The sequence below is a fragment of the Melitaea cinxia genome, chromosome 17, assembly GCF_905220565.1.
Source record: "Melitaea cinxia chromosome 17, ilMelCinx1.1, whole genome shotgun sequence".
NCBI classification, from domain to species: domain Eukaryota; kingdom Metazoa; phylum Arthropoda; class Insecta; order Lepidoptera; family Nymphalidae; genus Melitaea; species Melitaea cinxia.
The window spans coordinates 12,933,377-12,999,851 of NC_059410.1; the positions used below are offsets into that span (position 1 = coordinate 12,933,377).

The 66,475-nt window shown below is 32.2% G+C and overlaps 1 protein-coding gene across 2 annotated transcripts; it reads right to left on the reverse strand.

Moving 5' to 3' along the window:
* Window positions 1-1,345: 1,345 nt before the first annotated feature.
* LOC123661599 lies at window positions 1,346-47,775 on the reverse strand. 2 transcript variants are annotated; one of them, XM_045596557.1, is made up of 5 exons: window positions 47,759-47,775; window positions 45,516-45,640; window positions 44,095-44,299; window positions 43,602-43,803; window positions 1,346-1,771 (listed from the first exon to the last, which is right to left on the reverse strand). In XM_045596557.1, the coding sequence occupies exons 1-5, from the start codon at window positions 47,773-47,775 to the stop codon at window positions 1,574-1,576; spliced, it is 747 nt and encodes a 248-aa protein (XP_045452513.1). In that variant the 3' UTR covers window positions 1,346-1,573. The 2 variants fall into 2 exon arrangements, 1 of the variants encoding a protein (XP_045452513.1); XR_006744363.1 differs by lacking the exons at window positions 1,346-1,771; window positions 45,516-45,640; window positions 47,759-47,775 and having other exon boundaries at window positions 43,733-43,833; window positions 44,095-44,145.
* Window positions 47,776-66,475: the final 18,700 nt, after the last annotated feature.

A 66,475-nucleotide genomic window follows, 5' to 3' on the forward strand; every position in this document is an offset into this window, starting at 1 on the left:
ATATTCAAACAAATTAAATATAGGTAGGCTAAAGAATGTAAATTTTTTTGAAAAATTTAAAATTATCTCAAGACATTGTAGTCTAAGATACGAACTAGACGCGATCTTCACCCGTCTGCTTCTTTATATGTAAAAATGAATGTTTGTCTGTATGTCCTTTATAGAATCGTAAAGTATGCATTTGATCATGTCATAATCTTCAGCAAAGTGTTGTGCATGAGCCCACAAAGGTTTCTGAGTTGGTACGACCAAAATATATATATATATATATATATATATATATAAAGCGTAGCAACGCGCGCAGAGTACAGTTAGTAATGGATAAAAATTAAATAATTATCTTCTTTAGTATGTTAACGATAAATACCGAAAAATTTGATTGGAAAATTCCTGACCAGGCTATATTATATTCGGCAACCGCCATTCAAATCAAACTTTTAGGCAACCCTATGGCATCGTATTCGCAAAAAACAGCGCTCATATTGATGTAAGATTTATGTACGAAACATGCGGGTGAACGTAACTAGAACAATACATATTGATATACCTGTTTATACCTGCCAACCCAGTAGTTATGCTAGGAAAATAATAGGAAACCCAATGTTTCCATTTTCTACAGGCTTTTTGTCGGTAAGTATTTAATTTATTATTTAAACTCGTACGTGCATTTTTAAATTTTTTTTTTTCAATTTTGAATTAAATATATATAGCCTGGTCAGAATTTTTCAGTCAAACCTTTCGCGATTATTTTTCTATTAGGTATACTAAAATAAATATTAAATAATTATCATCCCTTAATCAGATGGTTGAAGTTCGTCTCTAGTTCGTATCTCCTTCTACAGTTGCCTAAAGATTTTAAAGTTAGTTATTTTAAAATAAATGGCATATAAATTGTTCATTAAAAAAAAACTCGAGCAAAGTATCGTCCTGTTATAAATAAAAGATCAAAATATTTAGATATGATAATTTAAAAAAATGAATCAATTAGTAACAATCATATCACAATAAAATATTTAGTAGTTAATGTCGATCACATAGTTAAGTATTACATAATTAAGTAAAAATAAATTTTGTCAATGAGATTTTTCTTTATACCTAAAAAAGTGTAAACTACAAAAGTTATATTGTAAAGTCCACAGATATGAATTAATAAACTGTAAATTTAGCAAATTTTAACAGTTTATTGTTTTTTTAATTCAAATAATTTTAGATATAAAGTTTTGTTATCAACATGTCCTAAAAGTGCGTTTTTGTAAAAGTTTAGAGATAAAATTAAATATAATGTCTTTAACTTAAATAAAAGTGAGAAATGTTAAACACAATATCAATAATTGCTTCCAAATCAAATGTTATTTTAAAAATATGTAATTCGTAAAATGTTGCTTTATAACAGTAAGTATTTACTGTTTTTCGTTTTCTCGAAATATTTTTCATTCATAATAATGTATACGAATATTTAGTTATACATCACCCGGAGCTATCACCAAATCATTACGTTTAAATATCACCAAAAGAAGCTATGGCCTTAACAGTAGCTAATAATTTTGTACCAAAGTAATAAATCTTGAACATATCAACGGAGCACTGCGCCAAACACCCGCTGTCCTCTCGAAAGCAGAAGCTCTACTGCTCCCACAGCCACGAGCAGCAACAGAAGCGCCAAAACCGCTAAAACTGCTCGACATCTCCTTCTTCTTTTCTCTGCTCGAGCTAACCTTCTTGTTAATTCTTCTCCCCGAGTTCCATCGAGGGTGAATAGAGCGCTTGTTGCCTGAAACAGAAATATAGTTGCTTGTGACACCCGTTTTTGCTATTAAATTTATTTGCGTTAGAAAGGGCGACTAATGTACATACATATTAAAACGTACGTACGTAAAAAGTAATGTAGCAAAACAAAAGTACTCAATAGTACTTAAATGTACGTATTACGAGTAATTTATACTTCATAAACACTTATGTAAAGATTTTCAGGTCCAGCTAAAAATAAAATAAAAGATATTAAAAAAAAAAACGCTAAGCAGAACGGAGCCTAAAGAGCGTATGAAAATATTTCTCAAAATGAGATGAAAGTATTAAATAGCCGTCGTAGTCACACTGAACCTATACATAGACATTACATGAAATAACTCCATTAAGTATTTTTGTTTAAGAATGTAATAAGCCGCATAATCTTAAAACTTCGCCTTGTCTAGAAAACTTTAGCTAAAAAAATATTAATCAAACTGTGTTTGCGCTTTTCAAAACTTTAAAAAAAATTAATTAAGAAAAACAATAAAAGAAAATACCTTTTTATCTGACAAACATTTTGTCTGATAGTCAGAAGAACTAATAGACTTAGCATAGGTTCAGAGAAGCCAAGGTTTCTTTCAATACTAAACATAAAATGGCCAATTTAGAAGATCACGACTCTGAGCAATCGTGATTGCGACAAACAGTAAAGGGCTTCCAGTATTAAAATTTAATTATAAAACGGATAACGACAATGTTACGAAAAGCAAACGTTTTAATTGGGAACGGAACAGTCGATGCTCGTAAAACAGCGATTGACATAGTTTTATTAAGTAAAACGTCAGGGACTTCATATCGATATGTTAATGAATATCCCGATACATAATACACAACAACAACCGCTCTGGTATAGTGGTGCGAGTAGTTACCTAAAACACCGACGGTTTGCGGGTTCGAATCCCGCTTGTAATGGATATTTGTATTTGTATAAATATTTCTTTTTGGTTTGCATGTATGTCCTTGTGGGTCACCCCACCGTGCCTTGGTGACGTTAAGCCGTCGGTCCCGGTGGTTATCATAAATACCTATATCGTTACTAATAGTAGGAAACATATCCGCCAACCCGCAGTGGAGCAGCGTGGTGGATAAAGCTCCAATCCTTCTCCTAGATGGGGAAAGAGGTCTTTGCCCAGCAGTGGGATGACACAGACTCAATGCAGAATGCATACATAAATACTTATTTATTTTTATCTTTTATATATATACAAAAAGTCTAATCTAAGTACAATTTATTCGTTGAACAGTAATTCCGATTTTCTATAGCTTACGAATTTTCTTCTCTATTGCTTTTTTATATGTAAATATGAAATTTTATTACAAAACAAACAAAAAACAAACTCTAATGAAAATAATTACATATAAATATAAAAGCATTTCATTCGTCAAAATGTTATAAGAGTAACTACTATGAACATGATGATGATTTATACTAAGACGCAAAATAATTTAGTTATATAGAAATTTTGATTAAACATATCTCGAGCGTATCAAAATTTATTGAAAAATCATTGCTTCTCGGAAAGCATCATCTGTTTCTTGATAAATTCAATAAGTACGTCATAAAAGTTTCGAGACATTACATTAACTCTATGACGACACATAGTAGACCTACATGTGTTGCAGTTCCATATTTTTTTTTTTTAATATCACTAGGTCGGCAAACAAGTGTACGGCTCACCTGATGGTAAGCGATTACCGTAGCTTATAGACGCCTGCAACACCAGAAGCATCGCAAGCGCGTTGCCGACCCAATCCCCAATGCCCCTCAGGAGCTCTGTTCACCGTACTCACCAACAGGAACACTGTTTGAAAACAGTATTATTTTGCTATGATCTTCTGTAAGGTCGAGGTACTTCCCCAGTCGGGCTGCTCCATATTTTGAGCAGGGAATTCCTGCTGTGCCCTACCTTAGTTGAAATATATATATTGTATAAGTACAAAGAAAAGACCTTACTGAATCACATAAAACAGTTATAAATATTTATATGTACACTTGACTACACATTAGTGTAAAAGCATAAGAAAATTAAAGAGTTCAAATGTAAAAATACGATTCAATTTTTATGATACCTTAATTTTTAAACAATAATCGTCCACTGTAGCTGTATAGGCGGCGCCAGAGCAAGGCGACTTGCGTAACTCTCAAAAATCGTAAAATACTCAGATTAACTTTCCATTAGTGACTGAAATTATTGTTAATATATAATAATTAATGGCAAACATTATATATTTAAATAAAGTGAAACGAATTATTGTTATTGCTTTTCGATATCTTTAACGGATAGCAGAGTTACGCCTACAAATATATTTTTATACTCTTTACTTATTATTAGACGTTACGATTAATTATATCGATTTTAAAAACCCACTATTTATCCGCTGTCATTAATTTTGTGTTACTTAGATATTCTTTAATTTTATTAGAAAAATAGCTCGATTTGGGCAGTGTTATGTTAATAGAATGAGAAATGCGCTTCAGCCTGTAATATCCCACTATTGGGCATAGGCCTCTTTCCCCACGTAGGAGAAGGATCAGAGCTTAATCCACCACGCTGCTCCAATGCGGGTTAGCGTAATGAGAAATAACGATTGATTATAGCGTCTGTAAAGTCCACGAAAAATCGATAATAGTGAGACCTGGAAATTCAAAGTGTAAAGATAATCGTGTCGTATCGCTTAAATTATTCTGTCCGCAATATATTATTGTGGACAGAACCAACACCTACGTCCCTTCTTAATTGAAAACAAAACGTATACTTAAATAACAGCATTTCAATTAAATAATTTATCGCATTGACAGGGTTATATGCAAATGCGGCATTATACGAATATATAAAGTTGTAATTTTTTTTGTGTTTAAATGCGCTAATATACAAATACCAATCGACTTAAATTAAAAAAAGTGTTTTAGATTTTTAAAATGAGATAATTAGATTATTGAGGCTTTATAGTACTAATGACAACCAAACGTACGATCGACTTGGTTGTAAGCAGTTATCGTAGCCTACCTAGCGCGTTGCCGACCCTAACCCCCGTCTCCGAGGAGCACTGTCTACCTTACTTTGAATAGGAACACAACACCGTCTGATAGCCGTATGACGTGGCTTTATGTTTATAAGTTACATACCCTCATACCCTGTGGTGAGCAACCGCTCCAGATTTTGAGCTGAATTTTTCCTGATGTGCCCTTATTGAATTGAAACAGTCCATAAATAAATACCTATCGTGAGATTTATAAGAATAAAAGATATTAACTCAAATCAGTCTAACTAGAACGCGAATTTGACTAATAAAATGAATCAGCGGGGTAAGTCGAGTATAGCATAATGATGTAATCATGTAAATATACCCTTGAAGAACCATCATCAAAAGTCAACAACAATGGCTTCATCAAAATTTAAATTGTTTCAAGTCGACAATCAGACATCTTAACGTCTCGCGTAATTGACAAAAACGCTATCCTCATTAGCGGGTATCTAATTTAAGTATACACAATTATAATTGTGTGTTCGTACACACATTTAGTACTATTACTCGTAGTATTATTTGTATTATAATAGAAACTTACACACAATTATTGACGTATTAAATAAAAATATGTCATGTATAGTTCATAGATGTTTTTTTTGCGTTTGTTTTTAAAGATGTAGTGACATAGATGGTTTAGCCATGTCGAGAGAATGAGTGAAGAACGATTGACGAAAAAAGTGTATACACTTTGGTGGCAAGTGTGAATGGAAGGGTTAGAAGGGGTAGACCTAGGCGGACGTTTTGAGACCAAATTAGGGACGTCTTGAAAAAAGGCCAGCTCAAGAGTACCCGAAGAGCATGTGCGAAACCGAAGCGAAACAAGTATATATTATTGGAGTATTAACTCCTAATAGATAATATGATGTTACAGCAATAAGAAAACATTTCATTTCAATAACGTTATATATATTATAACATACTATATATTATAACATTATACACATTAGGAAAATTGTCGAATATTGTTTTCTAATGTTTACGCGAATTTCACTCATTACAATTTACAATCGATTTTATCGCGGCTTATTAAGTTTTTTAGATACCCAACGTTTCGGGTACTTTTTACAGCAATCATGGTCACGGGAGAACTCTAAAAAACTTAAAAACTAATAACTCAATAAGCTACGATAAAATCCGAAAAAGTTGTTTCATTTTTTAATATCATAGATATCAAAAATTGAACGTTCCAGCGGGGATCGAACCTGCATCTCCAACTGACCGTGTCGGTGCTCTAGCCAATTAAGCTATGGAACGATGTACCTGCTAGACCGAAATTTTTAATATGATGATTTTATTTTCGGTTCTAAGCGACCGTGGTTGCGAAGCGAAGTTGTTTCATTCTAGAAATTGTCGAAGTTAACACTTAACTTAGGTAGTTTAGGTACTTACATACTATTGAAAAATATTGTCACTAAAATTAAATAAACTGTGTATTTAAACTAAATTATTGATTTCAGTTATAATTGTAAATGTTTTGTTTTACTAAGAACTATAATACACACGTTGGGAGCCAGTTGTAGTACATGTGTACCGGGAGGGCGTCGAACACAGAGAAACGTCATGCGGCGTAGTCGCACGCTCACTGACTCGATTTCCGCTCGCTCGCTTAGCCTAGCGGCGAAATAATAAACTACACGGGGTTGCCCGCTATATTATAACTAAGATTATACTAACTAATTATTATAAGTAAGCCACACGCTATACATTAGCGTTCCTGCACACGATGCCGTCACCGCGCCGTCGCCGCGCCGACGCCGCGCAATTACACTGTAGATACGAGTCGCGCGAAGCCCGCCACCGCGTCGCCGCCGCGCCGCCACCGCGCGCGTTCCCCTAACTCCTTGTTTGTTTGATTCATTCCATTACCGGCCGCGTACGAACGTGCACGCCGCGAGATCGCACGTGACGCAAACATGTCTTATATAATGAAAAAAAAGAAATTTGTGCTTGCCTACTATATGTATAGAAAATGGCAAAAAGAACGTCGAGTTAGAAAGTTGTGGGTTCATCCTATGCTGTCGGCACGGGAGCAATTTGGTGAATTTCATACACTTTACGAAGATCTCCGAAAAGACGAGGCCAAATTTTGTGATTATTTTCGAATGAATTACAAGACATTTGATAAATTATTAGATTTATTTAAGAATAAACTGCAACACACAAATACAAATATGCGAGCAAGTATATCTGCTAAGGAGAGATTGGTTGTTACATTGAGGTAAATAAAATAAATATAATATATATTTAATTATTCTGATGTAATGTAGAAAAATCAAAATCAATCAAGCTTGAAGTAGATGGACTTGGAATGCTTTGTAATGAATCGTTTTCAATGCTATAATTCGAAGCCTGTGATTGAACTCTCGTACTGGGTCCAGCATTAGTATTGTAACCGTAGTGTGCCGGGGTGTCCATTGCGCCTGCTGTGCGTGAATGATGTGGAGCGCTATAACTATTTTTATATTGGATATTTCTTATAATATTCAATACTTGGTACTGGAATTCAACAATATCTTCGTCTTTGAAGCGTTCCACGGTAGGAGCTATACCTTTAAAAAAAGACATCATTCTACTATCGTCATCTTTTTCTAACGTTTCCATAAACTTAATCATTTTCTTATCTACAGGATTTAATTCTTCGTTTTTCTTTCTTTTGTTGACATTAGTAACTTCAGATTTGTTTTCTTCCGGCATGTTTGATCCAGATTGGGTTGGCTGTGGGGTAATTTTTTTCAAAAATTGTAAATTATCATAATATTGATATTTATGTACTGGTTTTGCACCTGATCCAGATTTCGATTCACGTATCTTTTTGTCGCATTTCATCCACGCATCCCTTATATTCTTCCATTTCTGAGATATTAGTTTACCTGAAATAATTAATATTAATAATCCATTTTATTATTGTAATGTTTTTTTCGATTGCAGGTATTTAGCAACCGGAACTTCATTAGCCGATCTTGAATATCGTTTTAGAATGGGAAAATCAACTTTAAGCGTAATCATACGAGAAGTGTGTTCTCTAATATGGTCTGAACTTTACCCAAAATATATGAAAATGCCATGTATAAACGATTGGCTAGAAATAGCAAATAAATTTGAAGTGTCTGCTAATTTCCCTCATTGTGTCGGTGCTGTAGATGGAAAGCACATCAGAGTAATAAAACCAAATAAAAGTGGATCGATGTTTTTGAACTACAAACATTACTTCTCGATTCTATTAATGGCAGTCGCCGATAGTGACTACAACTTTATTTATATCAGTGTCGGTGCTTATGGAAAGGATTGTGATTCAGGTGTTTTTAAAGACACAGCTTTCTGGCACAACATGATTAACAATACTTTGAACTTGCCAGGACCTACTTCCTTACCTAATACCAACATTGCCTTGCCATATGTATTCGTAGGTGATGAAGCATTTGCATTACATCAGAATTTACTGCGCCCATATAATAGTCAAATGCTTGATGCAGAAAAATCCGTTTTTAATTATCGGTTAACAAGAGCGAGACGATATGTAGAATGCACCTTTGGGATACTGGCCAATAAGTGGCGAATTTTTCATCGACCTTTAAATGTGTCATTGGATTTGGCTGTTGATGTTGTGAAAGCTTGTTGTTTACTGCAAAATTTTATACACAAAGAGGAGGGCGTAAAAGGGGTCCAAGAATCTCTAAGCGGGTGTGAATTAGAGGAGTTTTTGCCATTTGATTCAACAGAAATGGTTCCTACAACAGCTAATGAAATACGTGACAAATATAAGGAGTATTTTAATTCTGAATATGGCAGTGTACCATGGCAAAATAATTATTGTTAATATGTATGCGAAACATGTTTCTATCTAGCGGGAATACTCAAGCTACTACTAGTAGTGATGGGACTCGAGTGACTTTTTTTCACTCAAGTCACTCGCCAGTGAAAACCGATTTACTCGAGTGTCACTCGAGTAAAGATGAGACTCGAGTATTTTTTTTTTCGAGTGAATCATTCGAGTCACACGTAATCCGAGTCATCAAAAATATGACTCGAGTGGGAGTAAAAACAAAACTACTCGAGTAACTCGAGTGAAACACGGCTCGAGTCCCATCACTAACTACTAGTAGCAAGTGATTGCTTGTTTAATGTAGGTACCTACCACACGAAATTGCTTACGAGATATACTATCCACACACTATATAATACACTGTTGCATTACGATTTAAATAAAAAACATACTGATCGTGTCTTGTCCCAAACTTCCTTTAAGTCAGCTACTTATATATTTTTTCGTTTGGCCTCACTAGATAGAAATACATTAACAAGAATAAATAAAATTTTGTAAAAAGATACTTACCGTATTTATTTTTCTCCGTATCGGGTAGGTCTGCAAAGTTCTCATTCATTATATGGCAGATCTCAAACCAAGCTTTTAAACTTTTACGCTTGTCTTTATATATTTCCAAAGTTTTGTCCCATAACACTTCTCTGTCCTCCACTAAACTTATAAACGTTTCGTAATCAAAACTATCCATGGTAATTAATTAACAAGTTCACGCACGTGCACGACGCGGCCGGTAATGGAATGAATCAAACAAACAAGGAGGGAGGGGAACGCGCGCGGTGGCGGCGCGGCGGCGACGCGGTGGCGGGCTTCGCGCGACTCGTATCTACAGTGTAATTGCGCGGCGTCGGCGCGGCGACGGCGCGGTGACGGCATCGTGTGCAGGAAGTCTAAACGTCCCAATTGGCATTAAAGCTGGCTTGTAATATAAATGATTACATAAAGATGAAAACATTATTAGACATAACGAAACGGGTCAAGAACTTTAATGAAAATTGTACAGTAATAGTTGGGTGTTCATTACCGTCGCTTTGTCTTACCTTGGACTGTTGTTGCTTATAAAATAACAAGCCTTACGTCCTGGTATCATCGCTTTGGTTTTAATACTAGGTGATTGTTTGATGTTATTTATGTCTCGAATTATTTTATTTATTGTTGATAATGGTCTCCAAGAAACAATTTTTATCCCAAAAAATGGTTTTTTTTAAATCGTGTCGTTAGGATCGTAATATAAAACCACAAAATTAAGTAATGAACTAAAAAAAAACCTTTTTTTTTTTTTTTGAATATCATATCAAAGAGCGCCGACACGGCAAGTCGGAGACGCGGGTTCGAACCCCGCTGGAGCGGTCAATTTTTGATATGATATTCAAAAATGTTTAGAATTCCTAATGTGGGTAACACAAAAATAAAAATCTTAGATATTAAAAAAAACCTTTTGTATTTCACGTCGAATTTTCACGATAAAAGTATTATTTCATAACTTATAAATGACATATTTCTATATTCAATACATATTTCATATGCAAGACATATTTCTATATGCAATATATACTTATATGTAATGTGTAAAACTAAATAATATGTAAAATGTTAGAGATTTAACTAATCAGATAATTATAGAAAATAGCAGAGATTACACAACCTCTATTGTTTTACACTTAATCCACACTAAAATGCTTTTCGAAATATAAACATTACCGCTATTACTGAGTTACAACCACAAAAAATCTCTTCAAATCAGAAGACATGTTAGTAGTCTTCTTTAAGATAACTAAATGAATAAAATGGTATCCGAAATGGCTAAGAATGGCAAGATAAATATTTTTATAGAACTCCAGTTTTAAACTCCATTAACAGAAGATATGCGGGAAAGACACCTACGTCACGCTACAGATTTAACTAAATTATACAAGATCACATTTTATTACATAACAGCATATATTTACAGCTTACAGCTTAGCCTGATTTGAAAGCCTTGAAAGCTATATTTGCGTGATTTTTTGCAAGGCATCAATCTAATACATTTGCACGTTAATTATCACGTAACCGCGGGCCTCGTCAATGCAAATTATTTGTAGTAGCATTGTTATCGTAACGATGTGGTTTGCCTAGACTCGGATATGACATGACTTATTACGACGACAACTTATTTTTCATTGAGGTAGGGCACAGCAGGAAATGTCTTGCTCAAAACTTGGTGCAGCTCAAACGGGGAAGTACCTCAACATTAAAAGACATCACAGCTAAATAATAAAGGTGTGTTGTGTTCCTGTGACGAGTAAGGTAGCCAGAGTTCCTGGGGAGGGTCGGGGATTGGGTCGATAACGTGCTTGCGATGCTTCTGGTATTGCAAGCGTCTATAAGGTACGGTAATTGCTTATCATATATTACCAGGATGAGCCTTACGTTTGTTTGCCGAATTAGTTCTATAAAAAAATCAGGATATTAACGTCAAGTCGTAGTTTTTATAATACTAAATTTATAATAGTCACGTTTAATTATTTATGATATATATATATATATATATATATATATATATATATATATATATATATATATATATATATATATGTTTAAGTCCATAATATGTATTATTTCTGTTTTGGCAATAAAGTGTATTGTTATGTTATGTTATTATATAATTATTTATTGTTATATTACAGGTATGTGTAAACATCTTTTTGTACAATGAGTTACTTTAATTACGAGTATTGTATACAATATGTATTTTAAATAATTATTTTTCGTACTTAATTGTTTGTTTAATAATTGTTTGCTAGCAAACGAAAAAAACCGACTTCAATTACATCGACAAGTAATAGGTACAACGTAAGTAGACGATAATTGTGTTTGCTCGCAAACGAAAAAAACCGACTTCCATTACATCGACAAGTAACACAACGTAAGTAGACGATAATTGTGTTTGCTCGCAAACGAAAAAAAAAACCGACTGCAATTACATCGACAAGTAATACAACGCAAGTAGACGAAAAAAATTAACAAACGTAATTACTAGTCGTCACTAAGATTTTCGAGGGTTTCCCTTGATTTCTCTTTTATTTCATCATCTGATCCTAGTTTCCTTATCATTGTACCGCACTTGGGATATCTCCTTTCCAACAAAAAAAAGAATTATCAAAATCGGGTCATAAATGATGAAGTTAGTCCTTTTTTGAAGTCGGTTACAAAAATTCTATATTTTTGGAGGTTGTATTACACTATTACTGATAAGGCCGCCTTTACACCTTTTTAAGTTATAATGTTATATATCTTTATGTAATATAATATTAATAACATAAACGCTTTAGACTATAATAGCCCGGTGCTGAACATAGGCCTCGTTTCCTCATGCAGGAGAAGGATCATGCTCCATTTCGCAATGGAGCAGCGTGGTGTGCTAATGCTTCAATGCGGATTGGCGGATATATTCCCTACTATGAGTAACGATCGCTATCATGTGTACATAATAACAACCGGACCGACAGCTTAATGTACTCTCCTAGGCCCGGTGGGGAGACCCATAAGGACTGCACAAACACCCAGACCACGGCAAACATCTGCATGGCTAATACAAATATTTGTCATGTGCGGGGATCGAACCCGCAACCGCCGGCGCAACAGCCACAAACCTGTGCTGTGACCGTTGCGCCAACGCGTCGTCATATATATAACATAACGGAAACGCTATAACGTTATTACAAGAGAGAGTTCACCGATGATGTTAATATAACCATCTGTATACAATTCTCATTTACAGTATGATTACATCTATAGTAATCTTAATATATATAAATCTCGTGTCACAATGTTTGTCCTCAATGGACTCCTAAACCACTTAACCGATTATAATAAAATTCGCACACCATGTGCAGTTAGATCCAACTTAAAAGATAGGCTACATTTTATTTTGATATATTATGTTATTATTATATTTCAGAAAAAAATAAGGTGATACGAAGTTCGCCAGGTCAGCTAGTATTCTATAATTTCCCAATAGTTTCCAAATAAAGCTAATGAAATTTTAATGTTATCTGTTGTTTAGTCGATAAGAGGAACAGATATAAGCCCGGTAGTTATATTCAAAAAACGGTTTGCTTTGTTTTCAGACCGTTTAATTTCGAACAGGATATGCTTCAAGTTTAGCGGTTCGTAAATAAAACGAAACGTGCTCTGAATATATCAACGAGCATAGCATTATCATATTAGTAATTTAATTAGTAAAAATAAATTGTCTTAACACCGTATTTACAAACAAGAGATATTATCGCTTTAAATAAAAACAATTTCTTTGACCTACGTGACATTACTATCATGGATATATTAATAAGTTATTTTCTCAAAGAAACTACGATAATATCAGTGTCACGAAACCTCTGGTAGCCATGAAGACTTTGAGCGTCCAATTAAGATTCATCATAATTTGTTGCAATTTGTCAGAATTAACATAGTATTATATGTGCGTCCTAGTGACATTTACACTATGTCACATTCAAGGAATATTGTCGCAAAGGAAAAATGTCTTGAGTATAAAAATATTATATTTAGGTAGGTACGTACTTATACCAAAATATTTTTTTTATAATGCCTAACCTTACAAAGCTACGTTATCACTGAGTAGGTAGTCATATAAACGATAGGGCGAAGCCGTGTACCGAAAGCTAGTCTTTCGGTGAAACTAAATTATTTAATTATCATACACATATTAGATATTAGATGACTGTTTTTCGTTAGAGGTATACCACACAAATTTACATGTATTACATTTACAAGTTATGCACATGGATTACATTTGTAATCCTAATGCAAGTATGTAAAAAAAATATTATAAAGTTTTCAAAATTCCATAAAACAAATTAAAATAAAAAAAAGAGTATTAACATACAATAAAAACTTACAATAACAAGTTTAAAGTTACCTGGAGTGAGAGGAAACGTAGAATGTTTAAATATTCAGATAATTAAGATCCACTCAATTCAATCAATCTTCTATTACCATTTGTAAAAAACACATTAAGTACTCATCATCGTAATACAATTTTCTTATAACGTTTTCAATGAGTTGTGCAATTATTTTAAATTTATAACGATCGTAATTATTGAAGACCTTAGATAGGGTTACCAGTAGCACTTGATGTCAATTATGAAATATTTTTATGTGTCATTATTATAATAGATACTCAACTAATGTCTTAAATAAAGTGATTATGTACCCGTTTTCATGTTTACGCGGCTTTCGATGCAGTTCTTCGTACAAAAAAAACGAGTATAGAGAAAGAGTTATTTTTTGTTGGTTAAACACACGCCACGTCAACTATTTTTCATACATATTTTGTATTTTATTATATTTTTATTATATTGTCCCTTCTGTTTCTTAGTTTTCTCTTCTACTAGCAGCCGAATTCTAAATTGGTGCAGGTTAATCTATACAAATAAATAAAATTAGAGTATTTGTTTGTAATCTTATAATAACCTCTTTTTACCAGATGCATATGGATGTATAAACTATACATATAGCATTTTTTACAATTTTTGTCTGTCTGTCTGTCTGTTATAAGCTCATGTAATAAGGAGTAACTTAAGCTACTTTTTTTTTAATTTATTTATTTTATAACTCTGGGAACTGAACATTAACTTTATTGTTAAATTCAACGCGGACGAAGTCGTGAGCACAGCTAGTTAAACATAAATTCCTACTAGATAAGAAAACATTTTAAATTATGTTTGTCAAAAATAATATTCAAAGAGACTATTAATATAATTCATTAATTCATTTATCAAAATATTTCATACAACCTGACTGCCTTTTAACCGACTTCCAAAAATGGAGGAGGTTCTCAATTCGATTTATTTTATGTTACTTCAGAACTTTTGATTGGGTGGACCGATTCCAATAAAGAAAAATTTAATTGAAAGGTGGTGCGTGTCATTTGGTCCCATTTAAATTTATTTAAGATCTAACAACTACTTTTAACAACTATTTTTTCATTTCATTCACAACTATGTATTATACCGCATAACTTTTTACTGGGTATGCCGATTTTGATGATTTTTAATTTAATCGAAAGTTGGTGTTTATCATGTGGTCTGTGATAACGCGTATTTACTTGACTATTTTTTTGTCTACCTACGTTTTATTACTTGTCGATGTAATTGAAGCCGTTTTTTCCCCGTTTGCTAGCAAACACAATTATTCTCGACAATTGAAATAGGAAATAAATCTTAATTTTAACCTTATATTTCCGAAATCTTGACATTCTTACAGTGTCAAATAATGTACTCTATACCTTATAAGACTATAGCAAATGAATCTTAGTTAAAGAAGCTTGATACATCGGTCCGCACAACGCCTTCTTCCGTACGACTTAGTTCTGAGCCTAGGAGCGATCTCGTTAGGAGACACCCTTAGGACGAACGGACACGCCGAGCCCTCATAAAGAGCTCCCCTTCTATTTTCACGGCTGGGTCTCAGTATCAGGCCACACAACCCGGTGACGCTGTCAATTCCGATAGTCTTAGTTAATAGTAGATAAACTAGTGAAGCACTACTTCCCCAATTCAATCACAGAAATACATAACGAAACCGGTTAAAGATAGAAAAACTCGTTCCGGAACACGGAGACCGTTCGCAATTATAATAGAAAATGGTTCGATTCACTTACAACTAGCCTATTTACAGTTAAGAATATTGCATATGTTTTTCTTTTTATAAATATTTTTAATTTCCTATAAATTAAGCCCTCTGACAAACTTATATTTTTTTTTTTGATATGTAGATTGAATATGTAGATTTTTTTTTCTCTCTTTTTTTCTTTTTTTCTTTTTTCTCTTATTCTCTACAAATTGGAGTCGTTCGAAACTTACGTACGTACATAAATTTCTCTAATTCATTTTTATATTTGTAAGATAGTATCGTTGATCATGCCTAGTGTATATATTATCGAAGATATAAATGAATAAGTTACTGTGTAATATAATTATGTACATACATTAAAGGTAAGCAATAAAAATGCATTTTTTTATTTAACTTTATATTAAATATAATCGTAAATCCATAGCCATGTTATATAAATTATAAAATTTAATTACTTATTAAAGGAAAACTACTTTTTGGGTAGAGCCATATGTGAAAGAGAGAGCAAAAGATCAAAAGGCCTTAAATCTCCATTTTGTTTCTTTATAACCGTGAGACTCGCATTACTTCAAACATAGTTTATTAGCGATATATCGTGAACATAAAATATTTTTACGACTCTTAATGTGCAATGCCGATCATTAAAAAGCAACATATTACTAAAACCATGTAAAATCAAGAAGACAATTACACAATTATCGATAAGTATGACAAATTAAACATAAGGTTAAATACAACATTACGGTAATATTTTTATTAAGATATCTTAATACGAAAAACAATTATTTTATTTTTAATACCGACTTACAAATACTGAAACTCATAAATCGATTTTAATATTTATTTTTATCAACATTATCCATAAGTTTCTTGAAACATCTGACACCACAAAAAGTAGTCTTAAAGTATTTTCCGACGACACTATTATTAATTATCGTTTCTGCTTTTGTATGTAAACATAAACACAGTGTACTAACTGTACATTGTTTTTTTTTTGTACTACATAGCACATTACTTATATTTTATTCTAAATTTTCTAAATTTCAAAATAAATAAATAAACGTCTTCGAGCTCGCGATACAGAATTCAACATCCTACTGGGGCATTGAATCTGAGTCGTTCACAAATTTTAATTACTGAAAAATAATATATTAAAAATAAAGAATATTTTTAATAACATTGAAATTATTGAAAGTCTTGTTCCTACACAACACTTCGTGCTATTACTTTTTGCCACTATATTAGTTATATACCTATTATTGTACATAGTATGTATTTCTATTAGATATTTGTTTAGACATTAGTATATAGATATTAATACTAGTAGCATTACTATTTTTTTATGATTATGTTAAAATTAACAAAATTACATGATTGTGATTGCTAGCAAATGAGGACAAACCGACTTCAACTACATCAACAAATAATACAACGTAGATAGACGAAAAAAATAATAGTCAAGCAATAATGTAGGAATTGTTACGCGTCACTCAATAATTGTGTTTACTAGTAAACGAAAAAAACCGACTTAAATTACATCGACAAGTAATACAACGTAAGTAGACGAAAAAAATTAAAAAACGCATTAGTCGTCACTACGATTATCGAGGTTTCCCTCGATTTCTCTAGGATCTCATCATCAGATCCTGGTTTCCTTATCATGGTACCAAAGTAGGGATATCTCCTTTCCAACAAAAAAAGAAGTATCAAAATCGGTTCATAAACGACGGAGTTATCCCCGAACATACATTAAAAATATATATATACGGTCGAATTGGGTAACCTCCTCCTTTTTTTGAAGTCGGTTAAAAATACAGTCGAGTTGTGTTTATGGCACGTCAGTCGAGTTCTCGAGTCTCTCTTCCCGTGGGTGTCGTAAGAGGACTAAGAGGCGATTAGAGATAACAGAGTTCCACTGCCACCTTGGAACTTATAAAGCCGACCGATGGCGGGATAACCATCCAACTGCTTGGCTTTGAAATACACAGGCCCAAGACGGGCAGCAGCGTCTTCGGTGCGACAAAGCCAGCCCTTTTTTTTTGTTGGCCTATGTCCAGCAGTGGACTGTATTAGGCTGAAGTGATGATGATGATGATGATGATAAGTGATGAGTCGAGTTGAGAACCTCCTTCTTTTATTAAGTCAGTTAAAAAAACAGTGTGTAGTGAAACAAACCAGTAAAGTACGTATGCCTTACGTAAACTATTATCATTACGTTATATTAGTCTATAGTTTATTTAAATTGTACAATTACATAAGATTTTAAATAGGCTTAATTGATTTTTTTCGCAAATTGATAGACGTATAATAAAATTAATTGATTTCATAATAGTTTAGGAAGCGGCGGCGAATATTAAAAAGTGGGTATCCAATCATTCTTTTGCATATTAATGTTAAAATAAAAGAAGTGCTTGTACGAAATTGTAAGAGAGTGGAAGTATGATCTTGAGAAATAGGTATATAATATGCCCAACCAACCGGGACCGACAGCTTAACATGTTCTCCGAGCCACGATGGAGAGACCCACAAAGACTAACAACCAGACAGGAAATGAATATTTGTATAAACACAAATATCCACTCCGGACGGGAACCGAACCGGTCGGTATTTAGGCGCCGCCGACACGGCACACGCACTATAGGTACACCAGAGCGGTCGTCGTATTACGAGTAAACTTCTAATACTTAGCTAACAATAAAATGCTTTTGCTAGCACTATACAACTACTATTTCGAACCTTGAATCTTTAACAATTCCATTAATAACAACGCAAAAAGTTCATCAAATATTACATTAAATTAAAAGAAAAAAAAAATCACATTACAAAATGCGTGTTATAATACAAAAGTATATCCATTAAGATTCGTGTCTGTCTGTCAGAGATTGCATATCACGAGTGTTAAGACATCATTTGTTAATTGAAACTGACAGGCAGGCGGTCGGTCTCAAACCTGCTGTTGGCGCCGAATATTACCAACAATTAATTTTTAAATATACACATAAAATATGGTAACTATTATTAATTTAAAACTTTTTATAAATAATTAAAATATTTATTAATATATGAAATCAATTATTTTTTATTCAAGTCGACTTTAACAAGGACTTTTGAACTAATATTTTAGTCTATATAACAGGACGTGACGCTGGAGTCTAATTTCTATCCAGAAGACAAGGTAGTCGATTGTTCGAGATTGTAGTTATGTTCCAAAATTATGTATTACAAATTGAATTGTAAATGTTCCAAAAGTGGGAGAAGATTTATATCTTTATACAGGAATTTAGTTAGGCCTTAATTAAACAGTGGATTAAGTTTCTACCTCAGTAAAATAGCTAATTGATACGGCTCCTCTGTCGGTTGGATAGCCAAGACTCAAGAGTAACGATCATCACAATCATGTTGAGACAATGAAACCATAGCTTATTAATGATATAACCATATACGAAATTTGACAACTCGATTAGTGAAGGACTGGTGCTCAAAAAAGGTATAAAATAAATGTACTATAAGTTACCAGGTCTCCCCCAAAAGACAATCATGTTGATACAATGAAACCTTAGCTTATTAATGATATAACTATATACGAAATTTGACAACTCGATTAGTGAAGGACTGGTGCTCAAAAAGGTATAAAATACCTGTACCACCATTCCTCGCATGCAAGTCAGGAATACAGGATCAGATGTACAGGACTGCGACAAAGAGAGACAGGCTTCGTAGATGATGGTATACATAAGTTTATTTTATAACAATCGGTATCGATAGGTATAATGCTCTGCGAAACCCAGTGCGAGAGAGTGATTACTATGACAAAGTATTGATATAGCTACTACAGATATTTCAGTAATAGGTAATATGTCTGTTTTTTTCATTAAAGTTCATACCCAAATTTAATATATTTATGCCATATTATAGAAATTTATATATCTTAAACGGTTTGACATCAAATGTCAATTGCCTGTGTGGTTACGGCAGTAAAGAATATAGCCACCCCCTCTCTTCCCGTGGGTGTCGTAACAGACAATTAAGGGATAACACAGTTCCACTACCACCTTAGAACTTAAAAAGCCGACCGATGGCGGAATAACCATCCAACGGCTGGCTTTTAAATACACAGGCCGAAGAATGGCAGCAGCGTCTTCGGTGCGACAACGCCAGCCCTGCGGTAACCCACCCACCTGCCCAGCGTGGTGACTATGGGCAAAGCAAATGAGTTCGCGCCATTTTTAGTGCAAACTTGTAGAGGCCTATGTCCAGCAGTGGACTGCGATAGGCTGAAGTGATGTCAATTAAAAATAACAGAAAAAACATTATAGATGTCAAAAGATTATAAGGTTATAAGTTTATAAGTTCGTACATATTCCCTGACTTTTACCCAGAAGTGGCACATTTAGAGGTTGCTTGAAAAGTATATTATTACAAATTACTTAGTATTGGAAGTTGAGAATAAACGTATTTAATTAATTATAGCTTCAACTCAACAGAAACAGTTTTAATATTCACTGCTACAAGCAAAATCCATACAAGATTAATGACAAGGCTGACTTGCAAGAGTTTTTAAACAAATGAATGAGATACGTATTTCTGGCGTGCTTGTAAACTTATACCTATCAATATATTAACGTCTTAAAAACATAGCAAAAACCATTATCACTGTTTAGTAAGAGTATTTTTCATCAGTTGCTGATACATCTATCTGATATACAGGGTTACAGAAAAAGTCGACCTAGATCCGTTAAGGGCGTGTAGTACACACCATTTCTGAATGATTTCACTATGGAACCCCCCATCCTAAACTTAACCGTTTTCGAGATATTCGAGTTTTAATTTTTTTTATGAAAATGCCCAATTTTTCGGCTATTGAACTGAATTTTTTGAATTTTTTTGACTCTTATGATTATTTTTTTGGTTTTTTACATGAAGAATGAGATGCTTAATGACCTCAATGACTAAATTTGCACGTAAGTTAACTAAATAGGTCGTTGTAGACGATCGAAACTTAAGAAAATAAATACAAATTATAAAAAAATATTTTTCTTTTCTGGATATCTCAAAAAATTATTATGGCACTTGCTCTGCAGATGTGCTTAAAAATATCTACATTTTATCAGCTATCCAACGAAGTATAACACTCTAGGTTATTTATTAACCTCAAAGGTGAAACTTAGTTTCTAAGGCTACATGGCAGTCAGAATAAATAGCGCTTATTTAATTAATTTGACTTAAGTTCAGCATCATCATCATTACAAGATCATCGGTGATTGTAGTAAGCTAAATGAAACAATAAATCAGTTCAAAATAACATTTATTCACCTAATGTTTTTGAAGTTCATGTTCCACGTATCCACCTCTATTTCGCACACATTTTCTCATTCTTTCACGTAGTCCACTTTTCACTACACCAATGGTTAATGTTCTTCTTATGTCGTCTTATGAGAACTCCCACTGACGATATGGGGTTGGGCCCACTGTAAACGAGGCTCTTCATGTGCCCACATACATAAAAATCCATGGGGGTCAGGTCGGGACATCTGGCTGGCCAGGGTAAAGGCCCACCTCGTCCAATCTATTTGTTAGGATAGTTAGTGTCCAACCATTCCCTAACGCTTCTTCTGAAATGAGCAGGGCAGCCATCATGTTGAAACCACATGTCCCGAAGTAATTTTAATGGGAGATCATCTAGAAGGTCACCTAAGTCACCTCTTAAGAAAATTTCATAAGTATCACCATTCAGATCTTGTTTTTGCACATTATTTTTCTCACTCTCACCTGCATAAATCTTAAGTTGTCTCGCTCACACGCACCGGATTAACTTGAAGGACAATAGCCGACCTACGTTAGACCTACTACCTGAACCTTTTCAACTATGTTTTTTTCTATGAGTTTAAATACAACCCTAGGTTGTTATACTTCATTGGATAGCTGATAAAATGTAGATGTTCTTAAGCACATCTGCAGAGCAAGTGCCATAATAATTTTTTGAGATATCCAGAAAAGAAAAATATATTTTTTTAATTTGTACTTATTTTCTTAAGTTTCGATCGTCTACAACGACCTATTTAGTTAACCTACGTGCAATTTTAGTCATTAAGGTCATTAAGCATCTCATTCTTCATGTAAAAAACCAAAAAAATAATCATAAGAGTCAAAAAAATTCAAAATATTCAATTCAATAGCCGAAAAATTGGGCATTTTCATAAAAAAAATTAAAACTCGAATATCTCGAAAACGGTTAAGTTTAGGATGGGTGGTTCTATAGTGAAATCATTCAGAAATGGTGTGTACTATACGCCCTTAACGGATCTAGGTCGACTTTTCCTGTAACCCTGTATAATGGTATGCAGCAGAATAAAAATCAAATTAAAAAAAACGAGTGTGCTTTAGACCACACTAGTGATGTGCAAAATGGTCTTGCGAAAAAGTAACATCAAGACCAAGACCAATACTATCCTTAGTCTAGCAAGATCAAGAAAACAACAGAATAAGCTAGACCAAGACTGTCCAAGTCTTGGCCTTGGTCTTGTTTTTCTCATCACTAGACCACACGACTGAAGTAGAACTTCTTTAGCGATAGGCCTGCACAATAGGCCTGCACTGTGTCTTCGATATACAAAATTCAAATGGCTATGAGAGAAAAAGAGAAAGAAAATGTGTGCTCGCACCTTTCTCTCTTGCTCTGTTCGCCTCGCCCGATCACACTTTTCGTAACACTCTCATCACGCACTCACCAGCTTACTCCCCAAGTTAAGCGTGCGTAAAGAGGTTTTACTTCAAAAATAGCTTTACTTAATTCAAAAGCACCTTCGAGTCGTCATCTTACAGTTAAATTTTAATCATTGTTAAAAGTGGAGCTACCATCGTTTCGGAAAATAGAGTTTACAGAGAAAAATCGTCAAGAAACTCCGCAGGTAAATTTTAAAAAAATGTTGTTAGTTGTTCGTTCTGAGAATCCAATATTTCAGCACGATATTATTATATTCAATCTATGTTGGTTCTTATTTCATTAAAAAAGTTTTAATTTGTAAGAGATATTAAATGATTTAGTACTTAATACATACAGTAAAAATACATGACATACAAAGCAATTAATTGTATAGTGACTGCAATATAGTCGCCAATAAATTAGTTTTAGCTAAAATTCCTATATGTCTATATACCTCAACAGTCATCCTCTACGGCTTTATTGTTCACATTATCATGCGTTTGGGGCCATAAGAATAATGTAAGATGATTATAAAATATTGGTCTGTGAAACAAATTAGTAGAACACTAGATTATAGTGCTTTAAAGCGCTGTCTTGTAGTATAAATATTTTATTTGCAATTACTCGCGTCACTCGCACGACTCTGCTTGAAATCAGAGCTAGACATATTAATAGCGACAAGCGACTGTGTTGTGCAAGACATCGCCCTAAAAGCGTTTTTAATTTACCGATACGACCACACGATAACGACATATTGTGTCTGAAGGGGTCTATATGGTACAACATTAAATATCATAATAATTTTCTTAGCAATCATATCTTTATACCACCTTTATGTCACTCATATTCAGGTTAATTAAATTGGTAAAATACTGCATAAGGCACTAAATCTCACTTCTGTAATTACAAGAAAATTTTTAAGATTTTTCAATCGTTAAATGTTTTACAAAGATATACCATATATTTAGTAGATACGTAAGACAATTTGAATTAAAAAATAAAATAATAAATCATATGAAAACATCGCATTAAATAAACTTACGTAGTTAACTGAAATATAGGCTACGGTAGTCGTTTACCATCAGATGACCCATACGCTTGTTTACTGATCTAGTTATATACAAAAAACAATACATATATACAGATAGGATAATGATTAAGTCCCTACAGAGATCAGACTGTCAAATATGAAAAATATATGAGACTTTGAGCGCAGATTAGTTCAGCGCAAGAATAATTTAGATGCTAAAAATCAGACAATATCACAATACAAACTTTACAGCCAGCATTTCGTCGATCTCGTTAATTGATATACAGTTGTGTAGATATTTGTATATATTAATCTAATATTTGTTAGTTTTTTTTTTATTAATAGAACATAATTATAATAGAGGCGAAAGCGGTGTCGTCTTCGATCTATTAACATTAAATCGATCCATACCTATTCATTCTGCTCCGCTTTTACCACACTGTTTTATCTGAGCTAAATTTAAAAAATATGTATTCCAATCGGCTTAACAATTTATCGACTAGTATCAAAAAAATAAATCCTATTTATGCTATAGATCGATATTGAATAAATTTAACTCAAATCAACGTTTATTTTTTCGATACGCTACATACTGATAAAAAATCGATAGCTATTTGTAACATATATGCCGCGACTGATTTATTACATTCCAAAGGAATTTATTTTAAATTGCTATACAGGTTTCAATTGATGTTGTACAGCACAAATATGTGAGCATGTGACCAATAAAAGTGGCCTTTCGTCACATGCTAGAATCGCGAAATTATAAGCAGTTTTTATTCATAGATAAAAATAAATATATGTCTCGACGACTAATCAATCTAATTTTTAATAACTATCTGCATTGATTCTGCGACATATATTTTTTCTTGCGTGTCAATAAAAGTCAAGAATCAACGTAATTGAGACTGTTTTTAAAGGACATAACTATCCCACATAACGAGAATCTTATGAAAGTCGAAACAGTGATACTCGTGAATCGTATTAATTGATTTAATGTTAAGCAATCGAAGACGACAACGCGGTCACCTCTTTTATAATCCATCACTTCATATAGGCTTCCACAAGTTCGCACCAAAAATGGCGAAAACTCATGTGTGATGCCCATAATCACTACTGGGCAGGCGGGTTGGTGACCGCAGAGCTGGCTTTGTCGCACCGAAGACGCTGCTGCCCGTCTTCAGCCTGTGTATTCCAAAGCCAGCAGTTGGATGGTTATCTCGCTATCGGTCGGCTTTATAAGTTCCAAGATGATAATTGAACTATGTTATCCCTTAGTCACCTCTTACGACACCTACGGGAAGAGACGAGGTGGCTATATTCGTTACTACCGTAGCCACACAGCTTATTATAATTATGTTCTATTAATAAAAAACTTAAACAGCGTCTTAGGTGCGACAAAGCCAGCCCTGCGGTCACCAACCCGCCTGCCCAGCGTGGTGACTATGGGCAAAACACATGAGTTCACGTTATTTTTGGCGTAAACTTGTGGAGGCCTATGTCCAGCAGTGGATTGTATAGGCTGTAATGATGAATAAAAAACTTATAAATATTAGATTAAGATATACAAATATGTGTGAAAGCAGCTGTCTTTCTTATAGCTCTTGAGAGACAAAGAAGCGTTCGGTCGTTTTAAATTTCTTCTCCTTTATTCTTCTTCGTAAGCGGTTACGTATTCTGTGGACGTAACTATAAGAACATCAGAAACGCGTTGTCAACCCTATTCCTGCCGCCGACGCATATATAGCTCTGTCTATACTACTCACCACAGAACACGATACTGTTTGAATGAGATATTATTTGGTTGTGATCTTTTGTAAGTTCGGGGCATTTCTGCAGATTTTGAGGAATATATTCACTACTTTGTCTTATCTCAAAAAGTACCTTAACGTACTATTTGTTAAGTTAAATAAATAAAGTTTGATAAATTAAGCAGGGGAAGGAATTTAAAAACTGCCTAACTTCGACTGCCCCACGAGGGTCATGTCAAAAACAAAGGAAGTAAAACAGCATATAGTAATCAGTTTAAATTAATTTTATAATGTTTTTTAAATTAAAATTATTATTTTTTTTTTAAATTAAAGGAAGTATTTGAGGTATCATACTCTGCTTCCTTCTGCACCAAAAGAATTAATTATCGAGATTACAAATATAATATTAAAATCACAAATTAATTTATTTTGCCTAAGTTTTGTTTGTTTAGTTGAAAAAATAATTAATGTCACCTTTTTTACTTATTGCCACGATAAAAATAATTACAACAAAATAATATTATAATAATAGACTGAAAATGGCTTTATCAAAGTCTTAGTATTTAACGATCTACATAAAAATATTTTACGATATCGTTTTAACTACAAAGGCTGCTCGTGTGGAATTTCTGAATAAGAAATAATATACTTATTTTTATAATCAAGTAACAATTGACTTATATACCACGAAAGAATATAATAAAATCTTACAATTTAGGTCTTTTTATCTTCATTTGTCGCTCATTTTTTTCCACTAGGTTAAATAATAAGCGTATAGTCTGTGGACGCCTGAAATATCAGAAGCAATATAAGAGCGACATCTCCACGAGCTCTGGCTAGCTTATTCACCACAGCAGAGCAATGACCCCCTTGATAATAGTATTAATTGGCTGTGGTCTTCTGTAAGGAGCAGATCCCCAGTCGGGCTGCTCTAGATTTAAAAACTACTTAAAGAACTATTTTAAGCGCTGAAAGAAAAAAAAAACAGATTTTTCGAGATAGGCCACACATTACACTTGTAATGGTGAAGCTATGTTAATTAGAATTATTATTATTTATTTAAATTTCCAAATTGTGTAAACAAATTAAGGGACTGGTTTTTTTTGTTTTTTTTATTCCTCAATAACTTTAGAATCAGTATAAAACTTTTTAAAAAACCAAAATTTTATTAAACTTGCTAATATGGGGCGTCATTATCAGCACATAGGTCATTATAGGGCTATTAGAAATGGCCAGCTCTGCTTAAAAAAAAACTAAGAAATTATGTAGGTACATTAAGTGTATGTTCGGGTTTATAATTCGCATTTGAAATATGTAACAACAGATAGTAAATTAAGCACCCCCTCTGTAACTAAAACACAATTATTAAAAGTAATTATAGCAAAATATGTTTGTATAATGTGGAAAAAAAATCTCATTAAAATGTATATATACAATAAGTGAATTTGAATTACGAAAAAGCAAAATGATGTAGCGTTAAAAATTAAATCTTACAATGTGTAGTTATTAGCTCATTTATCATCATTTTTTTTTTCTTTTAATTGTCGTTACTCTGTTTAAGACTATATATTTTATGTTATATAAATAAAAGTAAATATTATATAATACATTTTTAAAACTCTATTAATTTAAATTTAAAATAGAAGTTTCGTATTAAAATTTCTGTTTATTAAATGAGACAGTTTTTGCTTATAAACTTATCTTCTTACTACTGTGCCCGCGAATTCATCCGCGTGGATTTTAACAAAAAAAATATTGTTCAGGTCGCAGACTTATAAAATAAATAAAGGGGTACGAACCTTTGTGGCATATCTAGCCGCCGCCATCTTAGTTTTTTTTTTCAAAATTTCCGAGCATGATAAAAGTGGTATATTTGGATAGAGGACACTTATACAAACTAAAAATGTTAAATAACATGGTATCCTAAAGTGTCACGTTTCCGAGATATTTAGAAGTAAAGATCGCCATATGAGTCCAGTGAGGAAATGCCATTTATTATAGTAACTGCACTTAGAATGTGAAAGTTTACAGTTCTGAAGTAACATACATAAAAAAATAAAAATACCGAGAACCTCCTCCTTTTTTGGAAGTCGGTTAAAAAGTGGTTATTTTAATATTACAAACAGACACTCCAATTTTATTTATTTGTATAGATGACTTCGAATTTGTAATTCTTGTTAAAATCTGATGCAAATGTTTATTATTAATATTTTATGGACGTGAATATAGAAGAATGTTATCATAAACAGAAAACTTGACTTTTTTTATTCGATTATTTCATTATTAGGTATGCTATTAGATCATTGTTGTTGAAATGAAGATTCGAATGTGCTTTTTTGAAGCCTATTTGAATAAAGTTGTTTTTGATTTTGATTTTGATTAGATTCAACTTTTTTAATTCATTAAATGCCTAATATAACCTTGTATTAAACTTTTCTTTATTTAGCAGTAAATAATAAGAAAATGTTTATTAGTCGTTTAAAATACATAAGATTCAAATTAAAGTTGTACGTAAACAGTGAACGGAACTAGTGGATGTGTCAATTGTACGTCCATTCTCTGGAACGACCTTCGTACATCTCACGTTAGTCATTTACTCATCTAGACGTTTTCTAGGCTACATTGTGTTACCTAATCTACTCGAAATCAATTCGCAATTAATATATAAGTAATTCATGAAACAAAAATATAACTATACCAATTGCCTAATGTTTTACTGTGAATTCATATTTTAAATTTGTTTCGTATACTTCTATATATTTATGTATAATTATATGAGTATTGAGGTGAAGTTAACAGTGTTTGTTTGTTTGATCATGCTAATGACTAGGGCCACAATTTTTATATTCTATCTCCTTATTTCATACCCTCAGAACTTGTTTTAACTCGATTAGGAAACTACAAAAGTTTGATTTATAGCTTGCAAATGGAAATATGAGTAGGTATACATACATCTGCCAGAAAGTATATCATAAAAAAAAATCTGTTGAAATCAGTAATACATCATACAGCTTTATTTTTACAAAGTAATGACTAACAGCGGCAACGATCTTAAATCATTTGATTCACAACTGAGGAATTAAACGCCTAAAAAATTTACTTTCTAATCTTAAACCATATGTATGTGATTAACATTCGTCTAAATGATATGTACCAACCATTACGCTTTCAACACACAAAAAAACCTTATTAAAACATATCAGCAGGTAGTACCATACATACAAAAGTTAAATATTATTTTTTGTAGTTTCCTCATTTTTCTTATTTCCTGATATACCGTTATCATAATCTGATTTATAGCCAATAAACCTGATAAAATAATTATTTAAAGTCTTACTTGTAAATAGTTTTTTTATCCTCATTTTCTGTTTTAATGTTTGCGATTTAAAATTAAATTTTCACACCACTAATCTGGCTAAAAAACGTACAGCACATAATATACTCGTACTAAGTATTTACAAGACATATCAAAAAATTGCGACAGAAGTCAAATCCGCACCCCGTCGTAATCTCGACCAAGGTGCACAGCTAATTTAGATGGACTTGAATATTTCCTCAAATGTGATCAACGTTAAGAAATAAATAGATAATTTATATTAAATACACATACATTTATATTTAAGCATAAAAAGTAATCTTTACTAAAGTAAAGCTGAGCTGTTTGTCGAAAGTTTTTTCAGCAAATAATATTATATTCATTACATTCACGGTTCGCTTAAACCGAAAATAAAATCATCATATCAAAAATTTCGATCTAGCGGGTACATTGTTCCATAGCTTAAGGCTATGGAACAATGTACCCGCGCCAATGTAGGCGCCGACACGGTCAGTCGGAGACGCAGGTTCGATCCCCGCTGGAACGGTCAATTTTTGATAATAATATGATATTCAAAAATGTTTAGAATTCCTAATGTGTGGGTAACACAAAAATAAAATCGTACGTATTATATTCATTTTCAGTGAGGTAGTGCTTAGCAGGAAATATCACGCTCAAAATCTTGAGCAACCCGACTATGGAATTACCTCAAACTTACAGAAGATCACAGCTAAATAATACCTTACTGCTCTCAAGTAGTATTGTGTTGTTGTGATGAGTAAGGTAGGTAGGTAAGGTAGGTCCCGATCTAGTTGTAGGGTGGACAACGCGCTTGTAATTAATTCTCTTGGTTTTGCAGGTAGCGACTAGGATTTTCTTCTACAAGAAGGTAAACAATAAAAAACAAGTCAAAATAAACATTGATATGGATTCTTAGTATTCAATCAAATTAGGTTAAGTTTTCAATTCTTTTTTTTTTTTGGAATTACAATTAATTAAATTCTGGTAACGATTCGTCAATTCTGAATAATTATCCCAACATCTCTTGCTCTACATTAGCCTAATAAAAATAAGACCAACGCTTTTAAAAAACAATTTTTATTATTTAGATATCAATTAAGCTACATATATTATCATTAATATAAATAAATGATTGATTTCTTTCGTAATTTATATACATCAATCATTTGATTTTTAAATGGATTAGGATAACCATCCACTTACAGTTTTGTAAGTTGAAGTACGTATCTAAAATAAAAAGTATTTTAATATATTTATGATTGTGAAGCGACTTTATCCTTGTGTCATTACGTGCATAGAATACGCATAAATCTTCATTGTGATTTAGTGGACGTTTAGCCTTATGTTGTTTTAAAAAATTCCATTGAAATGTGTTGTCGATTCGTGCTTCGCAACATCGCCCGCGGCAAGGCAGCTTGGCGGTCGTTCGTATCTTAAAAAAATGTCACCTTTCGCGAGTTTATTTACGAAAACTATCACTCTCTTTCGTAATAAATTAATAATTAGTGTCTAGATTTTTAATTACTTTACGAGTTTTGTTTATTTATACTTATGTGCGTGTGGCGACTTTGCGTTTAAGAAAAAAAATTGTATTTATATAAAATAATTGTGTTTGCTCGCAAACGAAAAAAAAACCGATTTCAATTACATCGACAAGTAATACAACGTAGATCGACGAAAAAATAGTCAAGCAACTACGCGTTATCAAAGATTACTCAAAAAGTAGTTATCAGATCTCGATAAAATTTATATGTGACCACATGATAAACATCAGCTTTCGATTAAATTAAAAATTATCAAAATCGGTACACCCAGTAAAAAGTTATTACGGATTTTCGAGAGATTCCCTCGATTTCTCTGGGATTCCATCATCAGATCCTGGTTTCCTTATCACGGTACCAAACTAGGGATATCCCCTTTCCAACAAAAAAAGAATTATCAAAATCGGTACATCCAGTAGAAAGTTATGCGGTATAATACAAAGTAGGTCGACGAAAAAAGCGTCAAGTAAAAACGCATTATTAGATATAACTCGAAAAGTAATTGTTAGATCTCAAATAAATCTAAATGGGACCAATTGGCACACACAACCTTTCGATTAAAACAAAATTTGTCGAAATCGGTCTACCCAGTCAAAAGTTCTGATGTAACATACATAAAAAAAAAAAAAAAAATTAAAAAAAAATACAGTCGAATTGAGAACCTCCTCCTTTTTTGGAAGTCGGTTAAAAAATGTATAATCTATAATAATTCTACAATATATCATCATTAAAATGCACACGAAAACCTAATAAAAAATTGATATGAGTTCTTAATCCCATTAGGCCTACCAAGTGTAAATGGACTCTTTGAAATTAGTTTCTGACATATTTTGTTGATAATTCATTACCAATATTTAACTTTTTTTTAGTAACTCCTTATTTTCAGTTATGTTAGCGTAGTGTGAAAAAACGTAATATTCATCTCAAACTTAAATCTAAACATTAATCTGTTGATAAACGTTCTAAAAACTTCCAGATATACTTTTATGAATTTAATAAAAGGATTGATATTACCCACACTTACATAATCTATGAAAAGCCATCAAGAATACCATCCTTAGACATGTGCTAATCTGTTTAAAATATCGTTAACGAAATGTTCCTTTGACGTGCTATTATCGCAATTATAATAAAAACTGTTATTAGTATCACACAAGAAGTGTTAATAGCTGTGTTTTGTCGACAGCCAAGAGTTTCATTGAATAACGCAATCATTTAATTGGTTTTGATGCCATCACGGACCAATTGTATATACCCTTTAAGATTTGATAGACAAACGTATGTTTCTATATACTTTACAATATCATACATGTACATATGTTCAATGACATTAAAGGTCATTGAGATAGTTAACATAGCAGTGTGAATGTGCTATCAAGTACTCGATTTAATGATTTCTTTTTATGAGTTTCTTTAGAGCTTTGATACTCAAACAGTAGTAACAAGAACCTCGTAGCGTCGTTATTGTGCTATTATTGTGTCATTACCGGTAATTGATTTTGTGCAATTACGGAACGATTGGATATGCCCTTTAAAATAGTTAAGACATTAAATTTTGTTCAAATAGTTTACAAAGAGGACGCTCTCTTCTTCTTGTACCATTTTAATAATCATTATTAAAAAATAATTTTTCTTTCATAAATATAACAAGCAGTGTTTCAAAGATGATATAAGCTAAGTTACGCAATGTCATCAATAGATATGGCTTTGTGCCAGTTGTAGCATAATCTTTCCGAATTCGGTAGCTTCACAACAAAAATGTCGATTTTAAAGTGGCGTGAAAGGCTAATAGTAATAAATTTTCTATTAGACTCAATCGATTATGGAGCTTTACATTTACAGAAAAACCTGAAACCTCAATTCTGATATCACAGGATGAACACTATTGTCCTTGAAATAGTAATGTGATATTGACAATGTATATAAATTTGATGACAAGGGGTCCGAAACAAAAAATGGTTTCTTTTAGTTACAAATCATCATTGGCCTTAATCCGTCTATTGGAGACGATTTAGACAGTGTCAGACACACACTGTGTCGTCTAGAACACTCTTTAGGAAAACGCAGAGTTGCCTAAGCTCTGCGCCACCCTCTCGACCTCACTGGCTAGGCCCACACGAACTACGAGTCGATACATGTGGAGCCAGCTCAGCTGCAGGAGTCTTTCGCATTGTAGAGCTATGCCACGAATACTTCACGAAGACCCCATTCCGGGCTTAAAAAGAAGTTGTTCTTCTCCAGGACCCTGATGATTTTGGTCCAGGTTTAGCCCTCGGTCGCCTTTTACGACCCCCAAGGGAAGAAAAGGGGTGGTGCTATTCTACTCGGCCAACACTACACGATACAGTTACAAATAGATGTTATCAAAGTTTCTAATATGGACAAGACGGTTAACAACGTTTTTATTTAAAAGTAAGAAATATTCATTTTAAAATCCTTTGTTATGTAAAAAAGTAAAAAAATGCACTTGTGATTTAATTTAGCTTACAATCGCCAAGATAGAAATAATAAAAACAAAACAATTTATCAAGCTTGTATTAGAGAAAGAAGTTAATGGGTTTTTAATTAATTGTTATTAAATATTGACAAATGATAGGCATAGATAATTATGTCAGCCTTGGTAATGTTCCATGTGGCAAAGTTTATACATACCTATTACATCATTAAACTTTTTATATATATATTTACTAGCTGTGCCCGCTTGGAGTATGCAACAAATAAGTTATTTTTCAGTACGCAGACTTATAAAATAAATACATTTCTAAAATAAAAGTAAAAAAAGCCTAAGTTACTCCTTATTATATCAGCTATCTGCAAGCGAAAGTCCCGACAAAATCGGTTCAGTCGTTTCAGAGATTAGCCGGAACAAACATACAGACAGACAGACAGACAAATATTGTAAAAAATGATATTTTGGTATATGTACCGTGTATACATCTATATGCATTATGCATTTAGTAAAAAACAGTTATTTTATTATTACAAACAGACACTACATTTTTATTTATTTGTATATATTACCCATTGCGCAAATCGCCTTAGCTACTATCGCCTTATTTATCCTTTAGTAAGATCCCTTTTTTAGATTTGAAAATCAACTGAAAACTTACGACATATAAAACAAAATACATTAGAAAAATTTCTTTATTTACGTACAGTTCACAATCATTTTTTGAATCTTCATTTTTCAAATAGTGATTATATTATATTAGTGTTTGTAATAATGGTTTACCTATGTGAACTTACACGCGATTCCGAATGAAGTTTCTAGTGAAAAGTACTGGCAGCACTCTCGAACTCGACAATTGCTCTTTTACAAACCACAATTAACGAACTTTTATAAATTTCAGTCATGCGACGTGCATGAAGCACTTATTTAGCACTTAAGGAAACCTAACGAGAGTGAAACCGCATGATTTCTTTAAGAAGTTAAATATGTAATTATTACTAAATATGTAAAAACCACTACGTACAGCTAGTTAAACTTTAATATTAACAATGGCGGTGATGATATTTTCAACAAAAGATTTTTGAAGAAACCATTTAAGTAAATGGCATTTTCAAAAAAAGAAGTACCTAATCTTCCAGTAGCTCTAGACACATGTGTCTAATAAATATGTGCGAAGGAAATACTATTTTACTTTTAAAGTAATAGCGATGAAAATCCTTTAGCTCTTGACCAGTTGCCCAACTATCACCACAAAATGTTCCGACTACATTTGCGAGTGAATGTAGTTCAAGAGCGGAATGTAGCAATACAAGCAATGTTTTGCATATCAACATACAAACTTATTGATTCAATTACATTCATATTTATCACATTACCATAAGACTCAAATTAACTTAATTCTTCCGCAATATAATTCGTAAGAGTAATTATTTCGCACTAAACAGCTGATATTTATTTTAAAATCAAAATCGACTTTAGACTGTAAATTTTAAGGTTAATTTTTGTATGTTTTGGTTTTGATACTATATAGTTTTTTTGTCGTTTTTTACACAGAGTGATAGTATAGTGTTAGTGTGAGATGTCATAATTAAAACAGGTAAAGGTGATTATGATCTTAATTTATATTCATTTCGATTTAATCGGAATATTTTTTTACTACACTTTTATTTTTTGTAACTTCTTAAATTAAGCGAAAGTTTTTATAAGTTCTAAAAGTCAGTAAAGATGTGTGACACATTTTCGTGGCTTGAAGAGGAAACTTAAGTTACTAGCTTAAAATAAAGTCAATTATTACTAGACTAATTAGTCTATTACACGTAGAAAAATAAAAACGATTTTCAAACAATTTAAAAAATACAAAGTCGTTTTATTGATACTGTGTTGATAAAGATTATATTTCTATGTCAATTCGAGTATATTATATTATAGATTCTTGTCTTTTTACACTCTTAGAGTCTAGTATAAGTTTTGGTATAAATTTGTAATAACTTGGCAGTAACCTTAAAGAGTACACACTATATACAAATCGAAAGAAAATAATGTACATAAAGAAAAACACAATATAATTTTATATTTATGCACGTTTCTCGATTTCCCATTGCATCCCTGCTTCTTTTTTAAGTTTAGTTAAAAACAATTTTAAACATAACATCCTAAGACGCACGAAAATATATCACAAAACGATACAAGGCACCACTTCTGTTTAACTCCCCACGATGCACAGTAACGTGCAGAATACAAATATAAGTCGTGAGATAAATGCGAAAAGTGAAGTTTCATTACCAGCATGGTTATTACTATTATTTCCACGTGTTTAGTAATGACCCACTTGGTGACTTATCGAAATACTAAAAAATCACGATTACAAAAACATTTTACTAAAACGCTTCAGTACCTACTTCAGTTTCCTTCTCCTACGTGGAAAAAGAGGCCAATCCCAGCAATGGGATGTTACAGGCTGAATCGTGATCGCTTCAGTACATATCCATAATTTTTATTTTAAAAAATATGGATACATACCTATATACTTTAAAATGAGTAATCTAATATATAAAATTCTCGTGTCACGGTGTTTGTAGTTAAACTCCTCCGAAACGGCTTGACCAATTCTCATGAAATTTTGTGTGCATATTGGTTAGGTCTGAGATTCGAATAACATCTATTTTTTATCCCCCTAAATGTTAAGGGTAGTCCACCCCTAAATATTTTTTTTTAATTTTTAGATAAATTATTTATTTTTAAATTTTATTATTATTTGGCGTCGAAAAATACATACAACCCTAAATTTTCACCCTACTACCACCGACCCATATTTTTAAATAGCGTTTAGCGGCAAGACAACGTTTGCCAAGTCAGTTATATATATTTACAAATAAACAAAAATTTCTAAATGTGAAATGTTGCTAAGCGCAAACTCGGGAACGGCTAGTTCTAATCGCCTAATATTATTTTTTATGAATAACTAGCTATACCCCGCGTGCGTTATTTCGCTTTTTTTTATTCTTACCAACTCAGAAAACTTTGTGGGCTCATACACGACACTTTTCTAAAGATGATCATTTCATGACATGATCAAATACAATTTACGATTCTATAAAGGACATACAGAGAAACATCCATTTTTATATATAAAGATTTGTAAAAGTTTGTTAAAAAATTGAAAAATTTAACAAAACGTAATGATCATTTTAACTTCACGCGTTTAACAGTTCGTGACGCAGGTTGGTGGACGTCTGTCGAATCAGTTAATAATGATATTTTGTTTTAGTAAATGCAATCTTTATTAAACTTTTTTGTCGACATATAAATTCTGGTTTTATTAAAAAGCTAAGATATTCGTCCATGATTGTCATGTGTATTAACGTTGTTAGATGTGTGTGTATGTCAAAACTACATTTATTGCATCTATTTGAATTGATTCGCATCTAAATATATTTTGTTTCAGTACGATGCCAATAGCTTGTCGTGCTCACCGTGCTTATATACTTTAAACGTGCGGGTTAGTTGTCAAACCAATTTATCACTTGTCGAAGCAGTGCTTATAACGTAAACATTTTAGGTTTCTCTCTTTCAGTAAGTTCAAAACTATTTTATGATTGTAACAAATATAAATGATGTTCTTATATGATGAAGCATTTATTTTTAATTGATCTGTAAAAGCGTAATATTATTACCGTTTTAAAAGTTAAATAATAATACTAATACTTTATCAAACACTATTATTATTCATCCTTTGAATCTTTATATTGAATAATTTCTATGGACCGCTACTATATCGTGTCGAGTGTCCATCCTGTGCCCAAAGGTTTTCGGAAGAAATCGCTCTCCAACAAAACCACTTTTTAAGAATAAATAACTGAATATAAATAATGCAAAGAACAAATCTTACTTAAAACTGTTGCCTAAGATCAAAGTGCTTGATCAGGTCGTTATGTCAGCAACAGAACTTTATAACAAATTTCGTTAAAGAAAGTTGACTATTACTTTGCGGAGAATAATGAGCTATTCTCGCAACACACGGCCGAATATACTCTCTTCATTCATTGAACATATGTCTATAGAACTGAAACTATATAATTGTGTTTGCTGGCAAACGAAAAAAATCGACTTCAGTTACATCGACAAATAATACAACGTAGGTAGACGAAAAAATAGTCCAAGTAAATACGCATTATCAAAGATTACTCCAAAAGTTGTAATCAGATCACGATGAAACTTAAATGTCACCATATGATAAACATGGGCTTTCGATTAAATTAAAAATCATCAAAATCGGTACACCCAGTAAAAAGTTATGCGGATTTTCAATGGTTTTCCCTCGATTTCTCTGGGATCCTATCATCAGATCTACTTCCAACAAAAAAAGAATTATCAAAATCGGTTCATAAACGACGAAGTAATCCCCGAACATACATAAAAAAATATATATACGGTCGAATTGAGTAACCTCCTCCTTTTTTCAAGTCGGTTAAAAACAACATTATATCATGAAGTTAACAAATGATGAATGAAATGAATGCAATTTGTCCAATAAATATTTAAGGCCCATCACCATCACCTTCCTGCTCTTATCCCACTTATGTAGGTTCGGCACAACATGTTTTCCTCTACTATTTCTCTCTAAGTAAGCGCTGAATTGACGAATAATAATTCGTCAATTCAGCGCTTACTCCTTTCTTTCTCATATCCTCACTCACACAATAATTAAGGCACATCGTTCAAAAATCACAATAAAAAGGAAAAAGTAACAGAGATCTAAATAATGTATGTATATTTTCAGAAAATGATCGCCATTATCTCCGTAGATGTTAATCTGTGTCACTTTTGACACAAATTTTTGTAATAATACATTAAGAGTGGATACACCATCTTCTTCTCACTGCTGGTATAGTACGGGGGTGGGATGATAAGTAACTAACCACTGCTATTTAAAAAGTTAAAATAAAAAAAATATATATGTCATTTTTAAATTCGTATCTCTGGCCACCCGTGTTCTAAATTGGAATTTGGTGGCGTGAAAATTTTATTGATTTTTCGTCATTTGAAAATATATTTCATCAACTATTTTAAAAATGGATAAAATTGAACAAAGAGCGGTGATTAAGTTTCTTCATATGAAGGGCATGAAGGGGAAAGATACTCGTATCTATGACGAGTTAAAGAATGTTTTGGGTGAATGTGCTCTTTCTTATGACACAGTAAAAAACTGGGTGACTGAATTTAAACGCGGCCGTACATGTGTCCAAGATGAAGCCCGCCTCGGACGTCCAAAAAGCGTCACGACTCCGGAAATGGTCGTGAAAGTACATGATATGGTTTTATCAGATCGACGATTGAAGTTATCTGAAATAGCTGACACTACAGGTATCACAAAAGAACAGGTACATCATATCCTAAGTGAGGAATTAAATATGAAAAAGTTATAGGCCCGTTGGGTGCCGCGATTGCTTACGCATGATCAAAAAAGGATTCGGGTGCAAAACTCAAAAGAATGTCTGGACCGATTTCAGAGTAATAAGGCCGATTTTTTACGTCGATTTGTAACAACATATGAAACGTGGGTTTATCATTACACGCCAGAATCAAAAATTCAATCTATCAGTGGACACAATCGGGATGCCTGGCTCCAAAAAAAGCCATGGCTGTAAAGTCGGCATGAAAAGTGATGGCTTCCGTCTTTTGGGATGCAGGTGGGATCTTATGATAGATTACCTTCCTAAAGGTCAAACAATTAATAGATAATACTACGCTAATCTTCTAGATAAGCTTCATCAATGTATTTAGCAAAAACGACCAGGTTTGGCGAAAAAAAAACCAGCTTCCACCAAGACAACGCTAAGGTTCACACATGTGTTAAAGCTATGGCAAAAATCAACGAATTGAAGTATGATTTGCCCCACCCACCTTATTCGCCTGATCTAGCGCCATCAGATTTCCACTTATTCCCTAAGCTCAAAACTTTTTTGGGTGGACAGAAATTTGCCACAAATGATGAAGTCATAGCCGCTGTAGAGAAGTATTTTGAAGGCCTCGAAATAAATCATTTTATGGAAGGCATTACTGCTTTAGAACGAAGATGGAATAAGTGCGTAGAGGTTCACGGAGACTATGTCGAAATATAAAATTAATTTTATCACAGAAAGTTAAGTTTTTTCTTATTAGGCTTACTTATCATCCCGCCATCGTAGCATCATTTACGAAATAATTTATTAAAATTACTTTTTTTAATGTACGAGTATACTCATCGATGTGCCTGACACACTCCACTTAACAAGAAATATGACATTTAAGATTGATTTGGAAATACAAACAATCTGCGAAATCAGAGGTCACAAATCTTTATTTGGAACTAGCTGTACTCTGCGCGCGTTGCTACGCTTTTTTTTTTTATTTTTTTTTTTTGGTCGTACCAACTCAGAAACCTTTGTGGGCTCATGCACAACCCTTTACTGAAGATCATGACATGATCAAATGCATACTTTACGATTCTATAAAGGACATACAATTAGTATTCATTTCTATATATATATATAGATGAGATTTTATATATATAGATATTAATATTCATTTATATATATATATATATATATATATATATGTATATATATATATATATATATATGTATATATATATATATGTGAATTAATTCCAATTATACATGATAAAAATCTTAGACTTGACTATTCAATACAAAGACTTGGATGCTATTTAAAAGTCATAGTTTGGGTGATATTATTGATAAAGCTAGCAAATAAGCACAAAATAATACTTTTAGAGTCTTAACACAACTATAATCAATGTATATGCAGTGTTGTAAAGATAGATCTTAGCTTGAAATTCGAACACTTTAATGTTTTCTGGACGACAGCTTAAATCTAATTGAAATCCAACGACAAATGTATTTGCTATGTCCAATCTTAGGCCCCATTTCATTACTCAGTCTCAACCTCCATCTGCCAACAATGTCTAACGAAAATCAGTATTCCGAAAAAAAACTGATACTGTGCAACTGAACTATTTGATTGAACAAAAAAAAGACTCAAGGATCCGGATAAAAATAAACGCTTTCTGCTGCGCTTAAAAATTACGATACATACAATCAAATACAAATCATGATAAAGAAAGATTATATAACATAATAATAAGACCTTATTACATAATTATCTTAGTAACATTACAGTCGTATATATTTATTTAAAAGCAAAAAGAAATCTTCAATTGATTGACGTTAAGTGTTTATCCGTGAGATGTAATCGTTAAAAGCTAGACAGGTAGATTGGAGAATCTTGAAGCACTTCAGATATTATTTAATTAAAAAAAGATGTCTGCATTAGTTTTGAATAACCCTGAAAAAAGAACTGAAAATAATTTTATACCGTTCATTTAGCTTGTGCAAAGTATTTGGTAATGCAAAGCAGAGTATTCTTGCTGCTGTGTGGTTACGGCAGTAAAGAATATAGCCACCCCTTCTCTTCCCGTGGGTGTCGTAACAGACAACTAAGGGATAACAGAGTTCTACTACCACCTTGAAGCAGATCGATGGCGGGATAACCATCTAACTGCTGGCTTTGAAATACACAGGCCGAAGACGAGCAACAGCGTCTTTAGTGCGACAAAGCCACCCCTACGGTCACCAACCCGCCGGCCTAGCGTGGTGACTATGGGCAAAGCAAATGAGTTCGCGCCATTTTTGGTGTGAACTTGTAGAGGCCTATGTCCAGTAGTAGACTGCGATAGGCTAAAATGATTTCAATTGAAAAATAACAGAAAAAGCATTACATATGTCAAAAGTTTATTAAGTTATAAGTTTATAAGTTCGTACATTTTCCCTGACTTTTGCTCAGAAGTGGGACATTTAGAAGTTGCTTGAAAAGTATATTATTATACATTACTTAGTAGTAGAAGTTGAGAATAAACGTATTTAATTAATTATAGCTTCGACTCACGGTCTACCAACCCGCTGTTTTTGGCGTGAACTTGTGGAGGCCTATGTCCATCCTATGATGAGTCAGTATGCCTCTATTGCCAAACAGTTGAATAGATTTTATTTACGTTCTACTAATAAAGAGGTTTTTGTTTTAAGGTTCCAGAAAATATGAAGTCCGATAAGGTCCGAAAATTTAAGATGTGGCTCCAATCATAGCTTAAGGAGTATCCATTTAGCGAATGCGTTGGTAAAATACGGGTATTCAAATAGTATTGATAAAACTTATGCTACCAAACCTTTAAGTATTCATGTGATAGTTGATATAACTTGTAGTCGCTGTTTTTCAAACATGTTTTTCTCTATAACTATTTTAGTACTTAGTTAAAATGAACATTTATTTAGATTATATAGATTATATATAAGATTTTTTTTTCATCTGCGTTTAAAAATACTTCGAATAATTAGTCACAATTATCTGGTCTGTGGAACATAACACAAAAAATATCAATCGTAATCGAGCGGAAAAGGATCTTACTGTTTTTTTATATACGAGTAGGTAGTGTTGAGTAGAGGTTTTTTGACTTAAGTGTATAACTAACAGATTTTTTTTAATTGGCTTTTTGACAGCAGAGTTTTAAAACACTATAATATTATGTTTTACTGTTTTTTTTTTTTTTAATAAAGTTTAGTGCATGCTAATGAATACACTTCAGTGTATTGACGAAGGTCTATACCTTACACACATATACTGAAGTCACTTCTCCCCTATTAAAATGTATTTGATAGAGTAAGTTATGAGACTATCGTTTTACGCTGTAGGTACCTATTTATTTACTAACCGACTTCCAAATAATGAGGAGGTTCTCGATTCGACTGTTTTTTTTATGTTTATTACCTCAGAACTTTTTACTGGGTGAACCGAATTGAATATTGAGATCTGACATGTAATTTTCGAGTTATATATATCAAAAAATGCGTATTTACTTGACTATTTTTCGCCGATATACGTTGTATTATACCTCATAATTTTTTACTGGGTGTAGCGATTTTGTTGATTCTTATTTTAATTAAAAGCTGATGCCTTGTTTTGTGTTTCTTCTCTTTGAATTTGATCCAGATCTAACGACTACTTGTTGAGTAATCTTACTTTTAGAGTATTACTTACCGATGTGCTTGAATTCGGTTTTTTCATTTGCAAGCAAAAACAATTAAGTATGTTTTAAATACAATATTATTAACCGACTTCAAAAAAGGAGGAGTAGGTTACTCAATTTGACCGTATATGTATATGGAGTATATGCCGTATATATATATATACGGTATATATCTAAATAGTTCATCGATAATATCTTTTGAAATTCTTATCTACCTGAATAGAAACAGTATCTATCTGCATGGCTGCTGGATTTTAATGACTAGGGCTTTTTTTTACCGGCGTTGAAAAAGTTTATCCTGCACATAAATTACTAATATGATTTAATCGCAGGAGGTATAATGACCACTAGTTTGTTTCACCCCAATTTATGAACTACGTTTCGATGGAAAAAAAGAAAAACACATCATAAACTTTTATCTCTTGCATACCGTTATACGTCAGATAGCTTTAACCGTAATCAGCGAAACAGGCCCTTAGTTAAGTTAAGCCAATCCAGCCTATTACAGTCATGTGGACATAGGCCTCCCCAAGTTCCCTAAGTCAAGTACTACTAGTATGATAAATAATAATTAGAAATCGTTATGTTATTATGACCACTTTGCAAAATAATTAAATATTGATGAAATTAACCAAAAGCCTTTCGGCCGTTAAGCGATTTTAGTAAATATACATAAATACATGTTAAATTAAAAAGAAACAAAGGAATAATGTGAGGCTCGTGTAAATCACGAGAAAGAAAGATTATTATCACAGTTTTCCGTTGTTCTGACGAAGTTACGATTTCAATCGCAAGATACAAATTACGCAATACCGTTCTATTGTTTATGTTGTACTCTATGGTTAATAGAGTATGATGATTAACATTATACCATGGAATTATGGTAATTCAACATCATAACATTACGTTTGATGTGTAGTCAACTAACTTTTGAAGTAAAACTTTACGCACGCTTGACTTGGGCAGTAAGCTGGTGAATGCGTGACTAGAGCGTTACGAAACGTGTGATCGGGTGAGGCGAACGGAAGTTGAGAGGGAGATATAAGATAGATGGAGCTAAAGAAGTTTTACTGCAGTCGTGTGGTCTAAAGCATACTCGTTTTTTCTTCCAAGTAGTTAGATATACATATATCTGTATGTAAGTATGTCAATATCTTTAAATAAATTTATTTAATCAGCGCTCCGGAAACAAACATACATTAAGACCTTTACTTGTTACTAATTTATACTAAATTTGTTCGAATATCGGATATTTAAATCAGTATGTTGTTGTGTATGTTTTATATTTTATTGAGGTAGTATCTAATTAACTCGTTTTAATTTCTCTAAAAGTTCTATAGCTAAATTTTACAGCCAAATGTGAAAAAGTTTATATAATTAGCTGAAAATTAAGATTTTTGATGAGGTAACTTAATAAAGTTTAGTTATAAGTATTATCTACGTATTATATTACTTACATCAATCTAATTATTACGATTATGTATCTGGATAAGTTCGTCAATTTTCTAATACTCATAGTATATTTAATGGTACAAGTAGAATAATTGTGTTTGCTCGCAAACGAGAAAAAACGACTTCAATTACATCGACAAGTAATACAACGTAAGTAGACGAAAAAAATTAACAAACGCTCTAGGCGTCACTACGATTTTCGAGGGTTTCCCTCGATTTCTCTGGGTTCCATCATCAGATCCTAGTTCCCCTATCACGGTCCCATCCTCCTTTTTTGAAGTCGATTAAAAACGGGGAAGATTCCTTTTCTCAAAAAAATAATTTTACATGATAATGTCTCTTCATACCTAATTAATGCTATCAGTTCAATTCTTGATAAACAATATTTCTTGCTAGTGTGTAAAGAAAAGGCGTGAATAAATAATTAACACGACTATCTGTTACTCTTGCGAGCGCAGCAGGATAATTCGAAACAAATATTCGATCCAAAGAGAATCAAAAAATTCTAGAAATTAAGATTAGTTTGAAAGATTGGATTGTTGCTAGGAAACATCGTAATAACCTTATCACAGTAATCTTTACTGTGATAATTTGTTTTCCTATAATAGACCGAAGTTTTTTGCATTGGTTTAGAAGGATTTTTAATGTAGTAGAATCAGGGCGTAGGTAATACCTGGTTGCATTATACCACTTTTTTATTTACCCCGACAAGGAGTCTATTCTATGAGTCAGACACCCACACCTTCATTTAATTATTACGTTATTGCGAAACATACTACATAAATGCATTTTGTAGAATAACGGGAAAAGTTAAAACCCATGCAACCTATTTAGTACATAAATAATCCTCAGAGCGGCGTTGATTATCTAACATCATATAAAGTAGTAAAATCTTGACATTTTGAAACAAAATACTCCAATTAATTTACTTTAGTTCCCGAACGACCCGGTAGTGTAGTATAAAAATACCAGAACTATCACTTACCAACAAGGACATCTGATTCTTGGGCATCATAGTGACGTCTCCAGGTCTGACTCCAGGTCCGCAGTACGGTAGACTGGGTCCTCTGTTAATGGGCGGGTCGTGCAAAGCGAGTAACGCCGCGTGGAGACGAGCTCTTGCTGCGTTTATTCCTCCAGCACCACGGACAGCTGCCTCCACTACATGCCCTACGTCCTTCTCCCATCTTATTGGTGGTTTCTCTGTGTACTCCTTACTGCAAATGTATTTTATCATTTAGGGCACATCGTATTTTTATTGTCTTTAGAGTCCCTATTATCAGAATTAAAGAAAAAGTGCAAATTGCACTATTTAGCGATAAGATCGCCTTTGTACATCTTCTATTGTATCTTTCTTTATACGTGTCTGTATTTCGGTGTACATTAAGAATAAATAAATAAATAAATAAATAATTGCATTATACCTATAAAAAATCAGTCAAACTGTCATTAGAAGATTCATCAGTAAAATAATTTACCTGCATCCTCCTAAACATGCTCTTATATCATCCTTCAAACTCCTCGACAGCGTGCACGACGGGCTGCCGTCGGAGTCCGACGTGCTTTGAGATCCTTCGTTCTTGTCCGACACCGAGATCCGTATTACCGGCTCTGCCTCGAACTGCTCGTTCTTTGGTAAGTTTGGTGATACCCGACCGTGACTACCGCCAGCGCTGCCATACCCTGGACACAACGGGTATTACATTCAAATAATGCATTCATCTCGTATGGTTTTTAGGTCAAGTATCTTTAATTATTTTATATGACAGTCATCATCATCATCATCATCATTCCAGCCTATTGCAGTCCACTGCTGGACATAGGCCTCCACAAGTTCGCGCCAAAAATGCGTGAACTCATGTGTGTTGCCCATAGTCACCACGCTGGGCAGGCGGGTTGGTGACCCATATGACAGTCAGAATGACCTAAATTATATAAGTTGTTAAGCTTTCACGGCAAATATCAACGCTTCTACTAATACGGGATTAACAACTGAGGTTACTTGATTCACGCGGAACCAAGCATCTTCATCGTGACCGAAATATCGGGAGTTTCGAAATTAAAGTCGCGGTAAGTGTGTACAAGCGTTGTCCCAAATGAATATTGCACTTTTACAAATTATTTGGTTCTCTGCTGGTTTGGCCATATGAGATAAAATAGAACATTATATTGATTTTTTCTTAAAAAACTTTTTAGAGAGTCAATATATTCTGTGTTATTGCATTTGTTTTAAATTATTACGAAATTCACGATTGAGTATAACATTAACAGATAATTGCATAATTGATCTACTTTGTGCAACGACACGATCAAAGTAAGATATGGCGCTAAGCGTATAAAATAATTATTAAAATTTAAGATTGATATTCTGTAAGATACATTGACATAAGTACATTAAGCTACATTATCAACAAAAATCGTTTCATTAGGGATCGAGAGTGAGTGCGTGATTTTCATTACTTTAAAGCCAAATAGCGTTCTTTTAATACTTAATAAAGACATCTAAAAGTTTTTTTAGCGTGTCATTACAAAGTATCTGAACTAGCTACGTAATTGAGTAACCAAGGCCAGGTTGCGGTCGCTACCGTGTAACCGATTCGCAATGACCTTGAACCGGATGCTTTTATTCTTTAAATTTTGAAGGACAGTGATACGGTGATAGTGCCTTTACACGTAATTCTTCACATGTTAATCAATCATCGAATAATGGAAAAACACGAGATCAATTAATAATTCTTTTGTCTCAAATAAATCGAAAAGTGATTAACGATATTTCAACTTCTGAATTTATTATCGTCTACTAATAATAAATTTGTAATATTAAATTCTTTTCAAATTGATGTCGATGATTTTAGTGTTTGGAGGAGTATTTTATCGTAACAATAATTTTATTTCTTACCTGAAGAAGTGGAAGGTGCTCTACGAGGCACGTGAGGCGCACTCGTTGATTCACCTTCCGTCACATCTTCGTCCACAATGATCACTACCTCTTGTTCTTCTTCCTCCGTGTATAGAGGATTTGACCTAAAATATACCACGAATTTAAAAGGCTTTTCAAGAAATCTATTTAATATCGCAATAGCTATAAACTGATAGGACATTTTTATAGTGTATATTATTAAAGAAATACGTACGTAAAGATGCAATCAAATGCCAAATAAAACCTATTCACGATCATCTATTGCATGTGGAGCATACATAATATCATTTCACAAACACCTGTCCACTATAATCAGATGCCTTTCTTATTGTTTTGCTTTGATTTGTTTCCATAAGGTAAGATCACGATGTACATTACTGCCAAGCTCTTCAAATTGCAAAAATGAAGTGGCATTACCATCACGTACTAAATCTAGATACGCACGATGCATGCAAAATCGCTACAGTCATTGTCAAGTCGTTGACCTCATAACTGGTTTCTACATCGACAAATTTACGTTGCACATGATTTAACAAAGTAACTCGTAATGCAATACAATAGGTCTGCGGTAGCTGTTTGAAAATATTGGCAGAAAATCTAACGAATTAGTGTATTCCCGCTTTGTGATTGAAGAACTATCCATTGTTTATGCAATGCGTTTTCCCCTTTGTTTCAAGGATTTCTTCGTGATTTGTCGATATTGTTTGTTAAACGTACAATAAACTGTGGCTTCTTTGTGTGTTTACGATCCGTTATTTATGGTATAATTTAACTACAGCTACCTAAATGATCAATAGCATCTTGGGATTTTTTTTAATTTTTTCGTAGTAGTTGTAAATAATATTTCGTTATTGTTATTTTAGTGCTTTTAGAGGAAACTCATGTTTGTTTTCCAAATTTTGCTTGAAACGCGTATATATAAAAATCATTTTCAGATAATACTATTATTATATACAATAACGAAACGACGATAAGGATTCAGCCTAAGAGGATATCATCCCACTGCTGGCCATAGGCATAGCAGCCTTGAAATGGGCAGCATAATCCAACACGCTGCATCACTGCAGATTGGCGGATATATTACCTACTATGAGTAACGATCGCTATTAGGTCATATTATTGTTGGTGGGTGGTTATTATTTATATGCGTTCGCTAAATCTAAGGTTTATAGTATTTTTCGTTAAATAATAATACCTATAAAGTATATGTGTTGTTTTCATTATTTCTCTATTATCACATTCTATTAATAAAATGAAATATTCGGTTTGCTTTGCTTGAATCCTCTAAATTTTTATTTATAGAAAAATTGATAAAAATACTTATTATTTACCCTTATGTAAAAAATTATTTTCTAAGTTATGTTAGGCAAAAAAAAATTGCGAGATGCAAATTTCATAATATTTAAACTTATGCCATGACATGATAAAATTTCTCTGTGACATAACAATGGATATGTTTAGCAAGATTCTAGGCGGTTCCATAGAATGCACCATGACGAAGAACGTGACGACTATATTCTGACATACTGCCATTGGGTTACGGAATAACTCATAGACGGAATTCCTTGTTTTTGTAATTCCATTCATTTCTTTTTTAAGCCACTTTCCGGTTTGATGTACAAAATTACATAAGAAGTTAAAGTCGGCAAAAACATCGCTATCATACATTTTAAAACAAAATTGTAAAATAACCACAGGAAGAGTATCTCTTACATTTAAAATTATATTTTATTAAAAAGTTTTGGTTGTTGTTTAAAATCAGGCATTATTACATGGTGCGACAAAGAAATTCCAATTTTGCAATACCCATCTAATGTTTTATCGTATACCACCTTTGATAATGTGAAACCATCCACAATATGGAAGCTGTTTATAAGTTAAACTAATTTTGAGAAAGAGAGCATATTCAACTACCTAATCATACGAGTAGGTATAATTGTAATATTATTGTTAATATCATGGAGTAACATATTTTACAATTTCGGATTTTAAAATATTCGGAAACTGCATTCGACCATAATTATATAAAATAGCACAGGTAAATAATACTAAATTTAACTTTTTCAACCCAAAAATGAGGGTTTTATAAAATTTGACCTTCAAGTTTGTTTCTACGTATATCTGTGGCATCGTAGCTAAAAAACAAGTCGCTCAAAAAGAAATTACTGCAGATTTTCTTTTTAATTTTAAATTTATCCTAGTAATTATAAACAATACTGCACCTAAGGATGGGCGGCATGTCATCGAGGGCGCGCAGCGGGTGGGGCGGCGCAGGCGCGGGGGGGCCAGGACGCGCGCCGCACGCGCAACCCCCCGCCTCGCTCTCGCGGCGCCCTCCACTCTGGTAAAATAAACACAATTATAACTTCTAAATATAATTATTCCCGTGTGTGTCCCTAAGCTTTGTAACTAACAAAATAAGTAAGATATAGGTCGCCTTTTCTACATTTTTTGTTTTTTTTTTCTTAATTTTTTGTACTTTTTTTTGTGTAGTTAAGAATACAAAATAAAAATAAGATGCTGTATCATGATTACAATGCAAAGTGATGTTTTCCAGACTCATTATCCAGATAACCACACCACTCACAAACAATCATAGGGAACGGTTGATTTGACAAATAGTATTATGCGAGGTCTATGTTTTGCAGTGGATAGTATTGAAAATTAGATTATTAGCACAAATAAAAATAAGCTCTATCTAGTTGAGTTTTTTTTGACTTTCGTTACCAGCCTTCGGCTAAGTACCATTGGTTTTGATTACAAAAGAACAACAAAAACAACAAATTAAAATTTTAATTAATTCTATAAAAGAAGTAGTCATTAAAAATTTTGAAGAATATAGCTGGCCAAACAGGCGGTTTTTTAGTGATATTTGCGCTTGTAAAACATTATATTTCAACTAGTGAAGTAGCAGTAGGTTAGAATTGAAGAAAAGAAGTTATATCTTAAGCTAAATACAAATCTAAAAGCAAGCATTTTATTAACTTTCTATGCATAAAAATGCGACGCAGAAAGTAAATCGTATCAGCGAAGGACATATTGACATCTTGATTAGTATTCAAAATTTTTATCAACTTTAACTGTCGGACGGGAAATTCTGCTTTAGATATTAGTTTAAACCTACTCGTACATTCTACAGAAAATTTCTTCTTTCAAATGTCAAATGTCGTTTGCTAATTTTAATATTTCCGTTTTCTCTAAAACACGCAAGCACAATTATTATTTGTTTAAAGTAACTTGCAATTAGTATTACGAAAAATAAAGATGTGGCTATAAGTAGATAGAAAGTATACCTTAAAAATTTACTTAATTAAATAGTATGGACTTACATATGTGTTTACATCATTTAGAGACATAAATATGTACACATTATTTAAATTATTTTACGTTGCCTCTCGATAAGATCAAATTAATGAAGAATTCTCGGATGCGCAGAGGATTGTTTTGAAACGAATTGCTTATTAATTGACTGTTTAGGCCCAACAGAGCCTTGAGGAAAATTCTTAGCGCAATGCAACTAAGGTTCGTTGGCTAAAACAACTCAAATTACTGGCATTTTAACGTGTAATCGTTTCGACAGGAAAATCATTAAGATAGTGTAAGTATATACTTTCAACATACTGACCGACAAACATTGAATTGATTTGAATATCACATTATTAAACGTAATTTAAAATCAATAAACAAGAAAAACGAGTTACGTGACGAAATTTTTTAAGTAAATTTTACAAAAAAAAAAATGTACGGCTATTAATTTTATTTAAATTTAGATAAGCAACCTAAATACTCATAAATAAAATGGATTATCTCTTTGCCTTATAAGGAAAATGCCTTGTCAAGCTAGCATACACAAAGTTAAGATTACAACATAAAACGCATGACAAATCACCAATCAAATGTACTCAAATGAACATAAGTTTATTTAACCATTTAATCAATTGATACAAAAATTAAGTTACATTATTTAACAATAGGTACATTAAATTCTTGAGTAAATGAGAGTATTATAATTTTACTTGAGATAACAAACTCTCACTCTTTACATAAATTAGATAAATACTATTACATAAATGTACAAATATATAACAATAATTTATGACATTAGTATGGTAAAAGTTAATTTTGCATTTAAATTTAACTTGATTAAGCAATTTTGTTACACTCATATCATTATAAATGTTTGACTTCAAGAACTTGTTTACTTTTAAAGTGCATTTGATCATTTATATATATATATATTTTTTATTTAGTTTCAACGTAGCGTGTACGAGAAATTGTTCATACTACCTAATGCATAACAAAAGACCTACTAGAAAAAAATGATAAAAGAGATTATGAACAACAATACAATCTCGCTCGAGGAGCGGAAAATAGAAAAGGAATCTGAAAATATGTACCAATTAAGCTTAATCGAATACTTATTTAAACATAAGCGCAAGTACCAGAGATTTACATACATTCTTGATGTTTGTTATTGATTATCAAGTATTTGTATGTATAATTATATATTCTTGCAATATGTTTGAAAATAATAAGCCGTTAAAAGAATGTTGTTATTAAGCCAAAAACTTTATTTTACTTTAATTTTATTTGGATAGCTTACAGCTTATTATAACTATAACTAATACAGAATATGAATTAAAAAAAAAGCTAATAATAAGCTACCACATATAGGTTAAGTTTAAAGTTAGTTAAAAGTGTGTTTCCTAATAAAATGTTTAGAAATTCAGTCCCCATGAACTTTTACCTACCTACCTACCTACGTGTAATGAAACATTTACCTATGTACTATTATTTACCTATGTATCTATACTATATGTTTCGTATTAGTACAAAAACATTAGCCATTAAATGTTCGTTTTTTAGTCCGTCCTAACATCTAATTACAAACATCTTTTGCAAAAGGCATACAAAAAAATGTCTTAACATCAAGTTGTTTGAATGAAGAAATTATGTTGAAGCAGTCGAAATCAGCTGTATTGTGTATACATACAGTTAAATATATATACTTAACAATTTAACGTAATTATCAAGTCTTACTTAACACCTTGGTGTGACAATAGGAATTGAGGGCGTCTCGGCTAGTTGACTTGTAGGCTAAGAGCTGCCGATTGTGAAAAATACACACTGTTTATCTCGACGAGAATAGATACGAAAGACGAGTTGTACTGGTACAAGTTAACAAAGTTTGAGGTAGGTCACCGAGAGTCAAGTCAAAAATACAACAACACAACCCTCTCCAAGAGTACAATCGGTAAAAATCTGTACAGGTAAGCATATCTTATAAAAATAAACTTTTGCGGGGCAATCCCTTTGTAAGATTAAAACTCATTTTATTGTAACATCTAGGCCTGACCGACAAATATTGGTTTCTACAGTATTTTTGGGTGTCTTTCTATAAACGACCTGGCTATATCTAGGGTTTTGACGAATATTTGCATATACTCGATAAACTGTATAGATTTATCATAAAAGCGCAAATGACCTAAAGTACAAAATATTGTATGAATATGCTTATTTTTAGACTTTTTAATTAAAGTTTTGATTACAAGAACGACGACTAAGAAACATAAAAATACATCAAAAGCATGTAACATTGAATGCACATGAGTTGATATCGCTAAGTATTCTGGAGTACAGCCAGTTGTGCCACTGACCTTGTAAATTTAATGTACCTTTACACAAAATTAAAACGCGTTAAGAGGGTGCTATCTCTTAGGTTATACGCTAGTGGCTAGCTATTATGATGTTACCATAATATTATAATATTGCCTTATGTGTTTGGTAACATTTAATAGTACTGATGTAAGAATTCTTACATAAGTTTTGTGGGTGTAATTGTGGTTTTTAAGAACTCAATCCCATACAAAAGCTGGTAAAATCTTAGATAAATACTTATTGTTCCTACTAATATTATAAGAGTTCGTGTGAATGGATGAATGTTTGTTATTCATTTCAAAAATTATTGAACTGGTTATATTTATATATTGATTTATGACATCATATTAATTGATTGATATTGCTTGGTGCGTAAATTCAGAATGACACGTTTTTAGGCTACGAAAATATCGAAAATAACGCGATTCACCCCTGATATACAGCCAGTTTATATTAAAAATTCGTTTCGATGTTTATGACATGTTGTTACATATATATGTTTTATGTTATTTAATTTTATGACAAATTAATCCGTACGAGAATAAGTTAAGAAATTAATTTGTAGATAAATAGTAATATATAGTAGTAGTAGTATAATTAATTAAAACTATCAGTAGGTACTAACGCAATGTATTCCTTGGATATTTCAAATATATCCAGTAAATCAATATCCATTACAAAAACTACTACAATTAAATTATTTTAATTTCTATTACAGTACATAAGTATGAAAAAGACGATCGTATGACAAATCACTCCACATTAAACCTTAAAACAATATTAGTCGAACAATATTTGACGAATTGGATCATGTGTCACGGATGTGACACGGCCTTGAAGGAACATTCGAAAATTAACCATCAAACAAATAAATTACTAAAGGTAACCTTGCGATATCTCTGTTTTTTTTTTCTTGAATAAGAATTTTTTTATAGATATCTATTGTTAATTAATGAAAGAACGGCTCTGGTGTAATAGTGATGCAATATTCATTAGGGCCAACAGCTTTGAGTTCGATTTCGTCCAGACTTTGTATTTGGACAAACATTTGTTTTCGGTTAAAATATTGTGTCCTCACCGAAGTACGGCTGAATGTCCAGTCGATTTTTCCCTCAACAACTATCGATCTTAAAATAGAAATCTCCATCCCTTACTATATAGATTCTTATTTAGGGATCTTATGTAGGAAGCTAGCTTATCAAATGTATCACATATCTTTTAAAACATTGATACCAATTTGAAAACAATTTAAAAGAATAACTGCGGAATTTATTACCGTTTCTCCTCTGTAAAGTCTGTGTTTCGAATCGTCGGCTTAGCTTCATATTCAACAATTTTTTTTTATATAATATAATTTAAAATGACGATTTAAAAGTGCTTTTGAATCCTACTCGAATAATAAAACTTTTCATATTTTAATTTTTGTTTTTGATTTTAAATGTGAGTATACATCAGACTAAAAACTAAAACACCTGCGTACTGTTATATCCCATTTTATAACGTAGTAAAAGCTTCATAAGCATTTATATTATACACAGTATTTTTCCTTTAGTTTAATCATTAGTCAGCAATTGCATTGTTCCTTTTCTATGTTAGTTCAGTTTTCTTTGTTAGTTTCGTTCAGTTAGTTAGACTCAGAGCCCCGAGTAGATCGTACATCGATTAAAATTCGAAAGTAAAATATCAAACATTGTGTCCAATCTTTTTGAATAAAGTAGTAAGCGTTGTAAAAACAGACAAACAGTGTCAGCCTCATAACAGTACGAAACCTCAAGGGACGCCTAATGTTGTGATACAGTGGGATTTATGCTGCAATAACTTTGCGAAATTCAAAAGATCATTACTTGCCGTTCATATATCATAACAATGTTATTACGCGTATAGGTCCGATAATGATCGTTGCAAAGTATCACCTGTACCTGTACTAATGCAATTATTCTAATACCTGTGAAATTGATTGAGATATATTATCCCAGTGTCTGTCAAGTAAGAGGTCTATTATCATTTATAATTCCTTCACTGTATTTGTTTTTAGGGTTCCGTACCTCAAAGGAAAAACGGAACCCCTATAGGATTACTTTGTTGTCATATCAAAATTCATATCAAATACTCAAATCTCCTGTTCCTTGTAGCTGTAAAAAATTGAACTTCTAAGCCAACGCAATCAAAAGATACAGCCGTTTATGCTGCAAATTTTCGAAACTCGTAAGGGAATCAAAACCTACAGGGTACTTCCCGTGAACTCAGAATCTAGAAATTTGGTACGAAGGAACGTTTTATAGCACAGATAAAAGTAAAATTGCGAAAATCATAAAATTTTTGTTAAATCAGATAATAAAATTTTTTGTATGGAACCCTCGGTGCGTGAGTTTGAATCGCACTTGGACGGTTTTTTACAATGCAGTTATTTCTTTTGTGCTGGGAAACAGATCTCTTCATGAGAAGTAGCACTGTAACTTAACTGTTCTTAACTTGTTCAACCTTACGGTAATTATTGTAATTTGGCGCTAAATGTTGTAGTACTCCCATAATATAAATTTCTATGAACTAAAACAATAATCTTTTAAAATTCACTTGTCATTTCAACTACACTCTATCATTTCCTAGGTAAATCTGCAAGAAACGAAGTTGATGATGCTTAACTGGAAGAGTTTACGCGATAGTTATTGTTGAAGAAGTGAACTATATACAATGATTTGATGAACTTCGTAAGACGCACAAAATTGAATCCTTCTACGTTTTAAAGTAATTATTATTATTTTATAAATTCAACTAAATATATTAGACAACACGAACACTGATTCATATCTATTATTTATAGAGAAATATATTTAACCAAAATCATAATTTTAACATCACAAGGTTTAAAAATAAAATCAATCAATAATTTATTACAAAAGTAATAAAAAAACAACCGACATTAGTCAACTTATCTATCTCAATAAATTGTATCAATTGACCAAATTGGAATTATTAAGTGTAGAATATTTTAACGATAATATCTTATTTTGTAACATCGTATTAAGATAAGTGATCTCAGTACTTGGCATGTGTTGTTAAATACGACTATTAGCCCTTAGGTGAGTACATTACGTTTGCTGTTAGTTTGCGCTTTGCCTGAGGCGAATTATATAATAATACTTAATACTTATGTTTTAGATCTAAAGAGTTTGAATTCGTTACAATTTCAAGATCAACTACTTTGATTTGTAAAATAATTGTCGTTGGAAAGCGTGCAAGATGTGGAAGAAAATAGGCTGTAATGTGTCACGCTACGAGTTATATGGCCTGGTCACTAGCTAGGAACAATAACGACTTAATACAATACAATAACAGAATTTTAGTACCAAAAATTTTTATCGTTTATTTTTAAGGTGGTTACGATTAGCATAAAGAGTTTCCTTTCATAATTTAAAGTTAGTATGGACTTGATATTGGGATTATTGTCGAGAAATTTTTTATGGACATGCTCAGACATGTTGATTAGTAAACTCTGATGCGTGTTATTAATTAATCTGTTTATACTTTACGAACACTATTGCCAAAAAGAAAAAAAAATCAGTTTGCATCAGCTAATGCATCTGCTTAGGTGGCCTTACCGTTAATAACAGGGTGTGTCGTCTGTATCAATAGCTTGCCGAGACCAGTCGAATTCGATCGATCGAGTGAGTCGACAGAGGTACAAGACATTACGACAAATTTGTCGACTCTGATTAAGCTTCTGTCATACAAAAGCTCTTAAAACATATCCAGCGGCTACAGCGTAGTTAGTGCTAAAAGAAAGGCAGTTTGTGTGTTAATTTATTGTGTTTTTGGCCTTTATCTAACAATGCTAATAGCAATTTATCTTTTCCAAACCATTTAATGCTAGAAGCTGACCCCGATATTCTCGTTGTGTTATAATCTATATAGACTAGATCACCGGCCCGGTTTTATAAGATTTCATATTCATTTTAGGTTCTTAAATATTAAGATGACATCACTAAGCTTCCAAACTTTCCTTCGTACTTTACATAATTTGTTAGTAAAAAAGGAATTTCCAAACAACCTTCCTTATTGGGTATACCTACCGATACAAATATCGTAACTGGCCAGACTATGTTGTAGGAAGTATAAGAATCACCCTTTCATTTTAAATAAATAATAATCTAAAAGCAAAAACAAAACCTAAGTTATACCACTTTTGAGTGAAAGTTTCGAGTGAAGTGAAGAGATTAAAGTCAGCCGTGAATCAAATATGATGTGTTGTTCTGTTGCAAAAATATTTTATTCCAATAAACTAAAATCGTATGATTAATTTAACCTATGCTTGTAGTATAACTAAAGTCACAGACCAAATAAATTAGACCACTTTATTTGATCACAAATCGATATAAAAAATAAATAAAGTCGAACTGTCAAACAATTTGTTAATATAAGTCGGCACTTATCGATCTTAAAACAAGAGAGGTCATTCGACAGTTTTCAGATAGTGCAGTATCGGTTATATCTGAGCTTGTCACTTCAGTTGCTATCATTTTGAAATATCGTACCATACTTAGTTAGTTAAAATTGTGTTTGCTTGCAAAAACGGACTTCAATTACATTTAGAATTAAGTAATACGATGTAGGAAGTCGGTAAAACAGAGAATTAAATACACATCGTCATCTCGATCAAATTTAAATGAGACCGTACGACAAGCACCAGTAATAGGATGCTATGATCATGTGAAATAATGACGAAAACATTAACTGGTACAATACAATCAATACTACAAACTACTCTACATTCGATTTTATTGTTTTAATGTTTCGTACCGATTTTTGTTAATCTTTTATCAATCGAAATCCGGTGGTTGTCACTAATAATCGTTTTTTTATATAACTAGTTCGGCAAAACATGCGTAGGGTTCATCTATGGTAAGCGATTACCTTAGCTTATAGACGTTTGCAACACCAAAAGCATCGTAAGCGCGTATTGCCAACCCTTTTACCAATTCCGCCCAAGAATTCTAGTCACCTTACTCACCAACAGGAACACAACACTGTTTAATAACAGTATTATTTTGCTGTGATCTTCTGCAAGGTCGAGGAAATTTCCTAATGTACCGTGCCTCATTTACATCTTATAGTTCAATAGCTTAATGTTTTAATAGTTGTTTACTTTCTTGACAATACTGTATATTTGTCTCTCTACATAAACCTTAGTCTTGATATTCCAATGACCCTAAAGGTCAATATAACTTTCACGTTATTAAGCGTTCCTTGGCGTTGAATTAATGAAAATTGTTTTAAGTTGCTTGGATCTCTTCAAGCAAAATCACCAATATTAAATATATGTATTAAAATATAATTAAGCTAAAGTAATGATAGTAAGAAAATTTTGTTTAATTCAATTTTTTTATTCGTTCTAGTGCGAAATCATCTATATAAAAGCCTTTACACATTGAAGTAAAAAACACGCGGGGTGTACAGTCCGTAAATAAGATACTTTATCTACACTAATGTTGTAACATTCTACTTATGTTTCCAATACTTGACTTATAATTACTACTGTTATAGCGCAGACAACAAAACAATTTCACATGATGGTATAATATCCACATCGATATCGTAAAATCTCATTATAACATCGCGCGCATGCGCGCAGCTGCGCTCTCATTGGTTAGATTTTAATGGCGGCAAAATCACTGTGACAATACACGTACGCGTGAATTTAATTTAATAAGTTAAAAGTTAAAAATTGATAGCGACGATGATATTTGTACGCCTCCGGATATTCTAGAATTGGCAACAAAATTAACTCACAATCTTTTGCCAGAAAAATCTAGAAAATTATATGAAAAAGAATATAATAACTTATTCCGACTCCGTCTACGAGCTCTACTGCTTGCCCCGCGACCGCTACAGCTGCTGGATCAATAATTAACATTAACTTTCAAAATTGTACCATCCAAAATTTGAACAATTATTATAAATAAACTATTGTCAGCTTTTAGTCTTGTTGTTTGATTAATTGCATTAGTGAAGATAAAGTAGTGTATGCAACTGCATATAACACGGCTATTAAAACACTCGTTACTATTATGAAACTCGCTGCGCTCGTTTCATAAACTCACACTCGTGTTTTAATACCCTTCATTATATGACAGTTGCATAAACTACTATTTTAACATAACATGAACGACAAAAAAACTATTATCAAAGAATAAATTATTGATATACTGTATACATTATTAACAATACCAGTTTATCATGTCAATAATACCTCTTGTGTGAATTTGTCAACCTTAATAATAAGATTCTACAAGAATTTCGTAAATAAAAGGAATTTGTCACACGAGACGATTTCAAAGTTACGAAGTCAATATGACAACCCAAAAACCCGAGACTTAAAAACATATTTTGCTAAAATAACTGCAACAGCATTAACCTCATATAACTGACCTAGTAAAAACACAGTTATTTTAATAAAAGATGTCATGTCAAACAAAGTATTAACATGACCTCAAATAGTAAGATAAACTGACATTTTCAGAAGAATAAAGCACCCATAAAACATGGGCCTTCTTCATTTGGTTGTATAAAGGAGATAGCCATATCGAGGTAACGATATGTCATGAATGAGACGTGAGAGAAACGATTTCAGAAATCGTGACTTAATAAATATTGATTCGACTTGATAAGTAAACTCTTTTATCTGCTAAATCTATTATAATATGTATTTATTTTCTATATAATGTTACACAATTGTAGGTAAGGTTGTGATCAATTATAGATTAAAAATTGATGATTTTATGAAAAAATCAATCGAAAATGTTAACGAAGGTAAATAGAAAATAAATAATTATTGTTTTTAAGTATAAAAAGACGCTCCTACTTTAATTCTTGCGTAATTAAAAATCGTTTATTTTAAAACGCATATGAAGTACTCTTCTACCTTTTTTTATCACTAGGTCGGCAAACAAGCGTACGGCTCACCTGATGCTAAGTGATTACCGTAGCTTATAGACGCCAGCAACACCAGAAGCATCGCAAGCGCGTTGCCGACCCAATCCCCCCCCCCCCAGGAGCTCTGGTCACCTTACTCACCAACAGGAACACAATACTGCTTGAAAACAGTATTACGAGGTACTACCCCAGTCGGGCTGTTCCAGATTTTGAGCAGGGAATTCCTGCTGTGCCCTACCTCAGTGAGCCTACCTATCAAAATAGACGTTGAGTTGTAACAAAATAAGACAGAATTCGTACGGTTTTGTAAAGGACATTAAATTGACCATTTAAATATAAGTGAACAATATAATATATTATTTCAATACGATTAAAATTTTCTCGCCCTCTCGCCATTTACCCTCAACTAACCTTACCTTAAATAAAATTCAATTTTCACCCGTTTAGAAAATTTGTTGTCGAGTCGATAAAATTTTAATAAAATTTTATCAACGGCTACAAAGTAGACAGCTGATCAGTGAAACCCTGACCTAGCTCCTTAAGATTTCGATAAAACATCAATGTAAGAATTCTGATTTGGTTCTTCAAGGTTCTATAATTGAATAATGCAATTGTTCACTAATGTAATATTACGAAAGTATCTTTTAGAATCTTCATTAAATTTAATTATATTTTTATTTAGCTAAATTTGAATTTGAGCTATAAATAATTAACTATTCCTCGTTTATGACGGGCCTAATCTCTACCTATCTAACCTAAGACCAAAGTTGTTATTCTGCAGCAAAAGGGCTCGAATCAGCTGACTATAATGAATCAAAAAATTTGCTATCTTTTTTTCACATCTCTAGTGCAATTTATAATTTTATATTTGGATTGATCCTGTGACATCCCACTTCTGGGCATAAGTTTTCTCCATATACGAGAAAGGTCGAACCTAAGTTTAGTACAATATGTACTTCTGCTAAAATCGGTAATGATTATGCATGTGTGGCTCCATTTTTTTAAAATTGTGCATACATACATAAATTGTACAATTATATTTTTTTATTGGTTTTGATATCATTATTTAAAAAACGTCTGTAATTTTTATGTCTGCCATTTTTGTAATATGCTTAGGTTATGCTTTTGTAACAGGTATTTCATTGGCTGCAAGATCGATAGTCTTGTGACTCCCTAGTATGCAATATAATTGTTAGATTTACTGTTTAATTTGGCAATTAATATCTCGGCATTTAAAGCTATTATCGTATTTAGGAACCTGTTCGAAAGGATTAGTGGATCTCAAATAACGCATGATCATCGTTAAAGATTCCTACTACTCGTTGCCATTTACGAATAAATTGTGAAATACCGTCAATACATCTTTGACCTCTGTTTCCGATAATGATGAAATTTTATAACAAATAATAAAATATCGTGTGCTTTATTTTGACTTTAAGCCATAAGCTTAAGCGGTTTTTATAATTTTCGTTTCATCGTTATTTGTAATTCTAATAGTTCGCTAAGTTTGTTACAAATATAGCAAACAATGAAACATGTGTGTGAGAGCATAGTTTAAGAACACCTGGAACGTCAGGAACATTACGAGTGCTTTGCCGACCCTAACCCTCCCCAGATCTCTTGCTACCTTACTCATCACAGATACACAACATTATATGAAAGTATCAATATTTATTTGTAATCTTCATTAAGGTTGAGGTACTTTTCCAGTTTAGCTGTTCCTAATTTAAATTAGATATTTTCTGCTGTGCGCTACTTCAATATTAAAACGTGATAGATTAATTATTTGAATTTGTCAATATAACGTTACACAACGTTGTGCATTTGTTTTTCCTTCGGTTTTTATAATTACGTTTGTTTTCGATTACCGAAATAAATTACGTGCAGCAGATCTTTAATTAAATGCTAGATTGTTGTATAAATATTTACTAAACGCCTTCACATAGCGTTCACTTATTAAATTCGTTTTAAAAATGTGCTTTATTGATTATATTATAGGGTCTATACAAAATGTAATTAAATGAATAAATGAAATGTCGTTTTACTAAATTTAAACTAATATTCTAAATACATATTTTAAATTCAGTTTGAACTGTTCCTTTTATATTTATAGCAATTAACTAGCAATACCCGTGCGAATAATTCGCACTAAATAAGTAAAAAATATACCGACCGTCAATTATTTTGATTTTGTTTCAAAATTGAAGCCGTCATATACTCGTATATAATTTTAATAATTCATTAATTAATTTACAAAAACAAAAGCAATAATATTTTTTTTTAAATGTGGATGCCGGTAGAGCAAACAATTATCTATAAAATGATGTAAAATATATGTGAAGTAATTGTGAAGTTTTTTCTAAAAATGGAGGTAAACATATTAGACCTTAGCGTATTCATATATATTTTATGTCTTGAACAATTTTAACTTAAGTATACTAACGTTATTTAATTGAACAAAATTTAGGTCGAATTATTTTACAGCTGCATCATTACTCCTATCATTATCATAGTTATTATTATTTTTTACACAATGACGTTAACCTCTTAAGTAATATCCATGCCGTATTTTCAATTTATTGTTATTATTTTTAATATACGCATAATGTAATACGATTTGCGTAATGTTCGTCGGTATGGAATTTAATGGAAATTTACTCGCACTATGTACACAGACATTAGACATAGTAGTTAGTAGATTATTTACGACATCGAGCATTACAACAGAGTAGCTTTTTATAATATTAATGATATTTTTAAACAAACGTTCCATTGTAAAATTACCATCTCACTACGTATATTACTATTACAAATCAAAGCATTTTCCGTTACGTTTCTTCCGCACTACATTAACACCGCAATTTATGCGTTTTGATTGTTTTAAGTTTTTTGCATAGATATTGCAAAACGTTTTCGTCCATTATTAACGCATGAATATTAGGATTTTTCCAAACTATACTTCTACTACTTGTTTACTATGTCAAGATCGTAATAAAAAATGAAGTAAAATATTGTTTTTGTTGAATAATTCTCCTTAATAGAAAAAGATAACTTTGTCCAACTACGGAACAAAAATTTTCATACAGTATATGTATTATTATAATTAAAAAAAAATTCATTATGAAGTCGTATATTACCTACCACTAATTTTTTCAAATTTTTAAGCTATGTAACCACATTTCACGATCACGATTCATACCATAGCTGTGCATAGGTCACTTTCTCCAGGTATAAGAAAGATTGGAATTTAACCCACAATGCTGCTCCGCTGCGGGTTGACGGATGTGTTCCCTACTAACTAAGTAACGATCGCTATCAGATATTTATAATAACAACTTTGGACCGACGGCTAGACGTGCTCTCCGAGGCACGGTGGGAGACCCACAAGGACAGACATTCAGTGCGGAAAGAAATATTTGTACAAATACAAATATACAGCCCGAGCGGGAATCGAACCCGCAAACCGTCGATGCTTTAGGTTTTTTTTATATGCACCACTACACCAGAATGGTGTTTCCAACCACATTTAGAAATCATTAATATACAATTTTTCAAAAAACGCTTACGCTTGTCAATTAAACTCAACAAAGTTCACAGTCTCGACAATAATATAATCACATTAAAAAAATACAAATTAATAACTAATTTTGAATATTCAGTGACCCCGATATTAACTCCTGTTTACTTCAGTGTGTCATCACTTACCTTGGATGTGGAGCGCGGATTGTTCAAATGTAACTAGCCGCGTGTAGTGTTGAATCTAATTGAAATTTAAATATTTGATTTGTAGTTTTCAAATATTCTTTTTTAATTTATGTTCACTATTTTATAACAGACGGCCGCGATTTAACAAGTTTGATTTGAAAGACAAATAACCTTTCTCGGTAAATGGGCTACCCTACATTAAATAAAAGTTTTTAATTCGAATCAGGACTTACTTCCTGAAATTAGCACGTACAAACGTTTTATATTAGTAATATACAAACTTTTCAGCTTTATAATTTAGTATAAATGTTGCCTTCAACTTTATAACTTGTTGCACGCTTTTCCTAAATATTTCAATTTTAAAGCCTTTGGATGCAAATATTTTTTACGTTAGACACTACTGAAAGACTGTGCCCTAGTAAATATAATAAACGTAAACGCATTCATATTTTGACCATAAAAAATAACAATTACAATGAAACAACTTTTTTGGATTGTATTGCGGTCCTCCCGTCACCATGGTTACTGTAAAGTAACCGAAACGTCGAGCAGAAAAAACTTGATAAACCGCGATAAAATACGGAAAGGTTGTTTTATTGTAGAGAGTGAAATTCGCGTAAACATTAGAAAACAATATGAAAAACAACAATTGGTTTCAGTTGTTGTGGTACTAAATGTACAGAGGAAATATTTGTTTGTTAATAAGCAGTTGGTACTTGATGACGATTAATTCTGCATTTTTTAATTAATCATTATAATCATTTTGCTGATAACATGCTACATTATCTAAAATTATTATAGAACCTAAGCATCATGCTATCACGGCTAGTAATTAAATAATAGCCATAATTACATAAACAAGTAAAATCAAGAGGGATGTAATGTAATAAAAATAGCACGCATAATAAAGACCTGTCATAAATAGTAGAGAAAATTTGCGTGCTCATGAATTATAATTACGTAATGTTTTTAATTAAAACATTATACGTAAAACATGCATTCGATGGTAAAGATAAAGATGATATAAAAAGCTTGAAATTTGGATATTAGTTGAATACGAATAATGCTTTAATAACTAACATACCGTAATTTATTTTACACCTGCAGTCTTTGGGCGACTACACGCATCACAGCGGTCCATTACAACAACGCATTCAGGGTTCTGATGGGGCTGCCGTGGCATTGTAGTGCCACAGGCATGTTTGGGAAGACGTACACGGATTACTTCTATGCCATTAGAAAAAACGGTGCGCCTCCGTGGTAGCCCGCCTCCTCGACCAGTAGGATTCGCCACTGATGTATTAAATTGGTGGGTGTAGCTTCACAAAAGACCAAGTTCTATTACAGTGTATCATACCAACATTATTTTTAAGTTTTAAAGTTGTACTAGCAATTGTATGGATGTAAAAATATATATAAAGATTTGGATGCAAACCTGCAATTATTTTATTACTTTCTCTTTTTATCTAGTTCTTGTTTGTGTCTCTTATACCTCACAAAAGAGCATAATAATATGTACATTATATAATGACGCTGAGAAGAATTCGGTTTTTTGTTTTTACGTGCTTGTCTCAACAACTGCGATTGGAAAATTTAGACAGACCTCTCGTTGAAAAAACTTATAAAATGTTGCGTTTATTAAAAAAAACTGTAGTGCCAAATAATATTTACTAACCTGAGTCACATAGAAAATATATGAAACAGCCCGAGATTTGTAGTATTAAAATGTGAAATGTGCAGATCTATCTAACAATAATATCGATAGGTTTAAGTGGATAGCATCCTTCAATTTCTTAGTTTGTTATTTCACTTTAGCATTACAAAAGTTTGATTGTTACAGTGTCATTTGTTATATTAAAGGAAACCTTTTATTGGCAGTACTATATTACATATAGCTATAAGATGTATAATTTGTAAAGCTGTTGGTTTTCTTAATAAAATAAATAATAATAATAAGCCTCATCCTTTAATAATTATTAAGTGTAACTTCCGTATGTTTACTTACAACTTAAATATAAACTCATCTTATTTTGAAGTCCACTTATCTTAATAAACAAATATTTGTTTACTTTGGCAAGTGCGAGGGACACAAACACAAGGTAAATGATGCTTAGCGCTTTATAACTCTACTAAAATGACTTTACAATTTAGTAATATGGAAGCTCTGCTGACGATTTATTAACCGACTTCAAAAACGGAGGACGTTCTCTCAATTCAGTTGTATTTTTTATGTCTATTACTTCATAACTTCTTACTGGGTGGACCGATTTTAATGATTTTTTTTTTAATTTTTAATCGAAAGGTTATATTTTGTTTTACTATCGCTTTTTGTTACTTCTAGTTACTTCTAATAATGCGTATTTACCTGATTATTTTTTCGTCGAACGTCATTGTATGTCCTGTACTGTCCAATGTAATTGAAATCGATTTTTCTTATTCGTTTGCGAGCGAACACAATTATTTGGTACAATGCTTTTCGTATATGTTATAAAATATATAAATATATAAGTAATTGATAATTTAACGTGTATAAAATATACAGTTGTTGTATTTTTGCATCAATGAATATTCGTATTTATTTGCACTAATATACAGAAACATTTTTATTTTTATTTTTAATTTAATATTTCGTTGTAGTTTTATTTATGCCAATTTGACACAAACTGTTTTGCCGAAGTCCTGTAGGATAGAAACTGGGACTTTAAAAACACAGAGTAGTGTGACAGTGTATTCGGTGCGGTATTCTTTTTATATATCAAATGTTTTACGTAACATATACCAAATACTTATAAGTCATAATGTATGGAAATGTCAAACAATAATCACGTGACCTATCGAGTGTTTATATCATTTCCATACATTGTTAATCATCAAGAAACGAATCTCACAATCGCTAAATCTTCAAATAGGATGCAAGGCATATAATAAACATCATCGTCATAATGTTACCGGTACGCGAAGGAGAAAGTGTACAAACAGGCTGACCGCAAGCCGGGACGGTTGAATGCAAGAACAAGAATTATGTACATACACTTGAACTAAAAAATGACTTTCGATTAAAATTCGATTTGAATCTCTATGATTCCTAGATTAAATAAAAAGTAGTATTTAATGGATGGCTTAATAGTAGAATCCGAGATTTTTGCTAGTATTAAGTGTCTTGAATTTTTGAATTTTAGTGTGTCAGATTTATTTGCTTATGTTCATTAGTGAATTCAAGATATCTCGACACAAATACAAGTGTTCAATTATGGATATTTGTCTTTTATAAACCTATTGAGAATAGCATATTAAGCAAAAAATGTGTAAGACCCTGCCCAGTTGTATATTACAAAAATATGCCATGATATAAAAAAAATAGCTTAAACTCCTTAAGTAGTGTATGTAGTATGACGATACTAACCCTTTCATAAATTAGCGCTCATTTCTCATCGTTTGACAAACAAACCATATATTTACCATTAACGCGACCAACATTGCTGCATGAAGCCGTCCATGACGCAAGTTAGCGCTTTTCTCTTACGGCACATTGTATAATCGACATTGAGACCGACTGACCGAATTCCATATCGAACCTAAAATAAGGACTAATTAGTTTGCTATTGTCCTAATAAAATATATAGATAAAAAATTTTCCAAAGATAAATAAATATATAAATAACAACCCTAATAAATTTTCTGACCTCAATTGGACCTTAAATTAGATTCGTATGTGATCGATTCCAAAAGAAAATGTAAATAAAAAAAAATCAAATTGTCTGTTATATCTTTCAAAAATGAATGCTTCCATTTCAATATAGCGAATTTATAAAAAGAACAAAATTCAATTTTTTTTTAAATGCAACAATTAGTATGAAAGAATTTTGTTAGCTATTTAACGAAGGTTTTATTATAAAGTCCTACCTATTTTAAAAATGTCGTATTGTAAGGTCAAGGGGAGCTCAGGATGTTTCAGAAAACAAGTTTATAGTTACATGTCCAGTTTATTATTAAACTAAATTTATTGTCGCCTCATTATAACGTACGTCTCTACGGTATATATGTATAAATTATTACGCATACTTAATGAATACATTACAGTATATATTTTCTAGGGCATATTTTCATTAGATAATAGCTATTGACCCATACACCCATGTAAGATATCGATACAAACTTATCTCAAACATAGCACTAAACGCAAAGACGATTTGTAATTTCAACATAAGAAGAGTGTAACGAAATTTATAAAGTGTTATTTAAAAAACTTTAGCATATAGTTAAGAACAAATTTTAAGTATTTACATAAAAAATTTGTTGATGTCTAAAATACTAAATTACCCATACGATTGTATTTATTTTTCATCACTTAGGACAAAAAGCTTGATATTATATAAATAGATAATATAAAATGTTTTCTATAATTCTCTATAATCAGAGATCAACAAGAACGAACAATTCAACTCTTAACATATTATAATATTAAATACGTGTAATTAGGTAGATATTTCACATCCGATCAAAATACAATACCAGACTAAGTAACTACGATCGAAGCAGTTTCTATAACAAAGTTATAAAAAATAAAAAAAAAAAACATAATGCACTTATTTATTTCTTATAAGTATTTATATATTCAAATAATCGCGATCGAGATCTAACGAAGA

Bases quoted from the DNA above. Each gene is read 5' to 3' on its own strand.
- LOC123661599 (XM_045596557.1), bottom strand. The intron at 44,300-45,515 runs GTAAGAAATAAA...CGTTGTGTCCAG, and splicing joins AGCACCTTCCACTTCTTCAG to GGTATGGCAGCGCTGGCGGT. The intron at 43,804-44,094 runs GTAAATTATTTT...ACCACCAATAAG, and splicing joins GCATGTTTAGGAGGATGCAG to ATGGGAGAAGGACGTAGGGC.